The sequence below is a fragment of the Musca vetustissima genome, unplaced genomic scaffold (genome assembly GCF_032173495.1).
Source record: "Musca vetustissima isolate MV318-11 ecotype Yass unplaced genomic scaffold, APGP_CSIRO_Mvet_v1 utg1358, whole genome shotgun sequence".
Lineage (NCBI taxonomy): Eukaryota > Metazoa > Arthropoda > Insecta > Diptera > Muscidae > Musca > Musca vetustissima.
The window spans coordinates 124364-185311 of record NW_026880432.1 but is presented as its reverse complement, the minus strand read 5'-3'; the positions used below and the strand labels follow the sequence as shown (position 1 = coordinate 185311).

Below are 60948 nucleotides of genomic sequence, written 5' to 3'. Positions count from 1 at the left end.
AACGGCCAATTCTGGCCGTTTCTGATCAATTGCTATCTTCAAACGGTCCAGTTGTTGATAATAGAGATCAGAATTTAGCGTTTGGCCATAGGGAAGCAACTCATAATAAATAATCCCCTTCCAGTCCCACCAAATGCCGTTAGTCCTGGTACTTCACCGCTCTTTGGCCACGATCGTTTTCGCATAGGGTTATCGTATGTGATCCATTTCTCATCTCCAGTCACCATCCGTTTAAGAAATGGGACACCTAAACATCGAACTTCTTTTTGAATACAGCTTTGTGTTAATTGTTTTAAACAGTTTTATGGTCGATTTTTAGCTCCTGGGCGATGTTACGACTGCTAACAGCCATTCAACTTCAATCATTTCTCCGATTTTATCGATATTTTCACAATGGATTTTTTTCCCAACCTAATATATTCCAAAAAATGCGATCCACTTTTTCTGCTAACTCCCATAGAACGGTACCTCGGTTTTTATCCAAAACGAAAATGTTAGGTTCGCAATTAAGCTATATCGGCCCTCAATTATCATTGGCCTCATATAATGAACATGTTCATTAATTCCTACACGATGTAATCAATATTAATCACCTTTAGGTATAGCCCCACATATAACTTTGCCCTGTTATATGTGGGGCTATATATAAATTGCAGTATTTTAAGGATTTTATACACATGTTGCGCCCTATCATGCATTATCAATTTCGGACCGATTTTGGTGTTTTGAGATTTAAGGAAAGTAACCATTAAAAATTGCCGAAATGTGTATATTATGTGCATTTTGGCTTACAAAATAGCTTGGTAATATTGTCAGTATAGGCCACTTTTTGGTATGTTCCATATATCCCCCATTATTCCTTACATCTGAAGTCTCACCAGTATAACAGTTCCCCGTGGGAGACATAATTGCTAATAAATGTCAATACTCTATTGAGAAAATATTAGAAGTTCCATAGTTCCACGTGGGGTTAGAACTGTAATTTCAAGTAACTGCCAGTATACCTATGGAATCCAAAGTTCTGTTTCAGTTTCAAAAAGGTGCTTTCTCATGATGTTGGTATATAGTCTGGATCATTTTTTCCGTGTGAATGCTATTCATTCATGATCGATAGGGCTGTTGATCTAGGGGAACTCTCTTGTACCATTTACGAGCCTGGGTGGGGGAACCCTATTCATAAGGTGATGGCTTGAATGATTCCGGCGATTGCACCCAAGAATATTTGACACGGGCTACACAAAGAATACAATCGATGCTACTATTTCTTTGTAAGATGTCAACATGTTTTCTTTGTCAGAAACCCAAGAGCAGTCAACCCACTAACAATTATAATGATGGTTTGCTCGGACGACTTAAATAAGCTATCAAACGTTAGCCTCTAAATGTTGGGGTAGTTTGTAGTCGGAATTTTTTCGCAATGATGGGATCTTCATTACGAGGTACAAGATTGAGGACGCCCTGGGAGACGTGTTGGCACAGCAGGCAGTAACATAACTGCTATCACAGACGCGTATGAACCTATTACATTCCTCTCTCCGAAGTTTTGAAAAATGGTTACAAATGGACATATGGTAGGCTCTCCAGTGTATAACGTCTCTCTCCGACCCGAACTTGTAGTAGTTTTAGTAACAGGCCGGAATATTAACGATGGCTAGTCATGAACGTATTTCCGGCAAACTCGATTCAACCAGATGACGACTATAATTAAGTCAAAATTGGATAATAAAATAAAGGTAAGTTTAATAACTGTCCAAAAAATGTTGTATTAGTTTAGAATGTAGCATATCTGGAAATATATTAAAATTCCCATGTCATAATATAATGATATATATGGGGCCGGCGTTTCTTTTCTCTCATAAATATTTAAATATGATATGCATTTAGATTGTCATATACAGAATAGTGTAATCTGCGTAACATTGTTCAACATATTTTTTATATTTGTTGTTCTCCAGAAAAATAAAGGTTTCCTCTTAAAATATAATAATTAAACGAATTTATTTATTCCTTGCTCAAAATAACAATCAATTCTCGTGAATAAAATCAAATCAATTATTATCTCACTCACAATGTTCTTCGAATTTTCTTATCACAATCGAATACAAATGATGAATATGCACATAAATACGCGCCAATGTAAATGATTTGTTTTCTTCGAATAAGTCAATGATTAATTTGTTTTAGACTATAAAATTCAAAGCAAATAAGAAACGCATAGAAATAATTATGATATAATCGTAGTCCAAATACCGTAGAATTAACGCCGAAAATGTGGTTTTATACAATTGTAGAAATATAGAGATCCAATCCCCAATTTACTCCTATGTATTTACAAAAAAAAATCCACGCATATTATTTTTTATGTCGGTTTATTTCCCATAAAATCCTTATACTCCTAAAACTATAAATACATGTACATATATAATTCTAATAATCTGCCGCAGTATTCGAAAGATAATCTCTTCGCCCAATATTTGATGCCTGTTTGCTTTGAATTGCCTCCAATTTTGGACAATCGGTAATACGATGACCCAAACCACCACAATAACTGCAACCATGTGAATCGCCCAAATCCAAATATTGTTCCGATTCTGGGCACAGTTCCAACAGAAAATCTGGCACATTTTGTTTAGCTTCAATTAGTAGATGTTTCAAATCTAATAATACCGAAGGATCAGTCGTTTTATTTACAAATGTTGTAGCTAAACCTTTAGTATTTGAACGACCGGTACGACCAATACGATGTACATAATTTTCAATATCTTCAGGCATATCGAAATTAATGACATGTTGAACATTGGGAAAATCTAAACCTTTGGAGGCCACGTCAGTGGCAACTAAGACATCTTTTTGAGCTTCTCTGTAAGCATCAACAGCACGTGAACGTTCTTCTTGATCTTTACCACCATGAATTGCTACCGCTTCGACACCTTTCAACAGCAAATATTCATGGATGCAATCGACATCTTGTTTCTTTTCGGCGAAAATCAATACAGGTGGTGCTGTTTTTTGTAAACATTCCAATAGATATACAACTTTAGCCTCTTGTTTGACATATTCCACTTCTTGGGTAACATTCATTGATGCGGCACCAGCACGACCAACATTTATTGTTACCGGCTTCACCAAAGCTGATATGGCGAAATTTTGAATTTTCTTTGGCATAGTAGCTGAGAAAAGTAATGTCTGTCTTTGTGCCTTAAAGAATGAGAAAATTGTACGTACATCTTCTTCAAAACCCATATCAATCATACGATCAGCTTCGTCCATGCACAGATAACGACAAACATCCAACGTGACAATTTTCTTTTCCAACATATCCATAAGTCGGCCGGGAGTTGCAACCATAATGTGTACACCTTTTGATATAATATCGATGGCTTCCGAAACTGGTATACCGCCGATGGCTAGACACGAACGTATTTCAGGCATACCCGATTCAACCAAATGGCGACTATAATGCTGTAAGAATAGTATAAGAATAAATATATTGATTAACAATAGTGGAAAAAAACGTTTTTTCTGTGGGAAGATGTTTTGAATGTCTTATATATCTTCTAATATTCTGAAGGCCATCTTTGATTCAAGAAGCAAAGCTAACTACCACCTAACATAGCAATAGATGGAGTCTTAGACTAAATATCCAAACATCAACAACCACTGCCACACAAAGGTAACAAGTAAGCAATACGAGTGTTATGCGACATGTTATTCATATGGCGCAGTATGAAAAAGGAATCACTTGGCTTCTAAAATGACTCAAGTCATTTCACTTGAGTAAAAAAAGTCTTGGTCAATGATGGTCAAATCTTGCTTATTTAAACCTTAAATGGAAGCCGTGGAATTTTGAGAATATACATAGAAATATGAGTTGATTTATGCATTTCCGTCTGTCCATGTATTATTGTGAACAATGTACATGTCGCATTTATGATCCGACTTGGATGAAATTTGGCACACGTCACTTATTTGGTTGAAGGACGAACCCTATTAGAATTGAAGAAAATCTGTTCAGATTTAGATATAGCTTTCATATATATTTTCGTCCGATTTTATCTAAATGGTGCACCAAACTCCCAATATTTCTCTGATTCAGTAAAAATTTTGCAAAGCGGACTGTTAAGTCCCGTTTGATGTCTGTGAAGTTTTGTTGAAATCGGTTCAGATTTAGATATTGTTTCGTCCGATTTAATGTAAATGTGGCACCAAAGTCCCAATATTTGTCCTGTTGAGTAAAAATTTTGCACAGCGCACTATTAAGTCCCGTTTGATGTCTGTGACGTTTTGTTGAAATTTAGATATAGCTCCCATATATATTTTCTCCCGATTTTATGTAAATGGTGCACCAAACTCCCAATATTTGTCCGATTGAGACAAAATTGTACGCATCATTCTGAGTCCAGTAGAAGTAGGCGATGTTTTGTTGAAAACAGTTCAGATGATAGTTAAAAAAACCATGTTAATGCAGTTCTTATCATCCACATACATATATAAAAAATCCACATAGACTTTTGAATTAAGTGTAAATGAAATTTTTATATTTTTTATAAAAATTTCATTTACACACTTACCATAATAATATCATTTGTTTGTTTTGCCAATTCACGCGACGGACAAATAATCAAACCATATGGACCTTCATTACGAGCAAATGGCAAACGATACTCCTGCTCCAGAGCAAACATAATAATGGGCAAAACAAAAACCAATGTTTTACCCGAACCCGTAAAAGCAATACCAATCAAATCTCGTCCCGAAAGTACTGTGGGTATTCCTTGCACCTGGATAGGTGTTGGCTTTTTAATACCCTTCGCCGCCAAGCCGTTCAATATACCCTTAGGAAATTTCATTTCCTTAAAGCTACGTATTGGCGGCGCAACATCTACACCTTCCACTAATATCCTTAAACGTTTTCGGATTGCATTACGTTTCTGTTCCGTCATTTCCATAATATAACGTGGTGGTTTCCAGCTTGTCTTAATCGGTTCATCATACTGTATACCCTTGGCCAATTCAGCTACACCCATGAGAGCTTTCTGTTGTTGGACACTCTCGAGAATTTTCTCTTCTTCTTTGAGTTGCTTTTCAACATCACTTATCTTTTTCGCTTCGGCAATTTTCTTTAGCTCTGTATGTTGATCCAATAAACTAATGTTATATTTACGCCCCCAGACTTCAGGATCTGTGGCATTTTGTGAATCTTCATCGTTTTCATTTTCACTTGATGATTTGGGTTTAGCATCTTCGGTGGACAGTTGGACAATGCGACCCAATTTCATGAGTTGTTTCTTTTTGCGTTCTTTTACCGGAACATATGGTACATATTTGTCATCGTCTTCTTCAAAGTCGGATTTTTCTTCTTCCTCTCTGCGGTAACGTTTTATGGGAGGATCTGAAGTTGATGCGGACATTTTAATTTAATTTTTCAGGATTACTGAAAAAACTATGCTCTGTAAAACGTTTTCCAAATGCTTGTTTATAATTAGTTTGTTTACTAACATCAGCTGTTTTTGTAATGTTGCCAACGAATATTATGATTAGGCCATTACGCATTGTTGCCACAGGGATTAACACATAAATAACTGTTCTCGTGTTTCAATAAAAATTTGAAACCGGCACAGTTTTTCGTCATTTACCATACAAAAATAAATGGCGATTCCAGCGTTATTTATTTTAAATAATGCACTAAAAACCCATACTTTGATATACAATCCTGTTTTTGTGTCATAAAGTACTAAAAGTTGCAACTGTTCTCATTAAACTAGTCGTTCCGTGCATGGCACAATGAATAGGTAGTCCATTTAGAGCAGCTGATGTCTTGATTAACTGTCAAAGTGCGTAAATTCTACATGAATTCGATGTGCAATGTTGCCAACCATGTGAAATATTATAAAGAAAAATTTGACAGATAATCGAGACAAAAACAAAAGTTTTTGTTTTGATACATCACCTTATTATTGCATCATGGAATAGGTAGTCCATTTAGCGCAGCTGATGTCTTGATTTACTGTCAAAGTGGGTAATTTCTACTTGAATTCGATGTGCAGTGTTGCCAACCATTTGAAATACTATATGGAAAAATTTGACAGATAATCGAGACAAAAATCAGAGGTTGTTGTTGTGATACATCACCTTATTATTGCATCATGGTTTCGTGCGTATTAACTAACTACACTTTTTAATATTAAATTAAGCACTAAGCGGCCAAAATTATCTTCTCTTTTTCAGATGATTTTCATTTAAGATAAACCCGAAACTTGTTTGAGGAAATAAAAACCCATTGAAACCCACTGGGTTTACGAAATTCGGTTAAATGTAAACGTACTATGACAGTCAATTTAAATGATCTCAAAGCCAGTGTACATAATCTTCATTTATTTTCAGAATTTCGTAAATCCACATCATATAAAGTGCGTATGTAAATGCGCTATAGCCATAACACGCCATTTCACTGTCACTACATATCCGAAACAATCTGGCAACTCTGTTAATTAATAATTAATCAGCCGTCATACCAATTCACGCGTAGTCTTTGTGGCATAGTTTTTCATTTTCGTTTTGTATATAATTTATATGGAGAAAAAATCGTGAAAAGTGTTGAAATACTTAAGCAACCATTAGGAAAATAACCCAAAGCGAAAATGTCTATGTCCAAGACGACCAACACCTATAATCGGCAGAATTGGGAGGATGCTGAATTTCCTATATTGTGTCAGACTTGTTTGGGCGATAATCCATATGTTCGTATGATAAAAGAACGCTTTGGCAAAGAATGTAAAATATGTACACGGCCATTTACCATATTCAGATGGTGTCCGGGAGCCAGAATGCGTTTCAAGAAAACTGAAATCTGTCAAACATGTGCCCGACTGAAGAATGTATGCCAAACCTGTCTACTCGATTTGGAATATGGCCTGCCTATTCAGGTGAGAGATGCTGCCCTCAAGGTGGCTGATAATTTACCTCAAAGTGATGTCAACAAGGAGTACTATATACAAAATATTGATCGTGAATTGCAAGATGGTGATGGCACTGAGGCGGCCGGAAAAGTTGGAAAATCTCTGGCTGCTAGTGATATGCTGTCGAAATTGGCACGCACAGCCCCCTACTACAAACGCAACAGACCACATATTTGTTCATTTTGGGTTAAGGGTGAGTGTAAGAGAGGTGAGGAGTGTCCTTATCGGCATGACAAACCTAATGAACCCGACGATCCACTATGCGAACAAAATATAAAGGATCGTTATTATGGACGTAATGATCCGGTGGCTGAGAAAATTATGAAGAGAGCAGCTTCTCTGCCGACACTGGAACCACCAGAGGATCGCAACATTACTACATTGTATGTGGGTAATTTACCCGAAGATATTACTGAACCCGAGTTGAGAGATCATTTCTATCAATTTGGTGAAATACGTTCAATAGCTTTAGTTCCACGCCAACAATGTGCATTTGTGCAGTACACAAAACGTTCAGCTGCTGAATTGGCTGCAGAAAAGAGTTTCAACAAGTTAATTTTGCAAGGCAAGAAGGTCACAATTAAATGGGCACATTCCCAAGCTAAGCAAGGAGCGGCCAAGACCGATCGTCGTTTTGAGTTGAATGCTATACCACCCGCCACCGCTACAAATCCAAATGATTTCTTTAATTTACAACAAGAACAAGTTACCGTACTACCTCCCGGGATGAAGTTGCATCAAATACCTCCATCGCTAATACCCGCCTCATCATATCAGCAGCTATACTCGCAGGCCTATGCTGCGCCATATTCAATGCCAATGGCTTCAACATCTGCTGCAGCAGCATCGGCTGCCTCAACATCATTAGATTCCATACCACCACCGCCGGGTATAGCTGGTGGGGCTCCTGGACAAGTGCATTATCCCAGTCAGGATCCAAGTCGTTTGGGGGCAGTGAAAAAATAAACTATAACTGGCGTTTCAGGAATCAACTGCTACTGTATATAGCATTGTTACAAATGCTTATGGAAATTTAAAAAGAAAGAAAATAAAGACGATTTTAATATGAAATTAATTATTCAAATGTTTATTTGAAAATTTGCTTACAGAATACTTTTCTTAACATTTTCTATATAGCTATGACAAATCTTTTAATTAACGCAGCAAATTAAACTTATTTCTAAGGCATTTACATATTTCTTTGCAAATATGCTGTGTTTACAACTATCTACAGGGTCAGGGTCTCGGTGTGATCAGGAAATAATTCACTTTTAGACTGCGGCACCTGTACCAAATATCTATCCATAAAACGTGGATTTTTGTTGATGAGCACTTCGTGCAATATTTGATTATCGGTGATGGTCTTTTTGGTAATAATCAAACGTCGTTGTTCTCCCTGGCCATAACTTGAAGACCGCAAGTTGAAATTTTTCGCAATTCTATAAAATGGAGAATGGGAGGCATAGAAATTAGGAAAACGTATACAGAATTATTTTCTGACCAACTTACTCATGTAGCAATGCTCTTTCTTCTTTGGTAAAGGTTGGTTCAAATTGCAATTCTCGTATATCCTCTGATTCAACATAGTTTCTCAATATGTTTTTAAAATATTGTTTATCCATTTTACAATCTTCCTTTCCCAAACCGGAACGATTACTTTTAAACAAGTAACTGTAGAAAAAAAGATAAGTTGATTGGTTTGAATTATGACGAATCTAAGTTGTGTAGATTTTTTTACTTACGCAACTGGATCTTCACGTCCTTGTTTTTTTGAGCCCAAACCACCACCTGACCAACCCATCATTTTCATCATTCTAAAACCTTTGTTGTTATCGTCCAATTTCTTATCTTCAGATGCTGCATCCACTTCACTACTTATAACCTCACAAACAGCTTTGTTGTTGTCCTTCTCAATTTTAATTGTTTTTCTGCCGGGATTTTGCTAAAAAAATACAGTTTGAAAATATTTATGAATGAGAAATGAAATTACATACTCAAATTGTAAACTTCGGCTAAGACCTTTAACATACATATGAGGGATATTCAGAACACATTGTTCATTTTCTCCGAAGATGTTTCTCACAAAAAAAAAAAAAATAACGACACTTTGCTCGTTACAAGAGCATGGCATTCCGGACAAATTATAACCTCTGCTATTGCAAAATGCAATTCAAGCATTAAAACTACCGAAAATAGGCCGGTAAGGCACATGGGACCCATTCTTAAACGTGGGCAGATACAGTGGTGGCCACAGAATTAAAACATTTACTGTGGTAAACATTTTTTGATCAGCCCTCGATTCGTTTGAAGTATTTTTGAAAATTTTTTAATTCAGAACACTTCGATATACTGCACTTAAGAGATTTAGTGTGGAAATGGAAAATTATTTCATGCAATTTTTCCATAAATAACGGTTTTTATGAAAATACATCGACTTTGAAGTGGCCATATAATTAAAACATTGTGTAATTTTTTACTTTACTGCATTTTTTTTTTAATATTTTTTAAAAAAGCTCTTTAATTTAGTTAAATTATGTAAACTAAGCACCGATAAAATCATTTACTGATAAAAATTTTTGAAAAAAATCTGTAAAATCTATCAAATTGCCAAAAATTTGTACAGTACACCTTACATTCAGAAAATAACCCTTATTATAGAAAATAAAGGTCCGAATGCACCAGAAATTGCTAGAATTAGTAAAAAACAATAAATAATTCTCAAAATAAATAAATATTTGAAATAAAAACTTAAAAAATGGGAATTAACCTAAAGGAACGATTCAATTTCAATAGCCTTTATTGAAGAAGGCCGGAATATTTTTGCAGTATGTGAGGAAATATCGATTGATATTGGCATTTATTACATCAAATCGATTGTTCGAGTAGTACAGAATATATTTTATCAAAAAATATACCAGTCACAACAGAAAGAACAGAGATCAATGCCTATGTTGACGAGTAAAAGATTCCGCCACACAGCAGCATTTTTGATGCTCAACACAAGACTTTAAATATTTGTCAAATTGTAAAATTTTTCTTTCTTTTAGGCTAAAATAGATTAAATGGGCATTATTCTCTCCAAAAAATATTATTTTGGAAAAATATTGTCATGTTCAATAGATTTGAAGGGTCAAGAGTTAACCATCAAACATGCTGCTGTGTACCAGAAACGTTTTCTCGTCAACATAGGTGTTGATCTCTGTCCGTTCTGTTGTGACTGATAAATTTTTTGATTAAATATATTCTGTACTACTCGAACAATCGATTTGATATAATAAATACCAATATCAATCGATATTTTCTCACATACTGCAAAAATATTCCGGCCTTCTTCAGTAAAGGCTATTGAAATTGAATCGTTCCTTTAGGTTAATTCCCATTTTTTGAGTTTTTATTTCAAATATTTATTTATTTTGAGAATTATTTATTGTTTTTTACTAATTCTAGCAATTTCTGGTGCATTCGGACCTTTATTTTCTATAATAAAGGTGATTTTCTGAATGTTAGGTGTACTGTACAAATTGTTGGCAATTTTGATAGATTTTACAGATTTTTTTCAAAAATTTTTATCAGTAAATGATTTTATCGGTGCTTAGTTTACATAATTTAAAAAGAGCTTTTTTAAAAAATATTAAAAAAAAAATGCAGTAAAGTAAAAAATTACACAATGTTTTAATTATATGGCCACTTCAAAGTCGATGTATTTTCATAAAAACCGTTATTTATGGAAAAATTGCATGAAATAATTTTCCATTTCCACACTAAATCTCTTAAGTGCAGTATATCGAAGTGTTCTGAATTAAAAAATTTTCAAAAATACTTCAAACGAATCGAGGGCTGATCAAAAAATGTTTACCACAGTAAATGTTTTAATTCTGTGGCCACCACTGTATATCCAATTTCTCCTAGGAGATGTAGTAATGTGAGTTTACAATTTCAAAGCTCTTTCTTAAATGTTACGATCTGTATATGACAACGGACGGACATGGGAAAATATTTCGACCACAACAAAGGAGATCAGAAGGCATCCCTTTAAACGGGGGCGTTGGATGCATTGGCTATTTAAATTTAAGTGTGCTTTATTTTTGTATTGAAAGCGTTTTATTTTTTCTCATTTCCTCATTAATGTTAATGACAGTATAAAAAGCCAGATAAGCAAGGTGCTAGGGTAATTAATGTATGACACTCTACAGAAATAACGAGAGAGAGCATAAAGCTGCTAACGGTAGAGGACAAAAATTGAGGAATATGATATGAGGGAGGAAGATGTGTGCAATGGATGAGTCCAAGAACTTTTCTACTTACCTTTATACTATAACATTCCGTTTGCAACGTCTCCAATGCCTTATTAAATGCATTTGCCTTGGCAGTCTTTAAGTTTTCTCCTGTTGCAACGGCCACAACTTGATTATTAAGGCGGACTTCGACTTTCCTAAAACACAAGAATCATATTCGTGTCACAAAACCACATTTAAAATATCCAATATCCAACCACCTACTTGATATTATTTTCAGCGGGAACTTCTTTTTCTTCATACAACACATTGCTACGCTGGGCAGAAAGTTGCAGACATTGACGTCCGCCATTTAAAAATACAATAAATCGATTATATTTTAGACCAGCAAATAAATCTGTTTGTGGTGTCTTCTTCGCTGGTGGTGCTTGCATTTCGTCCATATTATCCCCGCCTATATCAAAATGTTTTCTCTTTTGACCCTGTAATTGTTGGGTATTTTGACCCTCGTTTGTTTGCTGCGTCGATCTGCGTCCTAAAATATTGGCACAAGAAATACGCATTCGTTCAATCGTTAGACATATCCATTTCTAGGTCTACTAGAACTACTACTCACTTATTTGTACTTAAAAATAAACATAAAAATTGAATAGCTTTGTTAATTGTTTTTACGTCTACCTTTAGCCCGGGCCTCGGCAGCATCGGAGGCCGCAACAAATGTCCGTTTTAGACGATTTGCTCTGCCCTCACGGAATTCTTTGGCCACTTCTTTAGATAGTTCTGCCACCATTGCCATTGTTTCGGCGGGATATTTACAACCCATAAATTCCATATTTGTGAAGACCTGAGCCAAACAGACCAGCTTATCTTCGGGAAATTTGTCCTTGTGTACTTCCATGAAACGTTTCCTCAGCAACCAATGTTCTTCACTTTCATATTCTCGGCGGTAAACTTCCACATCCCAATCTGTGGGAAATTCCGAATCGTTTTGTTGTTGCTGGTCATTTGTTTGTTGTTGGTCAGATTCTGTGTCGGAACTTTGTTTCGCTTTCTTTAACTTTTTATCTTTTTTCGACATATTTTTGTGGGAGAAATGTGGAAGCACGTTTAGAAAAATTTTATAAAAACGCTACACTGATATATGTATGTATCGTGGTGCTGTCAAAACATGAAAAACAAACAAAGATGCCACATGACAATGTCAAAACATAAACGAAGACAAAGAGATGCCACGTAAATAAATGAGATACAGGTGTGTACAAACACATGGTATTGTGTTTACACCAGACATTCATAGGCAGAAGTTTAAGATTGGATTCATGGCACAATGAATAGGTCTTGATTAACTGTCAAAGTGGTAAATTTTGCTTGAATTCGATGTGCAATGCTGCCAAATTTTTGAAATATTATAAGGAAAAATTTGACAGATAATCGAGACAAAAAATGTTTTTGTTTTGATACATCACCTTATTATTTATTGCATCATGATTGGATTCTTAGCGTGAGAAAGGGAGTTTCGCATGGCATAATTTGCTCTCAAGATTTACATCTTATGCCTATAATTTTTAGAGGCTGGGAACTTAAAAATATTTATAAATATAAATTATTTAGCAATTGTTGCCACTGAACACATGATATGCGTACGTTTCGAAGGGAGATATTTTCATTTAAATTTTGAAAGCTGAATATTGTTAATGGCAAATTTATGAAAATTGGAAACATATGACTGCATGAGACTATCTTGTATAATTATGCCATGGGAGTTTCCCATGATACAACAAATAAGGTAACCTTTTGTTTTAAAAAACGTTTTCCGAAAACTGTGAAAGCTGGAGAATGTGAAAGCTGGAGAATGCAACTCAGATAGTACAGCCGCCCAACGTAAGTCATTCAATAAATATTTATCAATTAATAATAACATTAAAAATTTTCAGAAAGAACGTTATTTTTCAAGAAATGCTGTCTTCATCGTCCAAATGCAGTTGAGCAACATCATTTAAAAAAAGGCAGAATATATTCCACATAAGATATATACATATATGGCAGTGAAATAAAATAAATTCGTTGCCGATTATTTATAAGTGCTTAATGTGTTTTATTAAGTGTTAAAGGTTAGGTTCCATCTGGATGTATTCTTATAGACGAGTTTGTGTCTTCTGGAAGTCTTCTTATAGAGGAGCTGGATGTATTTTTATAGAAGAGATAGAGGACTTCTTATAGAAGACATGGATATCTTATTACCGTAGAGCTTGAGATCTTCTTATTGAAGAGTTGAAAGAGATTGAACGTGCGGGTGTGAGGTTCACCAATTGCCTTTATGAATTGGATGCAAACAGTGTGGGTGATGCGTTTGCCTTGCAGCAAGAATCAGTGGTCGGATTCAAAGCCAGTCGAAGGTTATTACTTTTGGGCACGTTGATTCTGGCTGCTGGGTCTTAAACGGCACGTTAAAAATGCGGTACAAATTGACCAACAGAAGCAGGTAAACATCCCTTTTAACCGAAGAGCTGATTACATTCATATAAAGGACGTAATAATATTCTTAAAGATGCAGCAAATGACTTCATAAAAAATAGCTGAAGGTATCCTTAATTCAAAATGCTTATGTTGGGTTTCCTCTCTGTTCCCATCGCCTCTTTTCGGTGTTCGGTGAAATATTTAATGCACATCATTAAATATTCCTTATTTTATTTTTCGAACAAACGAAATGAAACACAAAACAAAACAAAATTGAAACAAAAGTTCCGTTCCAGAACCTAATAGAATCTACTCATTTCACATGTTTTACAACTTTTTACTCGAAAACCGTTCCTCAACCCTAAAAACTTGTAAAACATTGAATCAAATTTAAGAGAGCACAAAATAAAATGGCGTTTTCTTTGTAAACTCCAGAAATTTGGCCGAGTAAAATGGTAAACAGGAATGCCTACTTCTGATTGGCAGTTATGTTGATTTTGAAGTATTGCCATCCAATTTTGGTACGTTTACTAGATTTGCGTTCCCGAACTTTTCAAATTATTTTGTACTCTGAGAGCAATTTTGAAATGTTTCCCTTTTACTATATTTACTATTAAAAAAGTACTGGAACAGAAAGAAATTTTTTTTTTCGTTTTGATGATATTCAATAACAATAACAACATTCATGTTGTATCAGACGTGCTAAGGTACAAAAAGCACACTGTTGGATTCAAATTTTCGAAATGAGACTACCTTTATTATTTTGCCATGGGATTTTCCCAAGGTGATATTTATACAAGTTAACTACAAAACCTAGCTGATTTGATTCCAATGTAATATTCGTGTAAATATGACAAAATATGCTTTTAAAAATAGCCCAACTGGAAAATTTGGTAAACATAAACCAAGGTGTATTAAATAAGGTGTAAGTGACAATCATATGGTTTTAAACTTTTTTCTTTATTGTTTGTAAAGTAAATTGTCAAAAACATTTTCAACAATTAGTTGCGATTTACAAAATTGAATTTAAATAAAAAATATGTTCATAGTGAGGGACGAAAAGCAAACCTAGGCTTAAATCAGTTTTAAACCTTTTCGCTGATTTGATCCAAAAGTTTACGTTTTGTATCCCGTGTTGAAATCTGTTCATAAATCCTAGCTACACATACGTAGCCTATATTGGAATAGGCAGATTCCAAAAATCAATCCAAAGGTGAAAGTCTTTGATATACTCCTATAGACAGATTGCACAAAGGCAACACAATTTCCTTGATTTAGTCTTTGGCCGGGGATTTACGTCCACCAAACTTCCATTAAAGAGGCGAAATTTGAAGGTAATTCTTCGAAAAAATTGTAATTTACAATATAAGCAACATCACCAGGAAACATTTCAAAATAATTCGTGACCGGTTCTTAAACTTAAAATTGCCAAAAATCCAAAAAATACAAATTCCTTAATTATTCTTCAAAGAATAGTTCTTGACAAAAATTAATAAACATAAATGGATAATTGTTTTTATTTATTTTTGTCAAAAACTAATTGTCAACATGACAATTTAATTTCTATAACAGCAATGTTGTTTTTGTAAAATGTTAGTTGTTGTAGCTGATGCATACACCTTATTTAATACACCTTGACATAAACTTTGAAATGGTTATTCATTAGGGTCGTACCTAAATTCATGCGTATGCGTACGAATTTATTCACCTCAAATGTTAAATACATGTATTTCAATGAATGTTACCCAAATACGCATTGCGTATAAAAATATAAAGTTGAAAATTTTCAACATTGACAATGCGTATTTTGTAAATAATATTTTGTAAATAATTGTCAAATAACTCCTCACGATAGCAAAGGGTCTAATTTATGTACAGCTGCGAATCAATTAAACAGTAGCGTACATTATTCATGCGGTTCTCTTACCTTTTTCCAAATTCATTTTACTAAAATCGTTTTATTTTTTTTAATATCTTGGCATTGTACTGCGAACATTGCTATGCAATTTATTTTATGCTTTTCACAGCATACTTTTAGGCGTGATGTTATCATTGACACAATCCCATGGTAAATTAACACAGCAACAAATCATTTTACCCAGCCATGGAAATCCATTTAGAAGAAAAACTAAATGATTAACCGGTATTCGCATTAACCGATACTTTTACAACAATATTACTTTCTATTTTTTGGTGATTTGATTGCGTTGAGAAAACACCTAAAAATTTTCACCAAATAAGCAAAAAAACAGACCACAGAAGTCATTAGAATTTATAAAAATTTATATTTCTAATACATTGGTTAGCATTTCAAAGGTTCGTATTCGAAATAAATCGAAAGTGATTATGTAAATATTCTGGGAAAAAATTAAAAATAAAATTTCAGTCTAGATAGAAGAAGCCGTGTGACACACTAGAGAGAATAGTTGAAAAATCGAAGCGATAGCAAAGTAATGGCTGATGTTGAAAATGTCTCGCAAGCAGCTGCGCCAGCAACCGCAGCGCCTGTGACCGTCACGAATTCCAGCGCGGCTGATGCCGCCGGTTCGCTGGGAACAAATGGTAAGATGGAGGGTGGGGTGCAATCAGACGGTAATGCTACATCTAATGATTTAGGAACCTCCCCGACACAAGAAAAATCGAGCAATTCACATCCCCACGATTCGGAATATGATACAGCCAGTGATCTGGAGGGTGGGGAGGAATATGATGACGATGATGATGATTTGGATGATAGTTTATCCGATGAGGATGATGACGAGGACGACGAATCGGAAACTGATGATGATGATGAGGACGACGATGAAGGTGTCGAAGGTGACATGACTTCCCAGGAGAAAGTCGATGCTGAAGCTCAGAAAAAAGTCGATGAAGACAGAAGTAATCCACAATACATTCCCAAAAGGGGTACATTTTATGAACATGACGATCGTACTGCTGAGGATGGTGAATGTATTGAGGTGGAGGGCTCTGAAGATGCCGATGGCCAATCAACCGCAAACGGCGGTGGTAGTAATGCTGGAGGATCGAAGACAACACCCACAATCTCGACAGCTTCAAAAACTATGAAGAAATGGCAGCCTGCTTCTGCTGTCGACCGCTGGTCACATGATCGTTTTGATCCATCGGAACAGGCGCCTAAGTCCAGGACAGAGCTGGTATCTGCCTATGGTTATGACATACGCACCGAGGATGCACCGCCAAAGGCACGTAGAAGACGTCGGTATGGTCGGGGACCCAGTAAATATAATCGCAATTGGGAAGACGAAAGTGCCTACCTTAAGACAAATAATAAGGAACGCAAGCCTCCAAAGCCATCCGATTTCCCAGCTTTAAATGAAAATTCTGGAAAATCACGTCGTTCATCCGGCCGGACACGGGAAGAGAAAGAAAATCGTATGGAAAGGCGTCAGAGAGAGGGAAAGTCTGATAGATCCGAAAGACAGAGTCATTCACGGAATAATCATCAGGATGATTATAACGATCGAAGAGACCGGATTGGTGAAGGTGGCGTACACAAAAGGTCTAAATCAAAAACAAATTTCAATCGCCAAAATCAGGCGTCTGTTGGTCGACAAGCGGCTATGGAATTTAAGCAGAAAAATCGCCAACCTAATCAGAATTCTTCTGGTTCAGGCAACCAAGGAGGCCAGGGCAGCAGTCTGAGTAGTCGCCTAGAAGCTCACCGACAACCAAATTCAAATCAGCATCAGGGTCAGCATATTAATAAAAGTCCCTCTGGTAATTCGGGAATGGGTAAATCACAGCAAAGTCAGGTCTCATCTCAGCAGCAACATAATGATAACTATAATAACAAGAAAAAAAATTACGATCAAGGCCATCAATCATCTTCACAGGGATCTCCTCACAATGCTGCTCCACAGCAGCAGCAGCAACAACAGCAGTTGCACCAACAGCAACAGTCTTCGTCAAATCATAATGTGGTGCGACAGCAAAATGCTCAGCAAATGCAACCAAAGCCACAGCCAACAATGCCGTCAACAAACTTGTCACAGCGTTTGCAGCAAGTCCAAAATCGTAATGATCCGAGCCATGTGGGAAGTGTGCAAATGCATGCCTTAGCATCACAGAATCAGCAGCAGCAACAGCTCTTACAACACCAACAAGCAGCCAATATGATGATGGCTGCACCACAAAATCTAAACCAGGCACAGGAACAAAGAGGTCCACCAAAACGTTATTCAAGTCTGCGTCGCTCTCAGCATGAAGCCCAGCACATGGGAGAACATCAGCAAATGCAACAGATGCATATGCAACAGCAACAAGCTGCTACGCCACCCGCGATGTTGATGCCCTCCGAACAAGCAATGCTTCAAGCGAATCTCATGCAAATGTATCACCAGGAGAATTTGCAAGCTCAAATGCAAGCATTGCAGGTGTCCCAGCAAGCAAATGTCCCCAAACAGGCCACATATGCCAGTGCAGGACCTCAGGCGCAACCACCAGGACCATACACTGGTACAGCGACAACACCAACAGCATATTATGTAGCACCAGATGCCTATACAGCGGCATCTGCGGCTCAGGCCACTCAAGCCGCGGCCACTTACGCTGCTCAACAGGCAGCACCCAATTATATGGCTCAACAAGCGACCCCAGCTACATTGGCGGCTTATGCCAATGCAGCCCCAGCACCCCAACAGACTGTGCCCACATCAGCTTTTGGTGCTGCAGCAGGTGTTGGCGTAGTGCCCCAACCGAATCCTGCAGCTACAGCAGCCGCAAATTATCAGAATTACAATACGGTAGGCGGTACAACGTACTTTGTACCGCCACCAACACAAACCACTAACCGACCCGTTTCGTTGCCCCAAAGAAGACCTACTAATGCTATACCCATACTGCCACCATCCGACAAGAACAAGCCACCAGCCACAGCTGCTCAACAGAAGGCAACCGAATCAAAAGACGAGACAAAGTCAATTTCGTCGTCATCAAATGCCACAGCATCAGCGCCCATTGGTAGTGCTGAAAATATTGATCATATCATTGATAATATGTTTGTCCAAAGACCGGCGTTTCAACCGCCTGCAAATGCTGCTGCTGCCGCCACCACCGCCTCCGCTGCTAATACCAAATCAATGATAAACGAATCGACAGAATCAAATTCAAATTCCACAAATCCTGTTGGTGCTTCTTCCACACAGCAAGATAATAGCAATGCGGCGGCACCTCAGGCCACCAGTGATAAACTCACAAATGAAGCGGCGACATCATCGTCGACAGAAGTTAGTAACAATAATCCAATATCGACACAAGAATGAGAACAAAAGAAACGTTACTATTATAATACCCAGTATAATAATCAGCAACAACACCACAATCATCATCATCATCAGCAGCAGCAACAACACCAACAGCATCATACTCATCATCAATCACAACAACAACAGCAATCAATACATCAACAATCGACTCAAAATCCACAACAACAACCACATCATCATATTAATAATAACAACAACAACGTAAATTTATTAAATAATAACAAACGTAAATTTTATTAGAGGAAAAAATCAAGTATAAGAAAAAAAAACAAAAACTAAAAACAAAAACTAAAAACAAAAACTAAAAACAAAAACATAATTACTAAAATATATAACAACAATTGCATGAAATGAAGTAAATATTTAACAGAAGAATATTAACAATTTTACTAATTACATACACATATTTAATTTATATAATTTATTGAAAATATACTAGATATTTTTCGTTTTACTTTTTTTTGGATAATCAAAAAATATTGCTCACAAATAATAATGGTATTACTAGAAATTTGTTGTTTTAATTACCAATGGTTGGTTTCCCTAAAAAAATAAAAATTTGTTTTTTGATATTCGAAAAAAAATATATTATTTCTCTTGTTGATTCGAGTGAATAATTGTTTAAATTATACAAATATGAAATGAATTTTGTTTTCAATATGTAACTTTGAAATGCTACATAATCTGGTTTTGACTTAATGAAGAATATGCCTAAAAAAGTGTAGGTAAATAAATAATTCTGTCCAATTTTGAAACAAATGAAATACCTTTATTATTTGTAGGCAATTTTAGTAAGAAAAAAGTCTGTTGAAAGTATTTATTTGAATTTCACAGCTTAGAACATTTATGGTTTCTTTTTGTTTTGTAACGTTTTTTTTTTGATAAATTGAGATACATTTCATAAATATGAAAATTTACAATTTCCAACTTTGCTGTATCAATTGTGTTGTCGCCAAACAAACTATAAAAAATATGAATATCAGAGTATGACATCATAATTAATATACCTATGTTTGAAATTTACTCCTTTTTTATTTCCTTTGTTTTTAAATTGAATTTCGTATTTTTGATATATTAAACATTTTATACACAGAGTTAGTAGCATTTATTTGATTTTAGTTTCACTTAAGTGTATTGTTTCCAGTTGAAAATATTCTAAATTTTCATATAACATCATCAATATATCACAAAATTGCCAAAACAACTCTTATATGTTTTGTATATGTCTAAAAGGCTGCTGTTTTTTTCTTCCTTTTTTTAATTAACCATTTTTCTTTTCTAAACTATTTTATTGTGAAATATTCAAAATTCTTTTCTTTCTAACTATTCTTATTTTAAGATCACACATTTTTTTCTTTACTCTTATTTTTATATTGTTTTTACATCGAAATGAAACAAAAAAACTTATATATTTTTTCTTAAACTTATATATGTGTATATTTAAAACTAAAAAAAATACCTAGTTGATTTATGTATTTTAATTTTTTTATTAAAAGCTGTGCTAACGCCTCTGTATTTAGAAAAAAACAAAACAAACCTACATACTAATAATTAAAACCATTTATTGTGAATTAGCTTTTAGCATTTTTTCTGTGAAGAGAAATACGAGAAAAAATATGAAAAAAAAAACAATATATCGCTCATCTTTATATGTATAATTAATTAATGAAGTAACAAACAAACAAAAAATATCTCGTACACAACCAACAACAATTTTTGAATTAAAACCGAATATAAGTGTTTTGAATTATAATGTAAACAAACAAAAAATAATAAAATGAACGATTTTAAAACGGCATACACAAGTGTTTATTTGCACAATTTTGTGGAAATTAATTTGGTACGACTAACAAAAATTAAAATAAATATATGACCAGACGCCAATGAAAAGGAAAATAATCGACTGTATTATTAGAAGTATCGTCCTTAGTTATAAGGCTCAACGGCGTTTAACTAAATCCCTGATATTGTGCTATTGCCATGCTTGAAACTAAGCAATTACCCCAAAAGTAATTACTCCAAATTCCCACGGGAAGCGATAGAAATGCTAGAGGTGAGTCTTTATACGATTTAATTTAAAAGCATACTCTTAGAATACACAATAGAGTTAATACATGGTCTTTTAAAAATCATGTAAAGGAGCTGTAATTATTTGAAACATGGAGTAGTCTGAAGAAAGTATCTGAAATGTGAATTTGCACGGATCCAAAATGTTTTCCTACACTCGGTGCTAAGCAGAAGCCGTACTGAAGTTTCAGAAAAACAAATCAGCAATTCGTAACCAATACCATTTATAAAATAACGAAATGATGTTGAAAACCCTTAGCAAGTAATTTCGGCGAATGCTGAAATCTTTCAAAGACGGTGACAATTGAGCATCTTCTGTGTCACTGTCCAGCCCGGACTTACAAGCGGCACAGACTGTGGGTGCTCATTTTCCACCGAGACTTAGCTTCTTCTCAACAACTGCTCTAATCAACTGAACTCAACTGAACCTGCTCTAACCTACATCATAATTATAAATCTAAAGTGGTTGGGAAAGTGCAACCTTAACACGTAATATATTTTCTGTCCGATCTCTATAGCCATCAACCATATTCCAAACTTACCTTCTTATATTCTTGTATGCCTTTCATCTCTCTTTATTTCCCCAATCTTCTCTCCCCTATAAATCTCTTCTTATCTCTTTTCTTCTCGTGGATGATCACAATGGACCTGACGGTCTCAGAGCACCTAACCTATATCTATCTCTGAACCAATTTCAACAAAACTTAAACCAGTGAGCAGTGCAGTATAGTCGGACGGGGCCGACCATACGATACCCTACACAACTACCATGGAACTCTAAAGTTTTGCGGATTTTTATTCCGAGCCTGGGCAATATTTCGTGACAGTTTTACCCTGTTGCCCGATTAGAAATAAACAGCACTTCTTCCTTACACTGACATATATTCCAAATATTACTAATATTCAGTACAGCCCTTCTAATTACTTGTCACGGTGGCTTGTGTTGTGATGTTCTACATCTACATCATAATTATAAATCTAAAGTGGTTGGGAAAGTGCAACCTTAACACGTAATATATTTTCTGTCCGATCTCTATAGCCATCAACCATATTCCAAACTTACCTTCTTATATTCTTGTATGCCTTTCATCTCTCTTTATTTCCCCAATCTTCTCTCCCCTATAAATCTCTTCTTATCTCTTTTCTTCTCGTGGATGATCACAATGGACCTGACGGTCTCAGAGCACCTAACCTATATCTATCTCTGAACCAATTTCAACAAAACTTAAACCAGTGAGCAGTGCAGTATAGTCGGACGGACCGACCATACGATACCCTACACAACTACCATGGAACTCTAAAGTTTTGCGGATTTTTATTCCGAGCCTGGGCAATATTTCGTGACAGTTTTACCCTGTTGCCCGATTAGAAATAAACAGCACTTCTTCCTTACACTGACATATATTCCAAATATTACTAATATTCAGTACAGCCCTTCTAATTACTTGTCACGGTGGCTTGTGTTGTGATGTTCGACTTTCAATTGTGGTCTATAGATCGACTCGGAAAAACACAAAAAATAAGTTTTTGGTCCAATTCATCCCAAAATTATTATCTGATCATCACCGAAAATTATAGCCGTTGTTCTTGACCATACCTGGATCCTCATGGTGGCCCTCTAGTGTGGTAATGTGTTACTAACTAATATATGAATACGTAAGAACCTGTAAATATGTAAGAGTATCTCCCACATCCGAGTACATACGACAATATAATTGGTATCAATTTAAAGGTCATCCACTCCTCTTGGATATAATTTAAACTTCTCCGGTCTCTGTCCTTCAGAAGTAAACATATGCGCTCTAAAATACAAATTTTGTAATTTTTCACACAAAAGTAAGGGTCTATTTGACCCGCTAAATATGGACCGATCTTTATCAAAACAGCCTTGCTTATTATTTGGCCCGATATCCTTCTACATGTAAAAGTTCGCGATGTTTGGGTCATAATTGCGGCATCTGGAGCGACCAGAAAATCAGACAAAAATAAAGTTTTTGGTCCATTTCATCCCCTAAATATTAACCGATCTTTACCAAAAACAATAGGGGTCTTCATTGGCCAGAACCCACCCTACATACAAAATTTCGTGAAGATTGGTCCATAACTGTGGCCTGTATCGTGTTTACAAATTATAATGGACAGACGGACGGACGGACACACATGTCTAGATCGACTCAGCTAGTCGAGATATGACGATTGGTATACTTAAAGTTGGGTCTAGGACCAGTATTTCGCGGCGTTACAAACTCTTGGGGCTGCACAAAGCTATAATACCCTGACAACATAGTTGTGTAGGGTATAAAAACTTCATTCTAGACTCGATTTAATATGCTAAACATTATATCGTCCAAATTGAACAGGATATACGTACCATTAACATAAAATCGGACTAAGGTATATATGGGAGCTATATTTAAATATGGACAGACGGACATGCATAAATCAACTCAGAAAGTGATTCTATGCAAATTTTCAAAACATCAGTGTATATGTTACAAACATATACACCGATACCCTGTACAACAGTGTGGTGAAGGGTATAAATACCTGAAAAGTATCCCTTCTCAGATGTCAGGATGAAGCTCCTAATTTAAAATGTCCGAACTTAAGCAGAAGCCGCACAGAATAAATTAAACGTAGGCAAATCGCACAAGCCAACCCTAGAAGTTGGGACAAGGTCCTCAAGTCGCTCACCGGTAACTCTTGGAGTGCTCAAACATAAAACATGGGTGTCTCCTTATGACACCAGTGGCTAATTTGCATGAGGATATGAACGACTTACCCGTACTTACATACTGCTGTCGGCTATGTTGAGTACCAGGACACGGTGACATCACGGGTAACGAAAAAGCAGACGAATTAGCTAGACGAGGATCTCAAGAACGAACGAACTTTGATTCGTTCTTCGAAGAACGAGTCAAGATCTACCTGGCCTACTCTGTCAACCAAGAGAACAAACTCACTGTTGAAACTGAGTAAAGCTGAAATTAGAGTAATGACTGGAGTCATTACTGGTCATTGCAATATCAGGGCCTTTACCAGTAAGTGGGACCATGATGTTACTGATTACTGCATACTCTGTGTTGACGAGGAGGGGTCGGAGACAATTGAGCATCTCCTCTAGTAAAATCTAGTAATGCGTACGACTTTAACCCTAAAATGAATTTTTTTTAAGATTTTTGGCGTATAGGCTGATTTTTGAGTTTTATTTTATTCTGAGACTTATAATAAAATATTATGGCAAACATTTCTGTAGAATATTCTGAGCAGCTTTAACCCCGTTTTGAAGGAATTTTCAATCATTTCTGCAAAGGGGGCCCGAAAATACACTTTCAATTAGTCAGCTGAGGGTTTAAGTTGTATACCAAAATATTCCTCGATATTTTATCAGTAATATTTCCTAAAATGCAAGGATTTCAAGAAACCATAATTCGATAATTATCAAAACTCTTGAATAGAGGAAATATTGCCCCACCTTTTTAAGTTACTTCCCAAGGTACACTTTCAAAACGTCGATACACGTGTCATCTTTTTTAGCCCCTCATTCATAATCTTTTGGAATTTCCCGGTAATTATTTTTTGTGTTGCACGGTGTTATTATCAATATTAAACACTTATAGCCTAGACAGACGACAGCCTTAATTTGCATTAACAGCCTTAATTCAAATTAACTTGTACATTAAGGGTCCCATACACTATACCCAGTAGAAAGTGTCTTGCAGACAACATTAACGAATCGTGCAAGACAATGGCAATTCCTTGAAGACACTTTGCAGACAACAATGTGAGATCCTTGACGAAATTTTCACACAAGTGTCGCAGTATTCATGCAAGACAACTTGGGCGACAAGGTAAGCGAAGTTGTCGTTGACGACAACAACGGCGACAAAACTCCCTACTTTTCGTTGACTTTCAAAAAATAACACATACTATGATAAATGCTGTACGGCATGATGTACCCAGTAGAAAATACTCTCTTGCGTGACAATTTCATTGACGAAATGTTGACGAAATTTATGGAATTGTCATTCATGACTAAACACATGATATGTCGTCGAAAATGTCGTTCTTCTCGAAATATGAAAACAAAACAAAAATAGTCTGAATTGAGTGTACTATGAAATATTGACAGAAACGAAAAGAAAAATGTTTCTGCAAAAATATATGTATAAGAAATTTAGGTTAAATTTAAATATATAAGAATTAAGAATCTCGGTTAAAATAGGTAAGCTTAACTGAATATATAATTATTTGTATCATTTCTTAAATGCTTTCTTTTACACTTAGGATGGGGCAAATAAATGACAATTGCTGAAATATTGTAAGTAATATCTGAAAGATGTTTCATATTTTAAAGCGTTTTAATGTTGTTGTTTCTTTACAGATGATGTTAAAATGGAGAAAATCATATCGACAATTTATCATGCAATGTGTTTATTTATATTATTATAAACGTAAATGCAATGTATAATTCTTGTTATATAATAAATTACGTATATGTACATATATGTATATGTATATTTTTATTTGAATTTTTAATAGGGTATGATTGATGACAATGGGTATTCAGTCGTCAACGACTGTGTAAACGACATAGTCGATGATAGTCGTCAACGAAAAGTAGGGAGTTTTGTCGCCGTTGTTGTCGTCAACGACAACTTCGCTTACCTTGTCGCCCAAGTTGTCTTGCATGAATACTGCGACACTTGTGTGAAAATTTCGTCAAGGATCTCACATTGTTGTCTGCAAAGTGTCTTCAAGGAATTGCCATTGTCTTGCACGATTCGTTAATGTTGTCTGCAAGACACTTTCTACTGGGAATAGTTTTGATTTTGAAAATGAAACCCTATCAATCTGGTGAATAATATTCATTTTGAAAGTTGTCAGTAAATAATTTTGTGTACAAAAATAATAGAATTGTGTCGGAATAAAAAATAACTGAATTTACGACTCAAAATGCAATTTTTGGGACAAAAATCGATTTTTTGGAATAGTGATTGAAGAGTTTGCCATACACTAGTCAATCTCACATATACACAAAGGGGTTCATCGGCATGACGGCATGATTTATAGTGTATGGGGCCCTTTATCCTCATTTTTATGTGTTGTTAATGCACAAAATCAAACTGAATTTATACTGAGTTAAGCAATTTCAATATGACAGTGCTGTAGAAAATAAATTGATTTTTGTCAAATTTGTTTATGTTTACGAAAATAAAAATTAGAAATAAAGGGAAAATTCAAAATTTTTCAAATTTGGAGCTGTTTTATCTTCATTATAGCTGTTAGTTTTCCTTCCTGCTATGTATCAATTTCAAAAAGATGTAATCCTAAAAAATATTGTAAACAAATGTCAATATTTTCTTCCTACACACAGACAAACAATTGTTTTGAAACAAAAAACTGGTTCATAAATGAAGAAACTCTCGTCTGTCAGGGGTAAATTTTAATTCAAATTAAGAACTTTTTAATGCAAATTAAGGCTGTCGTCTGTCTATGGTATTAGACAGGAATTTAATATTCTTAGCATTTATTCAGTAAAAATATATATATACATACATATAAACTAAATAACACATTGTACACTGGGTAAACAAACAAGTATTGCACTCGCACCGCATAACTTATGTGCTTAAAACTAAAAAGAAAAAAGTACACATTATAGCTTAGATTCACTACACTCATCTAAGAGTGATTTCATTTTGCGGAATGTATTCATAAAATGTTGACTAAAACGATGGGCACTGGTTTTTTCGCTATTACGGAAGGCAGTGGATTGTATAAAAATGCTGGAAAATAAATTAAATAATAATTAAAAAATATCTAATAAACTGACATAATTCATCTCAACATACCGTTCCGATGTAATGGTATAAAATACACCATAACCATCCAATACCATGGGTGCGACAAAACCAACATTAACCGAATATCCCAATGTACTGGTGGATAATACAAAATTACCACCACCTCCGGATTTCGTGTACAGTGGTTCCGAATAGAACTCGGGTATATCCATATTATTTTCATATGCTATACACCATAGACCAAAGAGATGACGATCAACACCATGACCCTTGCGTGCTTCATTCATCATGTGATTATGATGATTGACAGCTTTGCGGAATGCATTAACTATTTCGGATTTGGTTGATTTACTGTCACTGGCTATTTGTAGAAATTTATAAACTTCGCTTGTGCAGGAGCGTAATGTTTCTGTGCGACCATTATAATAGTGACGCATTAAGGCTGTTTCATAAACGGAAGCAATTCTGAAATGTACAAGATTTTTGTTTATAGGTGCAAGTTTTGATACGTTATTAACAATTTTTACTCGTTATGCATTTCGTAGTAGGCCAATTGCATTATTACTTGTACAAAGGAATCTGGATGTAATTTACAAGATTTAATGTACTCCTTGCCATAATCATAGAATACTTCATGTGTTACCAAAACATCGGTGCGCTAAAAAAATATAGGAAGGAGTATTAAATAATAATTATTATTAGTTAAGTAATAATTATTTTAATGAAAAAAACAATTCAATTTTGAATAAAATTTGTTACAGGATTTGTTATTGGGATTATTACTTTTAATTTAACCTTTCTAAAATTATTACACAACACTACCACCCGCGGCAAGCTTAAAATTGTACACCACTTCATAAAAAATCATAGATCTGTACTTACTCTATCATCACAGTCTTTTTTAACACGTTCAATTTCCGATTTGATAGTTTCATCCAAATCAAATTTCAATTCTTTTATTGGTATAAGAGGCATTTTTTCTCCTTCCGACCAATCAGGTTCAGGTAGTTCAAATAAACTCAATTGAACAAATAATACATAACTAACGCTCACGGTACCATCGTAGCAGGAATGCTGGAAACAATAATATTATTATTAAAAATTATTTTTTGTGTATAAAAAATCTGCCACCCACCTCTCCAACACAGGAAAATTTGCCATTTTTATACGAAATTAAAGTACTGCTACGATCACCCCACTTTGAGTGAAAATCACCAGTGGTGGCAACTTGTGAAATTTCTGCATAATCTTTAGGTTCATTTTCATCGAATACAACCACAACATTGGAACTTTCAATCCATTTCAACGTATCCTTATTGTCTGGAGAGAGTTCCAAGAGACGTGTACGATTCTGCAATTGATAAAATAAAAATTTAATTTTTTTTTTTAGAATATATTTTTAAAATTTATTCCTTCACTATAATTTAAGATAATGTACATCACACATACACCAAAGGTAGGTTAGTGAGTACTAGTGGATTCATTGAGGAGAATATGTAAAAGTCTAAATTTATTTTTATTGGACAGTATCAATAATTTAAGGGTGACGAAGGGGATGATAGATATAAAGGAACGGATCTGATTGCCTTTAACATGGCAAAGCCCAGGCTTATCATCTCAACTGAATTCTGGATACTGACCTCCCCGCGGTGTCACCTAGGATAGCTACTTTCACCATCTGTTGGTGAGTCTATTTTAGATTTATTCTATACGTATATGTCATTGGAGGTCATTGACATAACCCTCTCAAATCTAGATGAATCCCTCATTAGCAATTGGAGAGTATCTGATGAATCTCTTTTTGGATCATTTGAAGATCTTCTTCGAGGTCTGTTTTGGCGGATGTTTATATAAGCCTTAGGCATAAAGAGTCGATTCTAATAACTGGAGCCGCGAGAAGCACCCCTCAAGCAGCTCTGAACGCAATACTGAACTTAAGGCCTCTGGGTCTCAGCATTAAGTGTTAGGCAGCGCGTAGTGCCCAAAGGCTGCACGAACAAAATCTATGGCGAAATTGTAGCTACGGGCATGGATGTATCCTGAACGAATTAGGTATTACATTGGAACAACGCGTAAAACTTAGCGTCTATAAATCACCAGTCCTGAGATTTGACGATATAAAAGTCGTTATCCTTAGGATAGACGACTGGAAACGTAGCAACCCTCCTCTGGACGGCCTGGTTTTCTATACAGACGGATTCAAGATGGAAGAAGGTACGGGCAGGCGTCTACTGTGAAAGATTAGGCCTTGAGCTTACCTACAAGCTGGATAGCAACTTTAGTGTTTTCCAAGCTTAAATCTTCGCGATCTGGAAGGCAGCGAAATAGATACAAAGTCTGGATGCAGAGATACCCCTAAAAGCCATAAAATCCAGCAACATCAAATCTGAGCTCGTCCTCGAGTATAGAGGAGTTTTGGAAACGCTTTCTTGCAGCTATCGGCTATGTTGGGTACCAGGAAACTGTGACATCACAGGTAATGAAAAAGCATAGCTAGACGCGGATCCCAGATCAGATCTAGCAATCGAGGGCTCAATCTAGCAATCGAGGGCTCAATCAAACCACCCATTGGAGCTTTGATGCGTGCGACGATCGAGCCAATGAAGTCTGGCGCAACGAACTTAGGTGCAATGTGTCAAGATCTATCTGTCCGACTCTGTCAACCAAGAGAACAAACTCACTGTTGAACCTTTGTAAAGCTGGAATCAGAATAATGACAGGATATTGCCTTACAGGAAATGCGATGGAGATGTACAGGCGGAAGTAAATCAATTGATTACGCACTGTATTACAGCTGCCATTAAACTAGACATGAATTTTGATTATGGTTAACAGGAGAATAAAAGACCTCGTCTCCAGATTCACTCCAGTATATGAGCGAATTGATATAATTCGTATAAAAGCGAAGTTCTTCAACATCAGTTTCATTTGCGCCCATCCTCCGACCGAAGATAAAGATGAACAGACCAAAGACATATTTTACTAGCGCCTAAAAACAGCATATGCCGCTGCCCTGGCCATGACATTTACATGGTCTTTCAAATCGGAAAAACTGTGCACAAGATCGACACGCTTGGAAATCTTTTAAGAGGTTCGGCTTATGGGAAAAGCGTTCTGTCTCGAGCTATCTAAGTAAGTAAAAGACTTCTCCCTACGCAAACCCGTTCGATGCTGGCACAATTAAAATTCTGGTAGAACATTGTTCTCCATTCATATTGAGGGTATTCTTAAATTGTTGATTTATTAATATATGACATACCTTGGCCCAAGATGTACGATCGTCATGTGTAAGTACTGGAACACAATCACCCATTGGTTCATAGTCAATAATACTGCGTACTCTCTGAAGTAAAATTAAAATCTCCTGGGGTGTAATTAACGAACCATCTTCGTGTAAACAATCGAACTTAAACAAACGACCTTTGCCCGAAATTAATGCATGTGATGGAGTTTTACCCTCGGTTACTAAAAATAACAAAAATATATTTCATTAATTTTGTTTATAATGTGCGGTATTTCATTAAATAACCTTACCAGTTTTAAAATGTTTTTCAATGTGATCCATTTCTTCACCCGGCACTCTTGTCGTCGAGAAAAATCTCTTATAGAGGGCAGATGAATATTTAATTTTACCACCATTCGATGACAGTGGTTTAATTGTGGCCTTGTGTAATAAATCCCAAAATTCAATAGTGTGATATGTAATACGTGCTAAATTCTTTAAAGCATATTCTGGTGTTTCGGGTATATTTATAACTTCCAATTGAATAGCCATGGCCATAACAATGTAGGGATTTAATGGTAATCTCAGCATATGATATGCATAATCATCCCACCACTGATCTAACCAATTTTTCAATTTCGATGCGCGTTCTTTCAGTTTGGCGTGTAATTTGGCACCAATGCCATTTTCAAATTCTTTAATGGCCTTTCGGGCATTTGCTAATTCTTCGGCGCTACCAAATGGTTTCAGGCTCTCAAAATATCTTTCCATTGTGTCGTGTAAGTCGGGCAATGGTAAAGGTGGTAAGTCTTCATCATAGTCATAGGTATTGCGTTGTGTTTCATCCATAAAATAAATTGATGCTCGATCCATGGCTAATTAAATTTCTTTGTAGAACTGTAAGAAACAAAAAGGAAATGTGTGTTATTTCTAAGAGCGTTTTAAATATGGACTTACTTAATATTAATGCCTAACCTATTCCAATGTAAATAAATAGTGCCGTTTTTTATTGTAACTGAAAACAAAAAATTTAAAATAAATTATAATTTTAATTGCATTGCGTATCTCCATATTGTCGTCTTATTTCCACAGTTCAATGCCTTAGATATAATGTAATTTGTAAACACAATATATGTAGGCATAATTTTAATTTATAACACATGCCGTCTTATCCACTCTGGTTATCTACATACATATGAACCTATAAACACCCATTAAAATTTTCTTTTTTATTGGACAATTGTTTTTGTTTTATTAAACACACACCCTGCACAAAATATACAAATACTTATGCCTTCCTTCCATTGTACTAATTAAAGTCCATACATAATAAAGTAGTTTGCTGGACATCAAGAGATCAATTCTATTCAAAGTCCAATTTGTAATGGCAAATTAATCTATCAATAAAAAGATTTGTGTAGAACATATACTGGGGTTCCAAATTATCTTATCTTAGGTAATGTTCGTAAAAAAGTTATTGTTGTACGAATTAGATTTGTGATTTGAGTGATAAGACTTGTTTTTTGCACGTTCAGAAACACCTGTACCGAACACTTAAAAGCAATAGGGCTGCTACAACAACTAAACAAAAAGGTAGAGAGATTTTGTGAGGGGCTGGTTACCAATTTGTAGTAACTCATACCACATATCATAGTGTGTTACCATAGTACTTTTAATAACACTTCGATTAGGGCGGTGTCCCCTTAAAACATTGCATACACCCTCTATATATTTTATGTTCCGATTGTAACATATAGCAATAATCATATTCGTCCCTATAAATTATGGATCAGGAATCACACTAACTTCCAAAGGAATTGAACCCGTCTTTTTTTTTAAAGCATATAAAGCTCGAAGGTTCGGTCCAGTTTAGGTATGGTAATCATTCTTTTAGATTTACATAGTTTTGAAAATATTGATCTCGTTTTTAGCTGACTTTGGGTTCTGATGATTGTAGTTCCTACAAAATGGCATACCCAATTGTGGTATATGAGTTGTAGATTTCTAATTCCCTACAGTAAACGCCTGCACCAGTGCCTTCCTCCATCTTTGACCCGTCTGTGAAAAATGACAGACCTGGCAGGGGTAAGGAGCCACTAGTCCAGGATTCCCTACAAGGAAACTCATTTTCTGTATAATTGTGTGATTATGAACACTGGTAATTAGCTGTTTTATCGGGGTACTGTATTTGTTTTGTTTTTCCAAATTTGAAAACCAGACACATGTTATTGCAATAAAATCCATTTAAAAATGATCTATAAGAACCGAAATACGTGTAGAAACTAAAATATAGTTATTGTAACGGTAAAAATAAATAAAATTGTATAGCTCATATGTTTGTACTGTAGAGTTCCTTAGTTTTGCCCATTATTATACCCTTTACCACACTGTGGTGCAGGGTATTATGTCTTTCTGCATCACATCTGAGTCGATTTGTGCATGTCCGTCCGTCCACGTATTATTGTGAACAAAGTACAGGTCACATTTATGATCCGATTTGAATGAAATTTGGCACATGACCCTTATTTGGCCCAAGGATGAACCTTACTGAATTTGGAGAAAATCGGTTCAGATTTAGATATAGCTCACATATATAGTATCGTCTGATTTTAAGTTAATGGTGCACCAAACTCCCAATATTGGTCCGATTGAGACAAAATTTTGTACAGAGTTCTGAATTAGGTCCTGATTGATGTATGCGAGATTGATGTTGCTGGAATCGGTTCAGCAGCATACCAAATGGTCCAGATTTACATACGTTTTTTGTCTCGATTTCATACAAATGGTAAACCAAAGAATTTTTTATACATTTCAGAATGATATGTGTATGGGTTTGTTAGTTGCTTCATATATCTATGTAGATCACACATTTACATTCGCCCGATTTCATTTCAATAGTCCTCTAAAGATTATATGTCTGTTCTATCTACAGCATATTGTACGATAATATGTATTTCATAATCAATTTTGCTTAATGCTTTTGGTTTTTTAAAAGTGTTATCTTTATTTTTGAAAAAAGTTATACTGTATTTATTAGCCATTCAATTTTAGTAGTTTTAGTTTTGGCCACCAGTGTATCTGTCCATGTTTTTATATAGCCCTTTGTACCACTTAATATTCTGAATTTTTGCACATTTGTTAACCAAATGGTTAAAAAACCGAAAATGATCAATATTGGTCCATTTTTTTTAAGAAAATTCCATATAACGGTACCGCCATAAATTCGGTATTTTGGAGAGTTTATCGAGTTTGTTACCCGAATTAGCTGTAAATTGGTACTGTAATTTGAATGTACGTTAGGTATTTTATTAATTTTTGTTAATTTTATAGAATCCGTTTATTTATAAACAAATAAATGAACTTTTTTTGTGGTTTTTACTAATTTATGTTTGTATTTAAGGTATAAATTCAATTAAAGTATAAACTCATGCCTTGATAAATTTAAATGCTGCTTTACCAAACGTTGGACTTTGGAATCTTTGCTTTAATGTGGACAAACTAAACATTTTTGTCTATGAATAAAAGACAGTATATTAAAGAAAAAAATAACACTGCACAGATAAAATTCGTATAAATTAAAAATAAAACTAGTAATACATATGTAAATTATGAAATCTTTCGAAATCAATATAAACTTTGAAAACATAAAAACAATTGATATATTTTTGATGATAAAAACAATTTGATATTTTACTGTTAATTAAAAACAAACAATTCTTCTAGAATATACACACATACTATATACATATAAGTTCAACAATACTTGCTTTATGATTATTAACAAAAGAAAATTACTTTGCTTGTGGTAAGTTAAAAAAAAAGAAACGTCTCTTGTCCAACCAGACTACCGATCTTCACAAATATACAGACGGGACTGATTTCAAACAGTAGGGCTAAAGTCTATACATACATTCGGAGACTTCGGCTGGCTGGCTGACTGATAAAAGAATGAATCAAAATAAGCGAAAGTGCTCAACGCAGGTAGACATACAAAACAACAACAAGTGGTATTTATTATGTCTGGCTAAGTGGTCGAACAACGTCACAACATCAAATATGGATCAAATTCTATGGGGGCCAAACAAAAGAATACTGATAAGAAAGCGATAACATTGCAAAATTCGGCATCAAAATTTAAAACCTAATTTGCGAGCACAATTTGACCCAATAACTTGAGAATCTTGTTAGAGTACCACACGCCGCAATTGATAAGATATGTCACATCGAGTTCAATTTGGACTTTGACCTATCAATTGGACTGTGCTTTTGTTTACCATTTTCAATGTTGTTATTGTAAAAAATAAATTGAAGATTAAAGCATGTATTTCTTTTTGTTTTTATTTTTTCACGCACACTCACACCTCCACCACCAATGAAGAAAGTTCAATAAAATTAACTATAATAAATAATTTTATTATTTTTTTTTTATTTTATTAATTTAAATAATAGTTTACCTTTAACTTAATTATTAATAAACTAGTAGTGTCTCATATTGTTCATTTGATGAAAACCCGTTTGGATATCAGCTGTTTTTTGTTTACCTATGTACATATGTATCTTCATTGCAGCAGTGTTGCTTTTGTTTAGTAAAATTTGTTTTGGCGTTTTTAGAGCGATATTCTTTTTGGCGATTTCTAATTATACGTTTAGCCAAAATAAATATTTAGGCGATATAACAAATGAAAATATGTATGTTCGCTTAATTTTCCAGTTATATTTACACATTAAGAACATTAAGAATTTACTGCTTGGGGTCTATTCCGGAGAAGAATGCTAGATTATAAATTTAATTTAATTTTGTGTTGAAAAATGTCAAATTAACACAAACACTTGTTGCTTATATTTATTTTATTTTTGGCAGAAGAAGCCTCACGTGCATAGTTGTTTTTTTGTTATTCACCTCAAGCTGCCCTACCTTGTATTATTGTACCATGGTGCAGCTATGAACAAGGTAGGTAAATCAAAACTACTGATTAACTAAAATCACATTAATATACAATAGAAATATCATGATTTAGGACTGTTTCGTCATTTATTTCCTAAAACTGGCACAATCATTTACAATACAAAAATAAATAAATGATTCCAGCGTCATTTATTTTAAACAACGCCAGAAAACACCATACTATGCTATACAATCCTGTTTTTGTGCCAAAAAGTACTAAATGTTACAACTGTTCTCATTAAATGAGCCACTCGTTGCACATAGATTAACCCATGGCACAATAAATAGGTAGTCCATTTCTACTTGAATTCGATGTGCAGAGTTGCCAACCATGTGAAATATTATATGGAAAATTTTGACAGAAGATCGAGACAAAAAACTGTTTTTGTTTTGATACATCACCTTATTATTATTATTATTTGGCAGCACTGCACATCGAATTCAAGTAAAATTTACCAGTTTGACAGTTAATCAAGACGTCAGCTGCTCTAAATGGACTACCTATTCATTGTGCCATGGATGAAACAAACATTTTATGGATTTTGGGAAGAAACCAGAACATTTCATTCATTTTTCGCGTTTTTAGTATTGTGTTGAAAAATTGTCAAATAAACACAAACACTTGTTGCGAATATTTATATTATTTTTGGCAGAAAAAGCCACACGTGCTTAGTTGTTTTTTTTTGTTATTCTCCTCAAGCTGCCCTACCTTGTATTATTGTACCATGGTATAGTTGCAACTTTTTTATACTTATAATAACTTTTCTGACCATTATAATAACTTATCACCATTATGCATTCTACATTATATAGTTGAATTCATATTATTTAAGGAATTTTAATTTTAAAACAACATATGTCATCGGAATTCTCTATTTTCGGAATTCTCTATGTAATTATTTTGTCTATTTCATATAATTTTTTTTCAAGAGAAAACAGATCTCAAAACCAGTGTAAAAAACCATAATTTATTTTCAGGATTTCGTAAATCCACATCATATAAATTGAGTATGTAAATTCGCTATAAACATATTAAAATTGGGTAGCAAAATTTTGAACACTATTATACGCAAAAAATCATTTGCTGTCAATCGTTGTTTTGCCCACTGTTTTTTATGCCGGTAAATAAAACTTGGCATCACTTTCGGCAGATGTTTCTTCAGTGATGAAATTTCTTGTATTGTAAACAATATCTTGTACGAGTGGCTTATTTTTATATAAACGTGTTAAAAAATAATAAAATTCTGACTGAGACTAGAGAAAAAATTCTCTTTTTATTTATAAGTTTTATAATTCCCGTTCAAAAATTAAAAACCTAAATATTTTTTATATGTTTGTCCACTACTAAACAAAATACCATTACCTACCCACTCAGTCAACACTGTTTTTCACTCATATGTTTTTCTTTTGCCTGACTCTTTGATGCGGTTGCATAGTGTTGCAGGAATTTCATTATTTTGTTAAGGAAAAAGTTGTATTTAAGTTTTTTTGTTGCACGAATACGGAGGGTGATGTTACCCTCTACAGGTTTATTCAAAAGTTTCGTTTGTCCCTATTACGATGCTGGGACATCAAGTGGAACAGGGTCAACGGGGCAGACGTCCACATCATGCAATCGTCCTTACTGCCACTTTAAGCATGTGCGGAAAGGTAATATACGAGTGCATATATTGGCAAACTGAATTGTTATTGATAAATATTCTCTTATAGATGATATTGAGAAACCACAAACGGCCACACAGTCTGTTAGTCAGCCGGCACCGGAGTACAAACCAACACCCAAACTTCTCACCTTGGCTGAATTGCCATTGCCCAAGGTTGTTAAGAAGACGAGGACCAATTTGGAATATCAACCAGAAAAGCCTGAAATTAATGCTTCGCCCTCAAAGAATCAACGTTCTTCGCTGGATAGCGCTCCGGTTTATGTTCCCGCACCCACTTCCGCTACCAAGCAAGCTGTAGTACCTGCAAACATTGATGAAGATAGCCAAGAGAGTGGTCCATTAAATTTGGACGATTGCACAGATGAATTAGATGAACTTACGGGTATAATAAACGATGATGTTGAATTTGAAAACGATGCACAATTCTCCGATAGCCCAGAAACGGAAGAATGCAAAGATGTAGACAGTACAGGAGATTCTAAAAATAAAAGTGATATACAGGAAACAAAATCATCAAGTAGTAGCACTGATAAAGCAGAAAAATCAAAGAGAAGAGACTCGTCATCATCATCATCTCATTCCCATAGTCGTCACAAATCTCACAAGTCATCTTCGTCTCGGTCCAAGGATGAGGAAAAACATAAGGAACACAAAGAGCGTACCAAGGAAAAGGAGGAGAAAAAGGATCACAAGTCTTCGTCATCGTCCTCGTCTTCCCGTCACAAATCGTCGTCTTCGTCAACTTCGTCATCATCACACAAGTCATCTTCCCGCGATAAAGACAAAGAGAAGGAAGTAAAACATAAGTCATCATCTTCCGAGAAAAAACATCATTCATCCTCGAGCAGTTCATCCAAACACAAATCTTCATCGTCTTCAAAACCATCATCATCGTCGTCGTCATCGGATAAACGAAGTGCATCTTCTTCGGAATCAAAATCAAAATCCAAGGATAGCAAATCGGCAGATAAGAAACAATTGAATGTCGACGACACATCAGAACTATTCGCCACAACCGAAGAGGATATAATGAAAGAGTGTGAAATGATTTATGACCAATTGGAACAAGAATTTGCCTCGCTACATAACGGCAACGGTTCAAACGATGAAGAAAAAGCCAAAGAAGAATCTAAGCAAGCAGCAAAACGCAAAGCGAATGAAGATGAATTTGAACAGCCGGAATTGCCGCATAAAAAACGTGTAGCCTATGAAAATGCCGATAAATATAAAAGTCATACTCCGGCAGTTGCTCTCAAACCAGATCATCGCAAAAATGCAATGCAGGTGAGTCGGAAATGCGCAGGAGTTATCATTAAATTTTCCGTTTTTGGGAAGAGCCCTTTAAAAAGACACACATTGCTTAAGATAAAATATTCACATTTGATGCTTAAACTAATTAATTCTTATATCAATTTCTTACAGGCAATATTTAATCGACAAGAAGAAACTCGCCGCAAACAGGAAGAGGAGGCAGCAGCTGCCGCAGCCGCTTTGAGAGAGGCCGAACAAAAAGTCCGGGAAGCTAATGAAGCGTTACGCAAAGCACAAGAAAAATCCTTAACGCCGTTAATACCCAAAAGCTATTTAACACCTCCGACAAAACCAATTGCACGAACAATAGCACCTGTGGCAAATATGTTAGCCTTTGAAAGGGCTAAAAAGAAAGTTGAAGAATTGAGAGCAGAAAAGCGACCCGCTTTTACACCATCACAAACGAGTAAAGGTGGATCGCGTGTTGCACATAAACTAACTGAAAAGGCAGCGAATACAGAAGCTGAAAAGGTAGCAAAACCGCCAGTTTTAGAAGCCAACTCAACAAAGATATCCTATAACATTCGAATGCAGTATTATGAAATGATGGTGAAACATTGTCTATCCATATATCCCAATGTGGCGGATGCTTGGGAAAGGGTAAGATAATCTTTGGTATTTCAATCTATAGTTTACGATATATAATTTCAATATATTTTCAGGCCCAAACGGAAGAGTTAGCTGTATTCAAAAAATGCAATACTCCTGTTATTTATAAAAGCAGCGCCATGTTGGCCATTAATAAATTAAGAAAAGAAGCTGCAGGTTTGTTGTTGTAATTTATGATTAAGCAATACTTTATGTTTACATTGCTTTTGTTGTTTTATTGCAGATTCGGGTAATAAACCTTCCCAATCAAATAAAATTATATCACATGAAGTGGTATTAGCTGGCAAATTGGCAACAAATACATCATGGAGTGTTAAGAAAAAGATGTAAGTATATTTTAATATTTGGGAAATTTAGGCGGAATTTTTTAAAAGTGCATTGGAGTGACTTTCCTTGTAACCTTGCTGATCTCTGGATCTCAGTATTAAGTGCATTACGTGCTGCCTGGGAATGCTGGTACTGCAGAAACAGAATCTTCTTCTCGAAACGTTGCCTATGGGTAATGATTTATCCCTAGCGAGTTAGGTATTAAAGTGAAACAACGGGGAAATCTGAGCAACTATATATTAACAGCCCCCAGATTTGACGACTTATATGTTGTTATCCCTAGTAGAGACTGAAACAGTAGTAACTTTCCTCTGGTTCCACGATGGAAGACTCGCGCTGGTATCATCTATAGGTAGCGAGTGTAGTGTATTGTAGCCTTAAATCTGTGCGATTTGGAAGGATCCTGAGATCCTGGAACCACTATCTTGGAGATAGTCAAGAAATTCCTGCCACATCGTGCCGTCTGATGTGTGCAGAAAGCTTTGTAAACACTAACAGCTGGATACTGCGATTTTATGAAAAAAATCAGACGAATTCGCCATACGAGGATCGCAATATACCGATCATGCAATCGCTTATGAATTCCGTAAGATGCACAGCACAACAACAGCATTACACGCCATTTCCACACATATTAGCAGATGACGTAACCAGCACAGGCCGTGCAACCGAACAGTTATGGTGGCACTTGACCTATCGAAGGGTTTCGATACCGTCAGCCAAACGTATTTAAAACGTTGGACAATCAGATAATCAGAAACAGGAAGTCTAACCCCGGTAGAGTGAAACAGGGAGTTCCCCAAGGAGGGGAACTGTTTAACCTCTACCTTTCTGATATTCCACAACCACCGGACATTGATGACATTTGTGAGAGGTTAAACTTCCATCTTCTATCTATGAAAATATCCGCCACAAAATCAACATCAACACTGTTCACCACATGGACGACTGAAATGAAACTCCCACTGAATGTAATGGTCGAGGGAGAACTGATCCCGACCACTAACTACCCCAAGACACTTCGAGTAACGTTCGACCGCCTTTTTCAGGTCGTCTGCGCAAGCCAACAAGGTCCTCAATTCGCTAGCCAACAGCACTTGGGGCGCTGACAAAGAAACCTTGTTGACCTCTTATAAAGCAATTGGTAAGCTATGCGGCACCAGTGTGGTTTTTGAATGTATGTGATACGCAGTGGAAGAATATCCAGACCTGCCACAGAATACTGCCCGGAGAACTGCAACAAGGTGTCTCCTCACTCTAGTGGACCACCTTCATGAGGAGACGAACATCTTACCCATCCATCGACACAATTAAATGTTGTCGATAAAGTATTTGTTTGGGTGCTATCGTCGGAACAAACCTGCCATAATCTTATGGACAGGACTCCCCCGCCCAGGCAAATCAGGAAAGATCTTCATGATCTAGAGAGAAAGAGTCCCAAAGATATAAACGTGAACCTCTAGATCAAGATGCCTATCAAGCAGGTCTGACGCATAAGGACACAGTCGCTCAGACAGTAGAGCAATATCGTTTGAATACCATAATCGGAGACCAGACAAACATGAGTAGTCTAAGCTCAACTGAGATCAAGAGGTTGCAACCGCCTCAATTCCTATAGGGCAAGAATTGACGGCTAGATACCAAACACATGTCCAGCATGTGGATTAGGACCACACGACACGTTGCACCTCTTGAACTGCCCAGCTAGCTTAGCCGACTCACCTATCACCAATTTACCAATATTTTTAAAATTTACCAACATTTTTGTATATTGAGGTAGAAGAAGCAGAACCAGACAATCAGTAACCCATTTAATGTATTTTTTTTTGCTACACCAACAATCTATTTGTCACTTTCGAATTATATTTTTCTTTGGATGATGTCAATGACCTAAATGTCTCAATTTTATGTCGCGCAACTTTATATTTTATTTAAGAAAAGGGAAAGCAATTGACTCAAATCAACATATTTTCCATGTTCATCTTTGAGATATTCTTGGTGTAGATATTGACGATGTTTAATCAATAAATATATCAATTTGCTTTCCCAAATAGTTATTGCCAAACGAATATATGGTCCATATATATTAAAATGGTTCCTAAAATATAGGCCTTCATCAAATTAAATATAAGATCATTAAATATATATTTTCCATTTACAGAAAAACCGATTCAACATTGAGCGGCAGCAATGAACCATTTGATAAATTACCCGGTGATAAAGCATATGATATGGTCTTTGAACTGCGTTTAACAGACGAACAATTGGTTAGCAATGGTTATCCTCGACCTGGCACTAAGCCAGGAACAGCAACAATTCAATGTACAAAGCCAATGCGTCGCCCTAATGACACAGAACGTTATTGCAGTCGTTGTGGCAAGGTTTTCAATTTGTCCATCTATGATCAGGTTTGTGTGGATGAGTGTAATTACCATCCTAAGGGTACTGGTTATAGACGAGGTAAGAAAAATCATCATCTAATGATTTTCATTTTCAATCATTCTTTTTTTATAATTTTTGACGTCACTAGGTTTTAGTGACAATTATCATCGTTGTTGTCAGCAACCTGCTGGCACGCCAGGTTGTAGTTATGCCAATTATCATGTTAGCGATTTCGTTGATGTGGACAATCTTACGGGCTTCATTACAACCATTGCAAAAGATGATCCCGACTATGTACCTACGAAGAAGGATATTTACGCTTTAGATTGTGAAATGTGTTATACCACCCATGGTGTAGAACTGACACGAGTCACTGTGGTTGATGTCAATTGTAGGACAGTTTATGATGCCCTTGTTAAACCCGATAACAAAATTGTCGATTATAATACAGTGTAAGTTGGGGGAGAAAAAAATCTTCTTTTCTATATGAAAAATAAATTAACATTTCTTTGCTTTCAGTTACTCCGGCATAACAGAACAAATGTTGGCTAATGAGACCCGAACGTTACGTGATGTTCAAGCAATATTAATGTCTATGTTTAATTCGCAAACTATTTTGATTGGCCACAGTCTAGAGAGCGATTTAAAGGCATTAAAACTCATACACAATGTTGTGGTCGATACCTCAGTTCTGTTCCCTCACAAATTGGGTCCACCAAAGAAGAGAGCTTTGAAAACGTTATGTATAGAGCATTTAAAGCGAATTATTCAAGAAAGTGGTAAGTGGTTCTACTAATTGAATGGAAATCATACTAATTTTGTTTATATATCCCGAAAACAAATACACTTACTTGTTTCTCTTTTTGTTTGCTTTCCAGAAAGTGGTCACGACAGTGCCGAAGATGCTGAGGTCTGCATACAATTAGTTAAATTTTATTTACGTAATAAAATAAGTTGAGTAACTCTTTTATTTCTATTTCAATCAATGCATTTCTTTGCATTGTATGTTAGGTTAGTTTATATAGGTATACAAATATGTGTATACGACAAATATTCACCGCCGAACAAATACGGAAACAAAGCTAATTTTAATTTAATTTTAAATTTGGAAGTTTTTGCATTAACATATCTTTTTTGTGTGTTTATTTATTAGCATTCTGACATAACACCTTAGCATATATGTAAATTACATTCACTATTTTCTTTTTTAAGATCATTTCTATTGAAATTATGGCGTTTGCATTACATTATACACTTAGAAAACAAAACATTTAATAAATGTTATAGAATAAAATAAATTCTAAATCCACATGGATAAAACGAATGTTTATTTTTTTGTATAAGCACTGAACCTGAGATTATTCTCAGGTTGCAGATGGTGGCAAATCTAATAAACAATTAGCAGTCCTTATGGACATGTCAGGGTGGAACACGGTGGCATCTCCAAAGACGAAATTTATTTATGGCTTCAGTAACTGCATTAGAGTGAATACTATTCAGACCTGCAATTGGCTGTTTTTTATCTTGAGGATCTTTTTTGTCTTTGGACCTCTCCCTCTCTAGATCACTCAGATAAATCATTCTTACTTACATACTTAGCTGGATTGTGACAGAACAATTGTTCCATAAGCCGAGCTCCCCTTTTACGTGATCCATCAGTTGGCTCACTTTTATATGCCTTTTCAACAGAGCAATCCTCATCCATTCTCACAACATGACCTAGCCAAGGTAGTCACTGCAGCTGTTTCTAATTTGCTTACTTAGAACATAGTAGTATCTATTGGCCAACACTGTTCTCCTCCGAATTTGAAAACCGATATCATTAGTTTTATTTATGGCGGTACCAAGGAATATAAAATATTTGACTACCGCGAAGCTGCAGTTCTCACTGGACGTCTTGAACGTTAATACAATCAGCTTGGTCTTGCCATTTCGCAGTCGATGTCATCGGCGTAGGCGAGTAACATGTGTTGTTTGGTGTACAAAGTCCCACTTCTGTTCACCTTTGCCTCTCATATGACCTTTTCCAGCTGGATGTTAAAAGGATCACACGACAAACTGTCACCTTGTTTGAATCCTCGTTCGGTACAAAAGAGCTCCGAGAGATCCTTTTCCACTTTAACTGCTGATCTTGTGCCAGTTAAAGTTATCCTGCATAGCCGTATTCATTTTGCAGGAATGCCGAACGCAGGCATGGCTTTAAACACCTCTGAACGGATAGGGCTGTCGAATGCGGCTTTATAATCGAATAGGTCGATTGTGTCGATGTGTTTCATCGGTCTTTTCAAGGATCTGGCGAAGAGTGAAAATTTGGCCAATGGTGGATTTGTAATGCTTGAAGTCGCATTGGTATGGTCCAATAATGTCATTGACCATTGGCTTCAGTTGGATCCAATACTTGGTAAGTAAGGATCCAATAATTGGGTATCTGATCCCGGTAATCCATCAGCACCTGCTGCTTTATTGTTCTTCTTGGTTTTGCTTACGCTCATGTTTTTCTTCTTTTTTCTGAAAATACGTTTCTCCTCTCTCCTTTTCTCCCTCGCAGGGTTGCCCTATACGCTGCGTTTTTCATCTCAGATCCTAATCGTACCATGGGTTTCTTGATGGTGATCTTTGGTACCCAAGTGTTGCTTTTGCTGGGAGAGGGCAATTCCTTGACATTGTGATTCTATATTATTATCGGGACAAGGAGTGCTTTTGTCAAGCAGGTGGGTAAGTTCAGTGGAGTATGCTTCTGGTATATTTTGTGTTTGCAACTTCTCGACGTCGAGTTTCCGTGTTACATTAGATCGCACCTTTGCTGCTGCATTAAGACGAGTGCGAACCTTGGCTGCTACAAGGTAGTCCTCCGAATCGATATTCGCTCCTCGGATCGATCGTCTAAAACACTGGATGAATGCCTTCCGTTTATCTCAATATGATCGATTTGATTTCTCGTTGTTTGATCGGGAGAAAGCCAGGTGGCCTTGTGTATATCGAGATGCTTGAATCTGGTGCTGCTAACTACCACGTTTTTTTGCTGCCGCGAAGTCAATCAACTTCATGCCGTTGTCTGATATTTCTACGTGGGGCCAAAAATATATTCCCTTCCGATTTTTGCATTAAAATCCCCTAGCAGAATTTTAATGTCATGACCAGAGCAGCGGTCATATGCTGTTTTTTGGCGCTCGTAAAAAAGGTCTTTGGTCATCTCATCTTTGTCTTCCGTCGGAGCATGGACACAAATAAGACTGATGTAGAATAACTTCGCTTTTATACGGATAGTAGCAATTCGCTCATCTACTGGAGTGAATCTGGAGACGAGGTCTTTTATTCTCCTGTTCACCATAAATCCGCAGCCAAATTCATGTCTCGTTTCATGGCAGTTATAATACAGTGCGTAATCGTCTAATTAATTTACGCCTGTCCCTTTCCCTCGCTTTTCCTGTAAGGCAATAATATCAGCTTTGTAATTCTTGAGTACATCCGCCAAAGCGAAAAGTGCAAGTGCAGATTCGCAGATCGTGGTCCTTTATACGTTTGCGTCCGATAAATGACGTAATTTGGCAACACGACATTCACTCGGCTCAGACTACCTTCCTACCACCGTTTTCGTCAACAGACCTCCAGTCTGTATTACCTATGAACGCCGTATTTTCCTAAACCATGTGAAAGCTGATTGTCCAGGTTTCAGAGAGTTTACAAATCACCGCTTGAGAGAGCTGCCCATTCCCTTAGATCCAGGGGTAGTTGAGAGAAATTTCCGTAGATTTATCAGTACTGCTGCCGCTTCATACCTGCTGGTCGAATACCCGAAGTAAGACCAGCAGAGGCGACGGTACTGGCCAATTAACGTGATGAAATTCGTCGTTCGACCTCTGAAGGCCCATGGGTGAGAGAACTTACCCTTGAAGTCAAAAGACTAGTATGCGAGAAAGAAAGTGGCTAGACCACCTGCGCGTGTTTGCGCGATTTTGTCAAACCTGTTCCAAACCGATTTTCGACTTTTACCGACTAATGTAAAATCCACTAAATTTTTAATCCACAAAGGTCAACTTCGACTTTTAGATTTTTCAATACAAAAAGTCCATTAATCGAAAGCCGATTTACTTATTCCTAGGGTAAATCGCACAGACCGATTCCACAACCACCGGACGGCATAGAGATCGTAATGTATGTAGATGAATGATGACATTTGTGAGTCCCCACTTTTTTGCACAACATGGCGTTTTCTACACAGAGTCCCCACTGTCACTGAGACTTGCAGGAGAGATATGCAAGAGTACCATAACCAGGACAAGAGTACAATAACCGATTAGGAATTCCTTCATATCAACAGGAATCTCAAATTTATTCGGAAGTTCTCAAGGAATTATCGGAATAGTACAGCGATTGTCTTCTTGACTGAAAAAATTCCGAAGAATTCAAAGTCAGGGTTATGTCAGTGCAACAGCGGATGTATAACAAACAACCACCTCAACTGACCATCGAGAGGCGGGAGGTGCTCATGACAGCAGCGTCTACGTCTGCTGCGGCTGTAACACTGGTGACCAAATTTATCACCAGCCCACTATAGGTAATTTTCCCTGTTTTTGCGGCAAAAAACAGCGGTGTTAAACGATTTTTTGACCTTTTAAATGAAAAAAGAGAAAACGCAGATTTCAACGGAAAACGGTTATAAGCAACTACACATATAACGAACAAAGCTAATTCTTTCTCAGATATTTTCATTAGGGTATTATTTTTAAAGGAATAATTATTACAATGTTGTATGTTTTGCAGAATGCATTAATAACGATTAATTCAGTACATTCCTTAAAGTTATTAATATTTAAAAGTGAGATAAAACCGTGATTACTACAGTCGAACACGATTATAGTAAACACTGGATATACTGAACAACATTTTTTAATATGTCACTTTTTATACCCTTCACCACACTGTGGTACAGGGTATTATGTCTTTGTGCATATGTTTGTAACAGGCAAAAATAATCGAGATAGATCCATGGTTCCTTTTGAGAATATGCATAGAATCACTTTCTAAGTCGATTTATGCATGTACGTCCGTCCGTCCGTCTGTCTGTCCATGTTAAATTGTAAACAAAGTACAGCTCGCATTTATGATTCAAATTAGATGAAATTAGGCACAGCTCATTTGTTTGGCCCAAGGACAAACACTATTGAAATTGGAAAAAATCGGTTCAGATTTAGATATAGCTCCCATATATATTTTCGTCCGATTTAAGGTAAATGATGCACCAAAGTCCCTATATATCTTTCGATTTGCACGAAATTTGGCACAGCGTAATTAATAAGGTCACGAATGATGTGTGCAAAGTTTCGCGAAAATCGGTTCAGATTTAGATATAGCTCTCATATATATCTTCGTCCGATTTAAGGTAAATAGTGCCCCAAAATCCCTATATATCTTTCGATTTGCACGAAATTTGGCACAACGTAATAAATTAAGTCTAGAATGATATGTGCAAAGTTTCGTGAAAATCGGTTCAGATTTAGATATAGCTTCGCCCGATTTTAGGTAAATAGTCCACTAAAGTCCCTGGAAATCTTTTGATTCGCACGAATTTTGGCATAGTGTACTGAATTAAGTTTAGAATGATGTGCGAAAAGTTTTTAGAAAATCGGTTCAGATTTAGATATAGCTTCCATATATAGCTTCGCCCGATTTTAGGTAAATAGTTCACTAAAGTCCTTGGAAATCTTTTGACTTGCACGAAATTTGGCACAGCGTAATGAATAAGGTCTAGAATGATTTTTGCCAAGTTTTGTGAATATCGGTTCAGATTTAGATATAGCTCCCATATATCTTCGTCCGATTTAAGATTAATTGTGTACCAAAGTCCCTATATATCATTCGATTTGCACGAAATTTGGCACAGAGTACTGAATTAGGTTTAGAATGATGTGGGTCAGATTTATATATAGCTCCCATATATATTTTCGTCCGATCTAAGGTAAATGGGGTTCCAAAGTGCATATATATCTTTCGATTTGCACAAAATTCGGCATAGGTTACTGAATTAGGTCCAGAATGATGCGTTCTAAGTTTCGTGAAAATCGATTCAGATTTAGATATAGCTTCAATATATATTTTCGACCGATTTAATTTAAATTGTGCACTAAAGACCCATAGATTGGCCGATCGGCACACAATTTTGTACAATGTACTGTTACTATAACCTTTCGTGTGTCAAGTTTTCTTGAAATTGGTTCAGATGGTCCATTTACTTAAAATCGGACGAAAATATATATAGAAGGTATATCTATATATATTTTCGTCCGATTTTAAGTAATTGGTACACTAAAGGCCCATACACGTACATAAATGAATAAAAATGTAGCAAGTTTCATTGAAATCGGTTCAGATTAGCTTCCATATATAATTTCAATGGGTGCCTGATTGATACATTTTAAACAGTGCGCGTGCTTTAAATCTATTTACAAAATTTAGAATAGGTTGCAGAATGGCATGTGTTGGAATTGATTATCGCATATTTAAGTTCGTTCAATTTCATATCAATGTTTCTTAGAAAAGGCGACGTCTGTTAGGATATATATTCTACATATGTATCCCCAGTGGTGAAGGGTATCATATAGTCGGGCCCAGTCCGACTTTATGCGACGCGTTTCGCCACCATTATGCGACGCGTTTCGCCGTTGGTTAAGCGGCTCATCAGGCATATTGGGCTATTTGGCTTTACAAAGGTCGTACGTTGATAACTTGTATTTATTCCGCCCTGATGCGAAACTTGCATATGCGAGAATTAAATTCAAATTTGTCAAAGTTCGACATTTGTCTTCATTCTAGGAACAGTCCTTTTCAAAGCAGATTTTTGTTGTAGCGATGGATAATTAATCCACACACCTACAATTGCTTCCATGGTATACACATGTTTTTTTGCGCAACCGTTTTTGGAAGTGTGTTGATGGCTCAGAACGTTGAGTGGTCTTGGCAACATTTGTGTTGCTCCGAGGGCCTAGGTTCGAGCCCTAGCCGTGCTCGGCTGAAATTAATTTTTGTTATTTAATTTTGACATGTTTTATTTTTAATACCATAAAAAAAATTATTTTCCAAAATTGAAAAATTGACTTTTTACCTATAAAACTGTCCAAATTACCTATAGTGCAGCCGTGAGAACATTTTATACGTTCCTTATATAAACTACGCTAACATTTGTTAAATAGGTGATATTAAATAAAACTACATTTGCTATTTCGGTCGAGCATTGAATAATTTGTTTATTTATAACAAAAAGTCTGTCTGCGTACTCGATATTTTGTAACAATTTGTACAAAATGCTACCAATTGTTGATTTTTACACAAAAGTTCAGCAAAAGAATGTGAATAACTGAAAAAAAATTACTCAGTACATTTTTTATAACAGCCTTACAGGCTTACCTAAAATTCAACTAGCTCGTTCGACGTTTTTCACCACAAAAGTAGAACACATGTATTTATATGAATGTTACCGAAATACGTCGAACGTACAAAATTTCAAGTTAAAAATTTTCAACTTTGACAGAACGTATTTTTCATTTTTTTCTTTTGTTGAAAATAAAAACAAAATATTCAGGAAATTTGAAATTTCGAAAGGAAACTAAAAATATGTGGATTAATTTAATAAATTTTCAATTTTGTTTTGCGGTTTGTATTATTTTCTTGAAGATATGGATTCGACGTATTTGGGTAATACGGTCGTACACAACATTTTGCCATAGTGGGGAAGTTGAATATTTTTGTACGCCCCGTCGGATTTTAGGTAACGTTGTAAGCCAAAAAAATTGAATATTAGTACAGTATGTTGTCTTTAAACTTTTTTGGAAATTTATAGTTTGAAGAACAGCAATCCCTCTGTGTTTCACAAAAGAACTTACGGGGTAATTATTACTGGAAAAGTACGCAGACAAATCTTTAGTTATATACATAATTTATAAAAAATACTTTTTTGTGTGTTGATAATTAAGTTTTATTACGACGACCATGTGGATAAACTGAAGTTAGTTGTGAATTTGACTGGGAGGGCATCTTCTCTGGCATGCCTATCGGATTCGTTTCCCTTCAGTTGTTACTTCTTTGGACTGGAACAATACAATTGGTATTCATACGCTGTTTTTATGCAGCGCTTCATTACGCCAACCAGACATCTACAATTTTTTAGGACCCTGATGATGTATCCATCTGTTTCAAACATCATCATAGCTAAGACGACGATTATAATAGTAATGAAAATAGTGGCTCCCTTCATCATTACTTAATAAGTATATGATCTGAAAATACCTATGGAATAAAATTATATATTGGGTTGTAAATTTAACGAAAATAAATATTAAACTCGGACGGGCCGACTATATATAGAAAGGTTGATACTAAGATTATCATTGTAACCTACAGTTATATGTATAGAGATTTAAGCTTAACAAATATTCTCTCTAATGATTTTGTATGCATATATTCAAAAGCAGACATTGAAAAAATTTACGGACTTGATCCTCTCTGACTATTTCATCCTCCGAAAACTGAAGATACGAATGAATGAAAAGCATTTTGAAAGATGAGCTTTTGCCAATACCAAACAGCGTGTTTCGAAGATTGTAATATATATCGTTTAATACGACCCGGTCGAACATTTTATAACCACCATCATACGGTAGACATTTAAATTTATTTTGAAATAAAAAAATATTATATGGAAAACTAAATTAACCCAATTTTTGCGTGGTCAAAACTAAAGCATTTTTTTTATTTTTATACCCTTCAGCACAAGGAGAAGTTTGGCCCAAGGAGAACCCTAATGAAATTGGAACAAATCGGTTCAAATTTAGATATAGCTCCCATATATGTTTTCGTCCGGTTTAATGTAAATGGTGTAGCAAATTCCCTATATATCTTTCGATTTGCACGAAATTTAGTACAGCGTACTGAATTAGGTCTAGAATGACGTGTGTTAAGTTTCCTGAAAATCGGTTCAGATTTAGATATAGCTCACATGTACCAAATTACCTATACATCTTTCGATTTGCACGAAATTTTGCATAGCGTAATGAATTAATTCTAGAATGATGTGTGTTAAGTTTCCTGAAAATCGCTTCAGATTTAGATATAGCTCCCATACATATTCTCGTCCGATTTTATATAAATGGTGCACCAAAGTCCCTATATATCATTCGATTTGCACTAAATTTGACATAGCGTACTAGAATGATATGTGCTAAGTTTCGTGAAGATCCGTTCAGAATTATATATAGCTCCCATATATTTTTTTTGTCCGATTTTACATAAATGGTGCATCAAACTCCAAATGTTTATCTATTAACACGAAATTTTGCACAACGTATCAAATTGAGACTTGAATGACGTTATTGCGTTTTGTTGAAATTGTTACAGATGCAGTCATAACTTCCATATGTATTTCGAACGGGAGTCTGATTGAAATTAAATGTTTAACAATGCGGCGTACCGAATAGGGTGTATCAATTTTTCTATAAATCGTTTTCCATAAATTTGCCCCATGTTGCATTTTTCATTACCACTATTAGATCCTTGGGTATACTATTACCTGCATCCTGAACCTTTGGGAAGAGGTTATGTCTCTTGGTTTGTGAAACACTTTTGATTTTGCTATCTATGATACCAACGATTTTTCTATAGGGTAAAAAACGGACTCCGACAACCAATCTTTGACATGTTTTGCTGTATGTTTGGAGGTTATGTCAAGTTGAAACGCGAAAAAACGGTATATTTTCTTCAGCGAAGGGAACTATAGCGTTTTCCAACACATTTTTATAAACAATCCGATCCATTACTTCGTAAATCTCGTAAAATATCGAACTCCATAAAAAGAAAAACAGCGCAATGCTATTGGTCCCCCAAATCCAAATTGTACCAATTATAGTACGATTTGTAATTTTTCGTACGCATAAGTAAAAAAATTCCAAAATTTAGAATAGAGTCGTATTTTGTCTGCAGGCAGGTCAAGTTCGAAGATGGACTATATCGGTCCACGTTTAGGTATAGCCCCCATATAACGGTACCGCCCAACTTTCGATATTTTGGGGTTCATGAGCGCGCTTTTCAACCGAATTCGCTGAAATTTGGTACAATGGGTTCTTATTGGTACCAAATTTCTCCACTAAAAATTATAAATATAGGCCCATTTTTTCGGGTAGCCCCCATATAATGGCACCCCAAATTTTCGGTATTTTGGGGTTTTTTGAGTGCGTTTTTCAACCGAATTTGGTACATTGGGTTTTTTTTGGGTACCAAATGTCTTCACTACAAGTTATAAATATTGGTCCACTTTTTCTGGTAGCCCCCATATAACATTACCCCAATTTCGGTATTTTTGGGGTATTTTTAAGAGCGTTTTTAAACCGAATTCGCTGAAATTTGGGACAATCGGTTCTTATTGGGTACCCAATTTCTTCACTAAAACTTATAAATATAGGCCCTTTTTACGGGCATTCTCCAAATAAGACACCCTCAATTTTCGGTATTTTGGGGTTCGTGATCGCGTTGTTCAACCGAATTTTCCGTAATTTAATATTTTGTAGTCGCATATGGTAACAAATCTCTTCCATATAACCCCCTTCTTATATTAAAATAGTTAGCTGATTAATTGTTCCCATATAGTATAGGGGATAGTCGTTACTCGAAATAGTCAGTTCTACCCTACAAATTATGGAATTCTGAGACGATTTAGCCATCGGTTGTAATCATTCCGCTTTCTAAGGAAATCGTGATAAAAAACTCGAACCTGACCAGCATTTAGGCATCTTCCCCATATAATTATACCTCCTAAAGCAAAGAATTGAGAAACGAAACAAAAATATTGGGTTCGAAATTGACATATGTCGGTCATTAATTATGCCTAATTAATGATCGACAAATATTCGGTTATTCCTACAGCAACTTTGTAATCTAAATTGCAGAAGGTTGAGGATTGTATATTCTACCATGCTTTACTAGTATCAGTCCACGCTTTGGGGTTTTCATTAAAAATTGCTGAAATTTGATTTGGTGTACACAATGGTTCACAATAACCGGTTTGTAGAATTATTGGTATTGGTTCACTTTTTGGTATGTTCCAAATATTTTCATTTCAAGTATTTATCAGTATACCTATGGTGGAAGGTATACAAAGTTCGGCCCGGCCGAACTTAACGCTTTTACACTTGTTTATATTAAAATAGTTATCTGATTTATAAATATTGAAAATTTTGACCTTTGGGTAAGATGCCAGAGGGAGTGGACCAATGGTTTCCATCTTCAAACTTAATAAAGATAATAGGTTGTGTAAAGTTTGGTTCAAATCTGGCATTCTATTCTCCTGATATTGGATTTATAAATACTGAAAATTTTTACCCTTTGTGGGGGAGATACCAGAAGGTGAACCAATGTGTCTCATTTATACCCTTCACCACACTGTGATACAGGGTCTTTGTGCATATGTGTGTAACAGGCAAAAAGAATCGAGATCCATGAGACCCATGGTTCCTTTTGAGAATATGCATAGAATCACTTTCTGAGTCGATTTATGCATATCCGTCCGTCCATGTATTTTTGTTAACAAAGTACAGGTCCCATTTATGATCCGATTTGGATGAAATTTGGCACAGGTCACTTAATAGGCCCAAGGACGAACCATATTGAAATTGGAGAAAATCGGTTCAGATTTAGATATAGCTCTCAAATATATTTTCGTCCGATTTTAACTTATTGATGCACCAAACTCCCAATAGCGATCCGATCGAGACAACATTTTGCACAGAGTATTGAATTAGGTCTAGATAGTTATATGCCAAGTTTTGTTGAAATCGGTTCAGATTTAGATATAGCTCCGATGTATAGTTTCGACCGATTTAATGTAAATAGTGCACCAAACTCCCAATAGTGGTCCGACTAAAGCAAAATTTTGAACAGAGTACTGAATTAGGTCCCGACTGATGTATGTGAAATTTTGTTGGAATCGGTTCTGATTTAGAGATAGCTGCTATATATAGTTTCATCCCATTTTATGTAAATGAAGCTCCATACTGCCAATATTTATCCAATTGAGACAAAATTTTGCACAGCGTACTAAATTAGGTCATTGATGAATGCGAAGTTTAGTTGAAATCGGTTCAGATTTAGATATAGCTCCCATATATAGTTTCGTCCGATTTAAATAAATTGAGCACCAAAGCCCCAATATTGTTCCGATTGAAGCAAAATTTTGCACAGAGTACTGAATTAGGTCCCGACAGATGTATGCGAAATTTCTATATCTACAGGATATTGTAGATATTAACATATCTTGCATGTACCCATAGTGGTGAAGGGTATCATATAGTCGGCCCCGTTCGACTTTTGAACTTTCCTTACTGGTTTCAAACTTGATCTAGGCTTAATGAAGATAACATGTTGTGTAAAGTTTGGTTCAAATCTGACATTCTATTCGTCTGATATAGGATTTATAAATATTGAAAATGTTGACCTTTTGTGGAGGAGGAGTGGACCAATGGGTCCCATATTCCTTCTTGATCTCGGCTTTGTTAAGGTAATAGGCTGTACAATGTTTTGCAATGAAGAGAACAGGCAGGGAGAAGCAACACACCCATTATTATACGATGAGTTGCACACAGAAAAAATAAATATATGGGTTGGGTACGCCAAACCTTCTGGTGGAGGTTATAACAACTTAAGGCGACCCCTCAATCGGCTGAAATAATAAATGTGCATAATATTGACGACTTGTAACTTCGCATAAATGTATTTGAAGACTTCAAGAATAAGAAAATTAATGAACATCATTTTGTTGTTTTCCAAAAATTCCAATTTGATTCGAAAGAGCAAATGTCTGGCTCTGGTATGAACTAGGATTATTAACATTGCACAAAAATTGACAAAATGGCGGAATTTTGATTTTGGTAAAAATCCCTATTTTCGACCAAAACTCTACTTAGAAAATAAGAAAGATCTTGACCGATGACATTCATCTTAGTTCATACGATAGCTATGTATGCATAGAATAACGTGTTCAAATTTGGGACGTATTGGATTATTGGGTTTTGCGTTATCTTGTCTGCCAATCGTAAAAACAGTGGTTCGAAGATAACGCATTTAATATTTGAAAAGCACTCTTGCTGTCGCAATAAATCGACTATATGTTCATGAGTCGTTGTGATTTCCACTTGAAATTTTAAAATATGTGATTAATGTGTAAATGAACAAATATATTTCCATGACAAACAGAATAAATTATTAAGCGATTAACAAATTCGATATATATATATATATATATATATTATGATGCATAAAAATAACTAATTTTAACTTGTGCATTGTAGCGAAATAATAATTCTTATTTTTTTTATCAGTGAACTTTACGCTCCCTAGCAATTGTTTATGTCATTCATATTTATTGTTTACGAGCAAAAATTTATCAGGCACTGAATATACCATGCAGGGAGGCTTTAGTACGAAGACGATTATTTTATATTGACCGCTGATCAGTAAAGTTTTTTCCACACTCCAGCATAGTATGGATGTTCGTTTTTCCGTGTGTAACTCATAGTAATAATCTAAACACACAGTATGCAAAATCCGTATTCGTTCACCAATGATAAACCTAAAAAATCATTATTAATTCATTTTATGTATTATTAAAATATATCAAATGTAATGTAAAAATCCAAAAATGTATGACATTTATTTTGCATGCGAAGAAAAAAAAATCGCAAAAAGAATACAAACCAGTGAGCGGAGCAGTATAGTTGGACGGGGCCGGACCATATGATACCCTACACAACTTCCACGAAAATATAACATTCTGTGGTTCTATATTCTGAGCATGGGCAATATTTCGCGATATTTGCACCCTCTTGATCGTCTAGAGGTCAACAAATATTACTAATATTCAGTACAGCTCTAATTACTTGTGCAGATTTTGTGACGTTCAGATTTCATTTGTGGCTATAGATCAAAAAATTAAGTTTTCGGTCCACTTCATCCCAAAATTATTATCTGATTATCATCGAAAATTATAGGCGTTGTCCTTGACCATACCTGGATCCTCATGGAAAATTTCAAAGCGATCAGCGCTATATTTACGCCCTCTAGTGTTGTAAATGGTTACTAAATAATATCTGAATACGTAAGCATCTGTAAACATTTAAGTGCAACTCCCACATCTGTGTACATACGACAATATAATTGGTATCAATTTATAGGTCAACCACTCCTCTTGGATATACTATCAACTTCTCGGGTCTATGTCCTTCAGGATTAAATATATACGCCATAGAATACAAATTGTGTACTTTTTCATACAAAAGTCAGGGTCCATTTGACCCGCTAAATATTGACATATCTTTATCAAAACAGGCATACTTATTCTTTAGCCCGATCCCTTTCTCCACGTAAAATTTCCTCTGAAGCGACCAGAAAAACGGATAAAAATTAAGTAAATTTATGTTTGCAACAGCGATTTTGAACTAGCGACTCTGTCCATATGATTGTAACAGGCAAAATGAAACGAGATAGACCCATGGTTCCTTTTGACAATATGCATAGAATCACATTATGAGTCGTCTGTCCGTCCGTCCGTCTCTCTGTCGATGTTAAATTGTAAACAAAGTGTACTTATTATCCGAATGAGATGAAATTTGGCACAGATCATTTATTTGCCCCAAGGACAAAGTTTTATTAAAATCAGTTCAGATTAAGATATAGCTCCCATATATATTTTCGTCCGATTTTTTGCAAATGGTGCACCAAAGAGTCTTCATGTTTTTTGATTGACACCAAATTTTCTAAAGGTGGCATAGCCTAAAATGTGTTAAATTGAGGTATTAAATTGATATTAAATATTGCTCCCATATATATTTTCGACTGACTTCTTGTTAATTGTGCATCAAATAATAAACTGGTGTCCAATTAAGATTAAATTTTGATTAAATCGATTTACATAATTTTGACCTTTTGTACAAAAACGACCCTAAATCTACCCTAATGAAATTGACTTTGGCATAGGTTACTGAGGACATGTGTGTGTATTCATGTAGCCAATAAGGAGGTGGGCGTTATATGGGGGCAACCAGAAAAAGAGGACCGATACTTATATTGTTTAGTGAAGACATTTAGCACCCAATAAGAACCCATTGTACCAAATTTCAGCGAATTCGCTTGAAGATTGAGAGGTACCCTCATATGGGCGCTATGTCTAAACGTGGACCGATATAGTTCATCTTTGAACTTGAACTGCTTGTAGACTACAGACAACTCTTTGCAAAATTTTGGCGATGTATCAAAACAAACTTTATATACTCTCCGTACTATAGTGGAGGGTATACAAAGGTACGAATGTATCCGGTTATTGATCGTAGACTTTAATTTAGTCCAATTTCATGTCAATGGTCCTTCAAAAATGATAGATTGTAAGGATGTATATCTTTAATATAGCCAAAGTGGTAAAGGGTATCATATAGTCGGCACCTTTCTACTATCTTCATTGGTTTCTTTTCATAGTTGGCAAACATCCTCTATATAATGATTTTGGTCATATATGTACCTGTCGATGGCGTAGCATCTTTGGAGGACCATTGACGTGAACTCCAACGAAATTAAATCATAAATGTGGCATTATTGATCCCAATGATTTTTTTTTAATTTGCAGAAAAGCAGAAATATGAGGAATGTTGCAGATGCCACTTTACAATGGTGAAATAAGTAGAAAAGGTTCTTCAATTCATCGCCTTCATTGTGAAAGGCGGGTAAGCTAAATACTGCATCATAATGGTTTGCTATGATTTGAAAATTTTAAATCATTTCAGGATTATCAAGCACCAGTAGGACCAGTACAAAGAGGCACTTCATGAAGCAGTTAGAATTCAAAAAAATAATATACAATATACATATAAGAAATCTTAAATTTATGTGTATTTTTATAAGTTATTTTTTATTGTATTAAGAGAGAGAGCGAGAGAGAGAGAGAAGACCCTCGACTAACTGATAGTCCAAAATGTGATCTAATCATTTTCCCCGTTCTTGGCAGCTTAAAACTTATGTACACATAATAGCCAACGCTGAAGAAAAGAAGGCGAACTTTTGGACCAGGTATTTATCTATTAATATTAGCTATGCGATTAATATCTGTAAACCCTATACAATATCAGAGATAGGCGACAGATTTTCGTTTTCAAAATGGAACAATTAAAAACTTTGCTAAGTTCGGACGGGTGTAACTTGTTATACCCTTCACGTCATGGTGCATTGTAAATACCAACAATCGCTCAGAACCTGTATAAACTGCGGCCTATGACATTGTAAATTCGACACCCAATGATAACTAAATTAAAACCAATACGATGCTTTGTAGAAACCTTATGCTTCGAAGATGAGTTAAAGGAAACAAGTGAAAACAGAGTTAAGTTAGATCGGGCCGAAATTTGAATACCCTCCACCATAGCAATACTGAATACTCTACCAATCGATTGTTGCAAACCATAATGTATATAGTTCATTCTTGAACCTGACCTTCTATTTTTATACCCTCCACCATAATATGAAGGGTATATTAATTTTGTTTGTCCCGTTTGTAACTCATCGAAATAATCGTTTCCGACCCTATAAAGTATATATATTCTTGATCAGCGCAAATTTCTATGACGATATAGCCATGTCCGTCTGTCTGTTGCAATCACTCTAGCGTATAAACGAATTGAGATAGATCGCCAAAATTTTGCATACAGTCGTCTTTTGTCTGCAAGCAGGTCAAGTTCGATGATGGGCTTTATCGGTCCACGTTTAGGGTTCTTGAGCGCGTTTTCAACCGAATTCGCTGATATTTGCTACACTAGGTTCTTATGGAGTAATTAATGTCTCCACAAAAAATTATAAATATAGGTACACTTTTTCTGGTAGCCCCCATATAACGGTACCTCCTAATTTTCATTATTTTGGGGGTTTGATCGTATTTTTCCGCAGAATTAGTTGTAATTTAGTATTTTGAGTTCTTAATAGGTCCAAATCTCTCCACAAAAAATTATGAATATAGGTCCATTTTTTTCGGATAGCCCCCATATAAGGGTATTGGAGATTTGGTATTTGGTTGAGATTTGGTAATGAGGGTGGGGACTTTAGGGTGAGGGTGGACACTTTAACAATGTTTCTTTGGAACAAATCCGTTTCAGAAAATTTAGATTTCATCCAAACTTTGATCATCTTATTATTTCTTCCAAACTTAGTTCAAATTAAAAAATGGCGAATATCGGTACACCCCTTCTGGAACCTCCACACAGGTGGTAGGTCTAAATGCGTTCTAATTTTTTATCTCGCTATCCTCCGCAAGTGAAATGATTACAGAACCAAACTCAAACGCGGAACAAATCAGCTAACTATTTTAATATAAAACTAGTGAAAAAGCGTTAAGTTCGGCCGGGCCGAACTATACAGATAATTCTACAAACCGGTTTATGTAAACCATTTTGTACATCAAATAAAAATTTCAGCAATTTTTAATTAAACCCCCAAAGCGTTGACTGATACTAATAACGCATGGTCGAATATACAATCCTTAAAAATACTGCAATTTAGATTACATAGTGTAGGAATTAGCGAATATTTGGGGTTATAATTCTATGAAGGCTATGTCTAATTAATGACCGACATATGTCAATTTCGAACCCAACATTTCAGTTTTGTATCTCAATTCTTTCATTCAGGAGGTATAATTATATGGGCGAGATGCCTAAATGCTGGCCGATATATTTTATTATCGTCAGGTTCGAGTTTTTTATCACGAGTTCCATAGAAATCGGAATGATTGCATCCGATGGCTAAGTGAAACGTACCATTTTTTAAAAATATATTGTATTGGAGACATCGCTAATGGAAGATGACGTAGGTGCCAATGATGAGGCTAGCAAACAGTTCATTCCATTCAGAGTTTGAATTATTGGTACCGCACAACAAAATATTATATATATATGGAATTCAATATAAAACCATTAAGGAAAGGTCAAAAGTCGGACGGAACCGACTATATGATACGCTTCACCACTTTGGGTACATACATATATAACTAAAGTTTGTGCGATAAGAATGTATTAGTATTGGATTTTTGTGTCGAGATACATTTTGAATAACGCACTCTGCTGCAGCATTTATAAATAGCACCATATATATTTTGCTACATATGAGCATCTCCTGTATGTACTCTGCAGATAGAATAGACATACCATCTTTAGAGGACCTTGAAATGGAATCGGACGAAATTAATTGCGTGAAGTACATAGATATTTGAACTTAATTAAAACAACCCATACACATACCATTTTGAAATTTATGAAATATTTAAGGTCAATCTTTTGTATGAAATCGAGCAAAATATGTATGGTGCTATTTATAAATGCTGCAGCAGAGTGCGTTAATCAAAATGTATCTCGACACAAAAATCCAATACTAATACATTCTTATCGCACAAACTTTAGTTATATATGTATATGAAAGCTATGCAATATTTCATGTAAATTAAACTGACTGACAACAGGCAGTATGGTGCACTATTTACATAAAATCGGACGAAACTATATATGTGGGAGCTATACCTAAATTTGAACCTTTCATTTCTCCAATTTCAATAGGGTTCGTCCTTGGGGCAAATAAGTGACATGTGCCAAATTTCATTCAAATCGGATCATAAATGAGACCTGTACATTGTTCACAAAAATACATGGACGGACATACAAAAATCGACTCAGAAAGTGATTCTATGCATATTCTCAAAAGGAACAATGTCGATTCCTTTTGACTGTTACAAACATATGCATATGTATGTGTGGTGAAGGGTATAACTAGAAGAATATATTTCCACATTGACAAAAAAATTTCCAAGGATAAATCTGTACGATTATGTATATAAGAACTTACTCGAAATACTTGTATGTTTTCTAAAATTCCAAAGAACCGTTGAATTTTTTCACGTTTTTTTGTTAGCAACTTCCGATCTACTATGTTTGTTCGGCACACGTTGGGCATACGTTAAAAAAAGTGCAAGTAATACGCATACATATAAACATCGATAACCATGTTGGTCGATTATTAATTATAAGCTTGTGTTGTTTTGGTTGTTACTTTACGATAAGCGTGCATCAACTGTCATTTTAATGTAAAATTTGTTTAGCACTTTATTCGGGAATGAAAAAATTACGGTGAGAAAGTCCATGAATGATAGGCTCATGCCACACTATTGCATGGGTACTGGGATGCATGGAGGAGGGTCAATAATGGTATTGGACTATTTATGGAGTTCGATATATTTACGAGATTTATGAAGCAATGGATTGGATTGTCTATACAAATATGTGCAAAACGCTATAGTTCTCTTCGCTGAAGAAAATATGCAGCTTGTTAGAGTGTATCAGCTTGAAAATTGCCACCAAACATACATCAAAACAAGTCAAGGATTGGCTGCAAGAGACAATAATCAGGGTTTTATAATGACCAACACAATCATCAGATCTTAACCCTATAGAACCAGTAATGGAAGCAGTAAAGTCGGACTGTGCCGACTATATGATACCCTTCACCACTTTGGGTATATTCTACATGAAATTTACATAGACATGAAATTGAACAACCATGAATAAGTGATATTTATGCCTTTCTGGAAGCTATGCTAAATTTCAATTC

At 35.5% G+C, this 60948-nt stretch overlaps 6 protein-coding genes across 6 annotated transcripts; 3 read left to right on the top strand and 3 right to left on the bottom strand.

Annotated features, from left to right (window-relative positions):
* Nucleotides 1–2423: 2423 nt before the first annotated feature.
* Nucleotides 2424–5411, bottom strand: LOC133326026 (ATP-dependent RNA helicase abstrakt-like). Its single transcript, XM_061534702.1, has 2 exons — nt 4572–5411; nt 2424–3462 (listed from the first exon to the last, which is right to left on the bottom strand). Exons 1-2 carry the CDS (start codon nt 5409–5411, stop codon nt 2428–2430), a joined length of 1875 nt encoding a protein of 624 aa, XP_061390686.1. The 3' UTR covers nt 2424–2427.
* Nucleotides 5412–6639: 1228 nt separating this feature from the next.
* On the top strand, nt 6640–7937 carry LOC133326028 (pre-mRNA-splicing factor RBM22-like). Its single transcript, XM_061534704.1, has one exon. It carries the CDS (start codon nt 6642–6644, stop codon nt 7923–7925), a length of 1284 nt encoding a protein of 427 aa, XP_061390688.1. The 5' UTR covers nt 6640–6641; the 3' UTR covers nt 7926–7937.
* Nucleotides 7938–8187: 250 nt separating this feature from the next.
* On the bottom strand, nt 8188–12272 carry LOC133326025 (uncharacterized). Its single transcript, XM_061534701.1, has 6 exons — nt 11873–12272; nt 11459–11729; nt 11265–11391; nt 8702–8895; nt 8469–8630; nt 8188–8398 (listed from the first exon to the last, which is right to left on the bottom strand). The coding sequence occupies exons 1-6, from the start codon at nt 12270–12272 to the stop codon at nt 8188–8190; spliced, it is 1365 nt and encodes a 454-aa protein (XP_061390685.1).
* Nucleotides 12273–16089: 3817 nt separating this feature from the next.
* On the top strand, nt 16090–18936 carry LOC133326024 (bromodomain-containing protein DDB_G0280777-like). Its single transcript, XM_061534700.1, has one exon. The coding sequence runs from the start codon at nt 16105–16107 to the stop codon at nt 18934–18936; it is 2832 nt and encodes a 943-aa protein (XP_061390684.1). The 5' UTR covers nt 16090–16104.
* A 7729-nt stretch (nt 18937–26665) lies between these two features.
* LOC133326027 (peroxisomal carnitine O-octanoyltransferase-like) lies at nt 26666–30924 on the bottom strand. The gene is made up of 7 exons (XM_061534703.1): nt 30348–30924; nt 30073–30278; nt 27949–28164; nt 27696–27887; nt 27341–27471; nt 26862–27278; nt 26666–26795 (listed from the first exon to the last, which is right to left on the bottom strand). Exons 1-7 carry the CDS (start codon nt 30907–30909, stop codon nt 26666–26668), a joined length of 1854 nt encoding a protein of 617 aa, XP_061390687.1. The 5' UTR covers nt 30910–30924.
* A 5568-nt stretch (nt 30925–36492) lies between these two features.
* Nucleotides 36493–42274, top strand: LOC133326030 (putative exonuclease GOR). Its single transcript, XM_061534706.1, has 9 exons — nt 36493–36631; nt 36692–37929; nt 38068–38556; nt 38619–38721; nt 38789–38891; nt 41054–41352; nt 41423–41726; nt 41794–42053; nt 42153–42274. The coding sequence occupies exons 1-9, from the start codon at nt 36493–36495 to the stop codon at nt 42230–42232; spliced, it is 3015 nt and encodes a 1004-aa protein (XP_061390690.1). The 3' UTR covers nt 42233–42274.
* Nucleotides 42275–60948: the final 18674 nt, after the last annotated feature.

Excerpts from the sequence above, each read along its gene's own strand:
- LOC133326026 (XM_061534702.1), bottom strand. The coding sequence starts at position 5,411 with ATGTCCGCATCAACTTCAGATCCTCCCATAAAACGTTACCGCAGAGAG. Across the intron at positions 3,463-4,571 it reads AAACAAATGATATTATTATG|CATTATAGTCGCCATTTGGT; the intron begins GTAAGTGTGTAA and ends CTATTCTTACAG.
- LOC133326028 (XM_061534704.1), top strand. The coding sequence starts at position 6,642 with ATGTCTATGTCCAAGACGACCAACACCTATAATCGGCAGAATTGGGAG.
- LOC133326025 (XM_061534701.1), bottom strand. The coding sequence starts at position 12,272 with ATGTCGAAAAAAGATAAAAAGTTAAAGAAAGCGAAACAAAGTTCCGAC. Across the intron at positions 11,730-11,872 it reads TGCCGAGGCCCGGGCTAAAG|GACGCAGATCGACGCAGCAA; the intron begins GTAGACGTAAAA and ends CCAATATTTTAG. Across the intron at positions 8,399-8,468 it reads GAAAGAGCATTGCTACATGA|AATTGCGAAAAATTTCAACT; the intron begins GTAAGTTGGTCA and ends TCCATTTTATAG.
- LOC133326024 (XM_061534700.1), top strand. The coding sequence starts at position 16,105 with ATGGCTGATGTTGAAAATGTCTCGCAAGCAGCTGCGCCAGCAACCGCA.
- LOC133326027 (XM_061534703.1), bottom strand. The coding sequence starts at position 30,909 with ATGGATCGAGCATCAATTTATTTTATGGATGAAACACAACGCAATACC. Across the intron at positions 27,888-27,948 it reads AATTTTCCTGTGTTGGAGAG|CATTCCTGCTACGATGGTAC; the intron begins GTGGGTGGCAGA and ends TATTGTTTCCAG. Across the intron at positions 27,279-27,340 it reads TACTACGAAATGCATAACGA|AATTGCTTCCGTTTATGAAA; the intron begins GTAAAAATTGTT and ends TGTACATTTCAG.
- LOC133326030 (XM_061534706.1), top strand. The coding sequence starts at position 36,493 with ATGTTACCCTCTACAGGTTTATTCAAAAGTTTCGTTTGTCCCTATTAC. Across the intron at positions 37,930-38,067 it reads ATCGCAAAAATGCAATGCAG|GCAATATTTAATCGACAAGA; the intron begins GTGAGTCGGAAA and ends AATTTCTTACAG. Across the intron at positions 41,727-41,793 it reads ATTGTCGATTATAATACAGT|TTACTCCGGCATAACAGAAC; the intron begins GTAAGTTGGGGG and ends CTTTGCTTTCAG.